Genomic DNA, 71,636 nt, shown 5'->3' on the forward strand with positions numbered 1-71,636 from the left:
AAATCTCTGTAAAGCGCTACGTAAAACTAGCAGCACTATACAAGAACATGCTATTATTATTATTATAATAATATAGGATCCCACAGCTAACAATGAAAAGTGCAGCCTGCGCCGTATAGGAACGGATCAAGATAAACCAGGATCAGCCCATCTAGGGACTTTTGTCCTGATGTGTTAATTATGGAGATGATGTAATCAGACAATTGATAACATCAGCTCCAGAACCAACGCATCTTATGTCAGAAGTTTAACTGAACTGACTTTGGAGTGGGCAAATTTAGATCGAATGTCCGCATTTAGCAAAGCCATATTGCTTGTCCCTACTGGGACAAAAGTGAACCAAGGACAGTGACATGTTTAATAGCGCTGATAGAGCCGGTTGACAAGTACTGTATATGCATTTTAAAATGTATATTTGTAAGACTTCTGCTTTAAATAGTTGCTTCCGATGGTTTTTACAATCATTATGTAATGTCTTTTGGTGATATGACTGTTTGTCAGTGCTCAGAACCTCAAGTAAGTTGTTATTCTTCAATGTGCTTTTGCTACCCAAAGCTTTATACCATGCGATCCTCACCATTTTCTTATAGCCCAACCACACTGTGGCTAATAGAACAGAACATATACCAGTTACATTCTGTGATTCACACACTGGATTTCCAAAGAGCCTTATCAGACCAGCTCAGGATAAGACCGGGTCTCTTTGAAGTGTGCGTGGAAACCAGCTGTGTGCTTCCTGCTGAAATGGAACAAGTGGAAATAAACAGCCTCGTGCACTCTCTCCTGCAGGCTTTATTTAAATAAAATTAGCTGGGGAAAATAAGTCCTTTTTATTCTCTGATTTGAAGGTCCCGGTGACGCCGGCCATGTTTGTGCTGGTCGAGATGGTGGACACTGTCCGGACTCCTCCCTGGCAGTTTGAACGCAAGTTAAATGATTCCATAGCCGAAGAGCTAAACAAGAAATTGGCCAACAAGGTGAGAACAGGTGGGAAGCGGTTGAAGAGTTAACTGTGCGGCGGCCATTTTTTTTTAAACCCCTTCGCTGCCAGAGGGGCCCGCAACGGAAAGGCTTTATGTGGCTTTACACGTTCTCCCGTGACGCTTTGGATGTGCAAGTTCTAGAGCTGATGGTTTCAGCTGTCTGATGTTCTCAGCTCTCTGATGTTCTCAGCTGTCTGATGTTCTCAGCTCTCTGATGGTTTCAGCTGTCTGATGTTCTCAGCTCTCTGATGTTCTCAGCTGTCTGATGTTCTCAGCTGTCTGATGTTCTCAGCTCTCTGATGTTCTCAGCTCTCTGATGTTCTCAGCTGACTGGTGTTCTCAGCTCTCTGATGTTCTCAGCTCTCTGATGTTCTCAGCTGACTGATATTCTCAGCTGACTGATGTTCTCAGCTGACTGGTGTTCTCAGCTGACTGATGTTCTCAGCTGACTGATGTTCTCAGCTGACTGATGTTCTCAGCTGTCTGATGTTCTCAGCTGTCTGATGTTCTCAGCTGTCTGATGACCTCCCGCTCCAAAACGAACACATTACCAAAGGCTCGTAGAGTGACCAAAGGCTCATAAAGTGGTTTCCGTTTTGCCTGTAACGTTGTCGTCTCCCACCCGCTCTAGGTTGTGTACAACGTCGGTCTCTGTATCTGCCTCTATGACATAACCAAGCTGGAGGACTCCTATATCTTCCCCGGGGACGGAGCATCTCACACCAAAGGTTCCACTTTAAACACCTTTCCTAAAAATTTCTAATTGGCTTCCTTACAAAGGTTCAATCCCTCTTGAAGGTGCAAGTACATGTAGCTGGCCAAAAAAAACCCCAGCAACCGTACATAAGGAATATAATCTAATCAGCTTTCGTATAAATACAACTGTGCTAAAAGCAAAGATTATAATGGGGCAGAATTTCTCTGGAAATGAATTGCAATTTGCATTTCTTTGGGGGGACGTGTTTGTCAAACAAGTTTTAATTTTTTTAAAACATTTTTTATCTGTAGCCCTCCCCCCCCCCCCCACCTGTCCTTATCAGAGAACCAATAAAGATAAGCGGAGGAGAAAGACAGGGACTCTGCCTGTGCAAACTCTTGTTAAACACACAGTGACGTCAGACAGAAGGTTGTCGGATAAAGATTGTAAAACCCGCCCAAGCCTTTTTTTACTATGGAAATGTTAGAAGTTTATAAAGTTATTTACAAATACTTGCCTGACGTCTTAGAAAAAAACCCTTTTACCCTACTCATCGTCACTGTCCCTGGTTCACTTTGATGGTAGGGGGGACGGTCCCCTTTATTCCTCTCATGGCAGTGTGTCTCTGATTCCTTTCAGTGCATTTCCGATACGTGGTTTTCCACCCGTTTCTCGATGAGATCCTGATGGGGAAGATTAAAGGATGTAGCCAAGAAGGTGTCCACGGTGAGTGAAAACAGTGCAGAGTGTCGTCCGCTCACCTGTAAGGCTATACCCCCCTCTGCCCCTCCTTACATCTCACCCTAATATCTCACTATACCCCCCTCTGCCCCTCCTTACATCTCACCCTAATATCTCACTATAACCCCCTCTGCCCCTCCTTACATCTCACCCTAATATCTCACTATACCCCCCTCTGCCCCTCCTTACATCTCACCCTAATATCTCACTATAACCCCCTCTGCCCCTCCTTACATCTCACCCTAATATCTCACTATACCCCCCTCTGCCCCTCCTTACATCTCACCCTAATATCTCACTATACCCCCCTCTGCCCCTCCTTACATCTCACCCTAATATCTCACTATAACCCCCTCTGCTCCTCCTTACATCTCACCCTAATATCTCACTATAACCCCCTCTGCCCCTCCTTACATCTCACCCTAATATCTCACTATAACCCCCTCTGCTCCTCCTTACATCTCACCCTAATATCTCACTATAACCCCCTCTGCTCCTCCTTACATCTCACCCTAATATCTCACTATACCCCCCTCTGCCCCTCCTTACATCTCACCCTAATATCTCACTATAACCCCCTCTGCTCCTCCTACATCTCACCCTAATATCTCACTATAACCCCCTCTGCCCCTCCTAACATCTCACCCTAATATCTCACTATACCCTCCTCTGCCCCTCCTTACATCTCACCCTAATATCTCACTATACCCCCCTCTGCTCCTCCTTACATCTCACCCTAATATCTCACTATACCCTCCTCTGCCCCTCCTTACATCTCACCCTAATATCTCACTATACCCCCCTCTGCCCCTCCTTACATCTCACCCTAATATCTCACTATACCCCCCTCTGCCCCTCCTTACATCTCACCCTAATATCTCACTATACCCCCCTCTGCCCCTCCTTACATCTCACCCTAATATCTCACTATACCCCCCTCTGCCCCTCCTTACATCTCACCCTAATATCTCACTATAACCCCCTCTGCCCCTCCTTACATCTCACCCTAATATCTCACTATAACCCCCTCTGCCCCTCCTTACATCTCACCCTAATATCTCACTATAACCCCTCTGCCCCTCCTTACATCTCACCCTAATATCTCACTATAACCCCCTCTGCCCCTCCTTACATCTCACCCTAATATCTCACTATAACCCCCTCTGCCCCTCCTTACATCTCACCCTAATATCTCACTATAACCCCCTCTGCCCCTCCTTACATCTCACCCTAATATCTCACTATAACCCCCTCCGCCCCTCCTTACATCTCACCCTAATATCTCACTATAACCCCCTCTGCTCCTCCTTACATCTCACCCTAATATCTCACTATACCCCCCTCTGCCCCTCCTTACATCTCACCCTAATCTCTCACTATACCCCCCTCTGCCCCTCCTTACATCTCACCCTAATATCTCACTTTAACCCCCTCTGCCCCTCCTTACATCTCACCCTAATATCTCACTATACCCCCCTCTGCCCCTCCTTACATCTCACCCTAATATCTCACTATAACCCCCTCTGCCCCTCCTTACTTCTCACCCTAATATCTCACTATACCCCCCTCTGCCCCTCCTTACATCTCACCCTAATATCTCACTATACCCCCCTCTGCCCCTCCTTACATCTCACCCTAATATCTCACTATAACCCCCTCTGCTCCTCCTTACATCTCACCCTAATATCTCACTATAACCCCCTCTGCCCCTCCTTACATCTCACCCTAATATCTCACTATAACCCCCTCTGCTCCTCCTTACATCTCACCCTAATATCTCACTATAACCCCCTCTGCTCCTCCTTACATCTCACCCTAATATCTCACTATACCCCCCTCTGCCCCTCCTTACATCTCACCCTAATATCTCACTATAACCCCCTCTGCTCCTCCTACATCTCACCCTAATATCTCACTATAACCCCCTCTGCCCCTCCTAACATCTCACCCTAATATCTCACTATACCCTCCTCTGCCCCTCCTTACATCTCACCCTAATATCTCACTATACCCCCCTCTGCTCCTCCTTACATCTCACCCTAATATCTCACTATACCCTCCTCTGCCCCTCCTTACATCTCACCCTAATATCTCACTATACCCCCCTCTGCCCCTCCTTACATCTCACCCTAATATCTCACTATACCCCCCTCTGCCCCTCCTTACATCTCACCCTAATATCTCACTATACCCCCCTCTGCCCCTCCTTACATCTCACCCTAATATCTCACTATACCCCCCTCTGCCCCTCCTTACATCTCACCCTAATATCTCACTATAACCCCCTCTGCCCCTCCTTACATCTCACCCTAATATCTCACTATAACCCCCTCTGCCCCTCCTTACATCTCACCCTAATATCTCACTATAACCCCTCTGCCCCTCCTTACATCTCACCCTAATATCTCACTATAACCCCCTCTGCCCCTCCTTACATCTCACCCTAATATCTCACTATAACCCCCTCTGCCCCTCCTTACATCTCACCCTAATATCTCACTATAACCCCCTCTGCCCCTCCTTACATCTCACCCTAATATCTCACTATAACCCCCTCTGCCCTCCTTACATCTCACCCTAATATCTCACTATAACCCCCTCTGCCCCTCCTTACATCTCACCCTAATATCTCACTATAACCCCCTCTGCTCCTCCTTACATCTCACCCTAATATCTCACTATAACCCCCTCCGCCCCTCCTTACATCTCACCCTAATATCTCACTATAACCCCCTCTGCCCCTCCTTACATCTCACCCTAATATCTCACTATAACCCCCTCCGCCCCTCCTTACATCTCACCCTAATATCTCACTATAACCCCCTCTGCTCCTCCTTACATCTCACCCTAATATCTCACTATAACCCCCTCTGCCCCTCCTTACATCTCACCCTAATCTCTCACTATAACCCCCTCTGCTCCTCCTTACATCTCACCCTAATATCTCACTATAACCCCCTCTGCTCCTCCTTACATCTCACCCTAATATCTCACTATAACCCCCTCTGCTCCTCCTTACATCTCACCCTAATATCTCACTATAACCCCCTCTGCCCCTCCTTACATCTCACCCTAATATCTCACTATACACTCCTCTGCTCCTCCTTACATCTCACCCTAATATCTCACTATATACTCCTCTGCTCCTCTTACATCTCACCCTAATATCTCACTATAACCCCCTCTGCTCCTCCTTACATCTCACCCTAATATCTCACTATAACCCCCTCTGCTCCTCCTTACATCTCACCCTAATATCTCACTATACACTCCTCTGCCCCTCCTTACATCTCACCCTAATATCTCACTATACCCTCCTCTGCCCCTCCTTACATCTCACCCTAATATCTCACTATACCCTCCTCTGCCCCTCCTTACATCTCACCCTAATTTCTCACTATAACCCCCTCTGCTCCTCCTTACATCTCACCCTAATCTCTCAATATACCCACCTCTGCCCCTCCTTACATCTCACCCTAATATCTCACTATAACCCCCTCTGCTCCTCCTTACATCTCACCCTAATATCTCGCTATGCACCATCCCGACTCTTGCGTTCTTCTCAAGGATGTCTTCTTTCTACCCCCTTTGTATCTAAAGCCCTCTCCCGCCTTAAACCTTTTTCACTGACTGCCACGCACCTCTGGAATGCCCTTCCCCTCAGTACCCGACTAGCACCCCCTCTATCCACCTTTAAGACCCAACTTAAAACACACTTGCTTAACGAAGCATATGAGTAGCTCTGCTGGCTGATACTTTACATTTCACGCACTGACCGTGGCCCCTTGCAGACACACTAACCCACCCTACTACTGTCTCTGTACGTTCTCCCCCCTTACCACTTGGAGTGTAAGCTCTTCAGGGCAGGGACCCTTTTCCTAATGTTATTGTTATGTCTGAAGCGCTTATTCCCACTGTGTTCTATTATTCTGTCCCGTGTGTTGCTGCTGTGACGCGCTATATCTCTATCTCTTGGTTGTGGTCTCTTCCCAGTGACTCTTGGCTTCTTCGACGACATTGTGATACCCCCGGAGTCCCTGCAGCAGCCGGCCAAATTGTATCCTTTCTAGAAACCCGGGGGGGGGGGGGTTCCCCTTGGCAGGAAGGTGGACATAGTTATGATGAATTCATTGTGAGGGACATTCTTTCCTTGGATTGGCTCGCTGGAAATGATGCGTGTGGCGGCCATATCTCTCCCCCCCCCCCTTCCTTAGGGAAATTGTGGGCGAATAGCCAATGTCCTTCCTAGAACCACAAGAAACCAGTGGTAGTGACATGGTTAAATCTTGCTTGTGTTTTTTTTTTTTTTTTTTTTTTTTTATTATTTATGTTTTTTGTTTATAACACAAATTGGACCCCTACAATTATTTACATTTCCAGTGACAATTATTTTTAAATACTTTTGTAAAGTTATTTGTGAAATTGTGAGCGAAGACGGGGGGAGATGTTTGATTTCCTCCAGCTGCTCCCCCGTGTATCACTGTGAGCTGAACAGGAGTTTGCGCCGGCAGAAGCTCCGTCTCTCCTCCCTCTTCTTTGTTGTCACTAACGGGGTGGGATAGAGGTTGAGTAAACACTTATTGGACAACCCCCACCCCTCCGTCTCCCTGTTCAAAAACACCAAAGCGGCCAATTCTTTGCTCTTTAAAAATATCGTATTTATTCAAGGAAGCCAATCGCAAGGTCGTTTCCAGAAGGTGAGTTTGTGAGTTTCGAGGAGATGCCTCATTTGAAAGCGGCGCTATGGGCCATGTTGACTAAACAGGGCTACTCCATCGGACACCTTGTAGCACGTCTTGGTAAATGTGGTCCTTTCTGGCCCTTACTAGTGAATTGGCTGTAAGGTTTCTTCCCACGTGAAAGGTGTCTGACGGTGTGACACTGCTTGGTACATATGGCCTATTCACGTCCACTGGGGCCGTGACGTGTCTTCCTGCAGAGAAGGCCTCCTTAGTAGACATGGCCCTACATGATTTGCACGCTTCCTTCACACCGGCACCCCGTTAGTGACGAGGCGGAGCAGGTGTGGATGTGGGAGTACGAGACGGAGGAGGGGGCGCACGACCTGTACATGGATGTGGGGGAGGACGTCCGATTCCGGGTGGTGGATGAGACCTTCATAGACACCTCTCCAACTGGACCCAGCTCGGCGGAGGCCTCTTCTTCTTCATCAGCCGCAGCGGAGGAAGCACAGCGCAAGGTGGCGCCATACAGTTTAGTGGTGAGGGCCACGTAGCTTCTAAGAGGCTTTAACCCCCTTTTGTTACCTGGAGCGGATTGCCCTATCAGGGTTGCCCCGGTGGGTCAGCGCTGCGGCTGCCCATGCAGCAGCCCGGCGGTCACTGTCTGCAATACTCTCCCTCCTCCTGTCGGTGCCGGAAGTTGGGTCCAACTGGAGGAGGGAGCTGCAGAGTCCCTGGAACGGCGCAAGACAGCGCTTCACCCCAAGGTAAGATTGTGGGGGGCGATGGAGGGGATGAGTGAGAGGGAGGTGTTTCAACTTCAGAGCGGAATTTCCCCCTGTTGCGTTGTAATGGCGACATGACATCACATGGCGCCGCATTGTCATGACGCTGCAGGAGGAGGGACGCTATTGGAGTCACCCGGGCCACTATGTGGCTGCAATCCGCCCCTGGGTGTTATTATGCACGTGACGGACGTGCTGTACCTGTGAGCTGTCCATGTCTCTGTGATTTCATCTCTGAAGGGTTCTTATATCAGTCCTTAAAAGCAGCAGCCCCACCTTGTAGCATGGCATATTTACTAAAGAACGTGAAGGATAACGGGGGGACGTAACGTTATGTCATACCTATACTTGGCGTCACACATCTAGACACTGATATCGGGATTTACAGGGTCCGGACGGGTGTAACCCCCCCAGTTAGGTATCATTTCATGAACATAGCGTATTTTCCAGGCTTTTCCTCTCCTCTCCCAACTTGAGTTGAACCCCTATATCAGGGTCTGGATACGAGTATCGCCAAGATAAACTTAATGTCACATTATTGGAAGATTACTCATCGTGCTACAGTAATGTGACGTTAGGCCTAGGCTAATGAGATGTAGAACTGCGGTTGTTTTTGCATATAATTAGCCTTGAAGATACTCGTTAACCTCAGGGATCATCACGTCCATTCCTGTATTAGGTAATGTCACGTTATGAGCCGTCAGTTACCGGAGCTTGGTGGCTCTGGCCTATACCTGTGTAGTGTGGCCTTATCCAAAGGAAATACTTGTAATACTGATTGTCTTATCATTGAGTCCCTAATGCTTTGTTCCTTCTCCCCCTAGGGATCCATAAGTGAGCCAGGACTGGGTCTGCTATCCTGGTGGACCAGCTGAGAGACAACATTTTCTCCCATTTCAAATACTATGAACTGCTCGGCCAAAGGATGCTGACATTTTTCAGGGCGGCTTTGGAATGGCCAGAGAGGTCCTTGGGAGCCAACACTGCACAAAGGAATATGAACACGCACAAAAGCCTTAGGAAATCAGATGTTGCTGGAACCTGATTCTAGTATCACAAGAGGAAGAATGTTGGGTTTTATCAAAGCGTTTAGGGATGCATCCACCTTTCATTTACAGATCTCAAAAGCAGAGGAGTTGTAATTAACACTCAGACTTTTGTTGAACCATCCCATTTATTTGATGGCGTTCATAGCTGTGAAGATCCTTCATTTTCCACTTCCCGTTTTGTCGACGAGCAACCTTGATGGAGTTCACCAAAGCAGAGCTTCTGTAACAACAGTTCGTTGACCACAGTTGTCAACTGTTAGAAGAATAAGCTCGAGTTTTGGGGGGAAATGGGTTACTCTCTTCTCCCCCCCAAAAATACCATCAACTCTGCCCAGGCATGCCTTTGCTGGCACCTCTTGCTCTGTGTTGTATTCGCCTTTACGCGTTGGAACTTTATTCGGGGTAATTAGAAATAGGGAGTCGTCAGCCTGGTTCCTGGTCAAATAGACTTCCAAAAAAGGGAGCATGTTCCTTGAACTAAGTAACGATGATCATGACTCTTCAACCACCCTGTTTCTGGCACTATTTATTAGGTCAACAAGGTCTGCAGTACAATCTGGGACGCCGGTACCAATTAACAACTGGGTTAAAGTCAAGACCTCAGTCAACTGGGGAACCAAGAACGGACAACAGCCTTGTGTGTCCTATACCTTAACCACTACACCATGCCTTCACCAGTCACTTGGATTGTCGGGCTCCAAGGCCTATTTTACCTATGACGAAGATAACATTTTATTTTAAATTTCTTATGCATTTTAACTTTTATTTGGGGGGATTTCTGTGTAACGGAGGGGTCCGGCAGTAACATGATAACCATCGCTTGATGTGCATGACTTTATCTCCTCCTTTCCTCTGGATATTTACACACCCTGGTCTATGTTATTGCCAATACCAGATATTTTCTTAGTAGCGTTGAGATCAGGAAACTATAAAAATGAGCAGTGACAATATGTTTTATTTATAGTCCTTTGAGATCAAAAAAATATATATATATTTTATAATGTCCCATGGCTCAGAGCGCTGATAGGACTGTTTTTGTTAATTAACATAGAATAAGCCGCATAAAGTATGATGACGTAATCATGATGGGAGAGACGTTGATACTTTCAATCAATTGGATATTTAAATGTTAATGTCACGACATTGAGGGTGCTCCCCGCCTAGATCTATTCTATGGGTCTTGCTGAAGGTGTGGTCCAACCTGATGGCCGCTTGGATGCTGTTTTGATGTGTGATGATGATGCACTTTGAGGGCTGTGGAAAGAGTGGACACAAAGGACCCTGTAGCTGTTTTTCCGAGTGCTGGAGAACCCACTAGCCCCATTCACCTGAAAGGAGCGTCTCTTCTCCTGCAGAAGCGGCTCTACGTTATATGCAATCATTTACAAAGAATGGTAGAACTAGTGTAGTCACTAGACAACCGCCACATGGCACGGTATGTGTCTGGTAATATCATTTGTTGCGTGACTGTACCTCAAACATTTAAATAAAAAATAACACAAGACATCGTTAGTCCTCCTATATCATGCCCAGTCACCTATTTTTAAAAACATGGATACGTGTACAAGGGAAGATCCATTGAGATATGTCATGTTTAAGTATCTCCTAGGAACACATAAAGATAGTGACCTGCTAAATATATAAAGTGGTCCCGGAATTGAACGTACAAGCTTGTGTATTCATAATCATCACGTAACCACCAAGTCCCTAACCCATTTGCTGCCGTTTTGCCTTTCTACAGCGTTTCATTTGTTTTGACATCCTTGCGTTCTTGGTAAATGTTTGTGACGGGCTTAACTGCTGTCCCTTACACCAACGTTTGATGACCAGTCTTCTTAACATGAGTCACATTCCAGATCAACTCATAATGTTTAATCTTATAGAGCCGAACAGTTAGCGCTGTACAAAATCCAACACCCGTTGGGTAAACAAGACCATACAAGATCGGGGTCTATAGAAAAGTCCCAGAACTCAAAGTATATGAAAACACATGTAATAAAGAAAAGAAAAAAAAAACATTTATTAGTCAAAAAAGCAATAGCGCAAGGGCAGTGTCAAAGGGGAAAAAAAGTCCACGGAAAAAGTTCATACCCATAAAAACAAAACGGAGAAACAGGAGTAAGACAGGCAGCAGCCTAGAGACCTAAATCGCGAGTGAGGACTGGTGCAACGGGTCACCATCACCGACCCTTTGCTTGGTCCACGGGGACGCAGGACGCGATCTAAGCTGGAAGAAAAGCCCTCTTTGGGCATGATGTAGTGACTACGTCTTAGGGCACGCAAAGGGTTAAACCAATAGGCTTTATTGATCGATACATCTTGTACAGTGGGTTTGCCCATGTTTTGCAGCAGGGAAACTTTAATATTTGACCCCTTATATCCCAGGGTGACAGTCATGCACTGAAGTAGACATGTGACAGCTTCTGGCGTTATTGGCATCAGAAACCCGCTGTGTGCCAACTCACTGTGAATCCTGGCAAAGCTGCTGGTGATGAGGGCTCTGCCTCCTAAGTGAAAACAAAGATTGAACTCATTTCCATCTGTGCTAATTAAGCACACCCGATTGACGCCATGCGCCTGAGTCCAGAATAAAGTGGGTACGACATTAGCCAGGAGGCCACACAACATCAAGAAGATTGACCTCATTCTAAGGCCCTTATTTCATATCTGTCACAAGGGACTGCATGAGTGTGAGAAACGTATTATATAAGCACTATATTTACAAGGCAGTGCTAAGCAATAAGGAACCTTCATATACATTTTTATTCATTTATAAAAATGTGTTACCAGGAAGTAATACATTGAGAGTTACCTCTCGTTTCCAAGAATGTCCTGGGCACAGAGTTATAACAATACATGGTTACATTAAACGAACAGAGGTTATACAGTCAATTCACAGACATTTCATGGTCAGATAGAGTTGGACAATTGGGTGCAGGGGATAAAGGGCTGGTGAGTTTCAGATTTGAAATAGAGCAGCTTTAACATCAGCGAACGGCAGCAGTGGCTCACACCCTTTAGCTGCCCTTCGACTGCGCCAAAGGCTGTCCGCCTTTGGGGAGACACAGATGTACACTGAAGGGGTTCAGATTGAATGCAGCTGGGAATACAAAGTTCTTTGTCCTCTTAGCTCATTAACATTCCAGTGGGTTGGGTTGATGTTCCACAAAGTACAAGCAAATGTTAACCCTTAGCATGCTGGTCCTGTGCAGAGGGGAGCAGCTCTTCGGGAGCCCCATCAGGCATCTACCTTTGGGGCAACGCAGATGTAAATGGGCTGTAAGCTGTCTAGTGGCAGCACCATTTGGTAAATCTGGTGTCTTTCCATTTGACGTAGATTATCAAGATAAAAATCAAACTTGTCTTAGATTTTGACGATGTTATGAAAGGAGCGAAAACACCGAGCCCAAATTTATAACATGTCACATCCCGGTATAATATCTATGCCGTGCAATTCCTCCCTAAATCCTTCTATAACCACATCCCAAATTGCAAGAAGACGCCCACTGGAAGAAAAAAAAAAGAGGTGAAAATAACATTGATACATCAATAGCTACACCTAACTAAAATAACTCCAGAAGTATCCGATTTATAACAAAACGGGCATTTGAAGCACACAGCTTTTTCTGCATTTTCAGCGCAATGTGGACATTTTGACAGACAGTTCACATGTACGGATGTCAGCAGATGCCTTAAACGGAATACTGACATTGAGCATGATGACCACTAACCTGCTCTTTCGGGCTTGTCCAGATATGTCTTCATGGGAAGACTGAGGTGGTGGCTTCGATCTTTCCTCCCACGTTACAGATGGTAGTTATTCCTGTGGACCTATAGCAGCAGTTCCCCCTATTTTTTTACATGGCTGGGAAGTGTGGGGTCCTGGAGTTGAAACGAGCTATTTTCAGCTCCAGGTACTGCCTGGGTTCCGAGATACAACTGAAAGTAACATGTTCCTGTCCACTCCAGGGGAAAGAAAATGGCGGTTGTGTGGACCAATAGGAAGCCACAGCATCATTGATTGTGGCTTCCCATTTTGGCTCGTTTGACGCAGAGGATTTACATATCAGGAAGTATCTTGAGAACCCGGAGCTGAAATTAACACGTTTCAGCCTAGTGGACCCAATAGCTCCCACCCTGATAGAAGAAAAGTGGGAGAGAAAGGGAGGATAACAGACCTGGTGAGGTCTTTACCATACGGCCTCTCCCTGTACATTTAAACCCTGTGTGTGAGACGGGATTATAGAACAAGAAGCAGCAAAGACCAGAACGTCTCGGGCACGAAGGATACTACCCGAATGTCCTCAGGACCTCATTATATACAGCTTGGGGGGATACGACTGAAAATGTCAAATATATAAAGGGTTGCAATGAGAGAGAGAAGTGCTAGGACACGAGATATTGATTTGAAACTGAAGTGTGGGAGGCCACCAATAGGTCAGGTATTAAGGATATCCCTGCTTCAGCACAGGGATTTCTGTTTAATGACTGAGACACTGATTGAGCCGCCTCTGCTGAAGCAGGGATATCCTTAATATCTGGCCTGTTAGGGGTTCATGAGGACTGGAGTTTAGCACTATTGCTTAAGCCCAATGATTCTATATGCGGGGAGATTGAGGCGCAATTAAAATAGTGATGTATTAATGTAGCCCCCCCTTTGAGAATGATTAGTTAGTATAAGGGGTGAACAGCCTTAATGGGTTAACTGTGTGGGCTCACTCAGGTTAATCCCCTCCCCATCATGTGATGAAGGATAACTATGCAGAAAGGATAGACACACACACACATAGATATAGGTATATATCTCAAATGTCTTAGATAGGTCTGCAACCCCGCCTTTCACCATTATCACCCAGCACACAGTGCTTCCACTGCAGCAAGGGATTCTGGGAAATGACATGCAAATGAGCATACAGATCTACCGGTATATATCTGCCCCGACTGTTCTAACACCAGGTTCCTCGGAGGTGTCAGGTGGAGAGTGCCTCACAGTGAGTCATGTAAATATGTTTAAGTGTATACTAAGTTTAGTTGTATGCACTAAGGATGTTTCCTTTATTGTTTTCAATTAAGGAACGTGCCCCATTTACTTAGCGCCTTTAGCAATGGCCCAAGATTGTTCCCATTCGGGAAGAGGCGTGAATAAGTGCTCAGCAAGAGTTCTCAGAGGAGAAGCTCCGGAGTACAAGCGGGTCGGCCCCACGGGCCGGTACTTAGTAAACTCCCAATCCAATATGCATGGACCAGGTATGCAGTACACATAGAGACGGATACTGATCCCTGAGTAGTGCACTCTCACCACTGTGGCCCCCGTGAGATGGGGCACTATTGATGCTATATAGGAGATTGCCAATCTAACCAACACTAAGGGTCACAAGTATAAGTACCTCCCTAGTGTGGGAGTGAGAGCTGCCAGGGGAAGAAGCACAGGGTAACCATATTATTTGTCACCGGTCAATGTCTGAAGTGAATGTACAGCGAGCATCATCAACAGCTGCGAATAAAGCTCTAGTTTGTACTGTAAAAGTTCCTGCCGCCCATCCTTATTCTATCTGCAAATCCATGTGCAGCCTGCACGGACCCAGCACCCTGACCAGGTCTGAGACACTGAGCACAGCACCCTGACCAGGTCTGAGACACTGAGCCCAGCCTGCACTGACCCAGCACCCTGACCTGGTCTGAGACGCTGAGCACAGCACCCTGACCTGGTCTGAGAGGCTGAGCCCAGCCTGCACCCACCCAGCACCCTGACCAGGTCTGAGAGGCTCAGCCCAGCCTGCACCCTGCACCCTGCGCCCAGCACCCTGACCAGGTCTGAGACACTGAGCACAGCACCCTGACCAGGTCTGAGACACTGAGCCCAGCCTGCACGGACCCAGCACCCTGACCTGGTCTGAGACACTGAGCACAGCACCCTCACCTGGTCTGAGACACTGAGCACAGCACCCTGACCAGGTCTCAGACACTGAACCCAGCCTGCACTGACCCAGCACCCTGACCTGGTCTGAGACACGGAGCACAGCACCCTGACCTGGTCTGTGAGGCTGAGCCCAGCCCGCACCCACCCAGCACCCTGACCAGGTCTGAGACACTGAGCACAGCACCCTGACCTGGTCTGAGGCTGAGCCCAGCCTGCACCCTGCGCCCAGCACCCTGACCTGGTCTGAGACACTGAGCACAGCACCCTGACCAGGTGTGAGAGACTGAGACTAGCCTGCACTGACCCAGCACCCTGACCAGGTCTGAGACACTGACCCAGCACCCTGACCAGGTCTGAGAGACTGAGCCCAGCCTGCACCCACCCAGCACCCTGACCAGGTCTGAGACACTGAGCCCAGCACCCTGACCAGGTCTGAGAGACTGAGACTAGCCTGCACTGACCCAGCACCCTGACCAGGTTTGAGACACTGAGCCCAGCCTGCCCCCACACAGCACCCTGACCAGGTCTGAGACACTGAGCCCAGCCTGCACCCACCCAGCACCCTGACCAGGTCTGAGACACTGAGCCCAGCCTGCACCCACCCAGCACCCTGACCAGGTCTGAGAGGCTCAGCCCAGCCTGCACTGACCCAGCACCCTGACCAGGTCTGAGACACTGAGCCCAGCCTGCACCGACCCAGCACCCTGACCAGGTCTGAGAGGCTCAGCCCAGCCTGCACCCACCCAGCACCCTGACCAGTTCTGAGACACTGAGCCCAGCCTGCACCGACCCAGCACCCTGACCAGGTCTGAGAGGCTCAGCCCAGCCTGCACCCACCCAGCACCCTGACCAGGTCTGAGACACTGAGCCCAGCCTGCACCCACCCAGCACCCTGACCAGGTCTGAGAGGCTCAGCCCAGCCTGCACCCACCCAGCACCCTGACCAGGTCTGAGAGGCTCAGCCCAGCCTGCACCCACCCTGACCAGGTCTGAGACACTGAGCCCAGCCTGCACCCACCCAGCACCCTGACCAGGTCTGAGAGGCTCAGCCCAGCCTGCACCCACCCAGCACCCTGACCAGGTCTGAGAGGCTCAGCCCAGCCTGCACTGACCCAGCACCCTGACCAGGTCTGAGAGGCTCAGCCCAGCCTGCACAGACCCAGCACCCTGACCAGGTGTCCGTGTCGATGTAATCTTCATTAGACTCGGGAAATGTGGGTTACACAAAGATAGAATGAACATTGTAAAAAAGTCACTCGAGAGCCCCAGGCTGTTGGCAGCTCCATAAGAAAGGGCAGTGCCCTGTAGACTGTTGCAATAACACCTAAAAACAAGGGCAGAGTCCCTACATGCACACACAGGGCCAGCTGCCAACGCCAGTCCGATACCACACAAAGGGCGTAGCTTTCCTCAACCATGATCAACAGTGTGCCCAGCAGCATCACCCCACCTCTGAGTGCATGCAGCATTGTATGCAAGTACTGAGTACACCCCCATATTCCCAGACCCTACAAGTCACAATTTCCTCGTTGTGTTGCGGTTTCTCCTGGCTGTGAAGGGGTTAACGTGCGTGAGATCACATCCCAGACTCCCACTAAAGTAGCATTAACGAGACAGGCCAGTCCCACACCTGCTTATGATCTAGGGCAAGGGGTGCACAAACCTTTTAAGTCGCATCCCCCCCCCATGCCTTTTACCTGGTCTCCGGTATCTCCTCTTCTGATGTCACAGCGTCATGTGACGCCGCATTGTCATGGCGATGCGCCATCGCTATCAGGAGAAGCCGGAGAGAAGGTAAGAGGCAGTTACAGAGGCCCCGCGCTCTCCGTGGCAATCAATTAGAATGTTGTGGGGAAGAGTGCGTGGCCTCTCTAAGCTCGGGGCTCAGTTCGACGCGCCCCCCTCCCCCCCAGTTTGTGCTAACCTGTTTTATAGCATATCATGCACATTGTCCTTGGGGCAGGGGGGCAGGAGGGCAGTGATAAAATCTCTACTTCTCAAATGGTTTCAAATGGCAGCGTCCACTCTGCTGATGACCTTGGGCAAGTCGCACGCTTTCCCTGTGCCTCAAGCACCGAAAATAAGATTGTAAGCTCTGTGGGGCAGAGACTCATGGATATATATCATACACACGCTAAGTATTTTATATAGGCGATATGTAGATGATGGGCGATATGTAGATGATGGGCGCCTTTAAATGTCCAGCGCGGATCTGTGTTTATATTTGGCGTTTGTGTGGTGACCGAAGGTTTGGACGTTTCTTACCATTTTATCTCCTCTCTTTCCCTATAAGACTGTTTGAATGGAACAACGCCATTAGATTTTCAATGCGCTCTTTGTCAGCAAAGTACGGAAGTCTTCATTACTAAAATTGGATTTCTAATTCTGAGGACTTAGTAAAAAGTATAACAGGAATTAAATGCCCTGTATAAATCCCACCCATGTTAGTCATTTCTTAGTAAGGTTTCTCAGCGAGGGGTCAGCTTCCTGTAACTTTCCATCAGGAGCAGGAAAATTACACTAAGATGAGGTACAGCTACATGATGGGGCATTGTGTTTGGTACAGATCAAAAAACTGAACATCTAAACTTCTCCAGTGAAGGCCAACACATTAACCGTTACACCAGACCCGTCACCGTGCCACTGCTTGCCACATGGCAGCACCACCACGTTATTTTTCCTAACTCCAACAGGATCTATTCTATAGACTACAAATAATTTCATTTGTATAGCAGCCCACAATTAACCCCTGAAGCTCATGAGTGAAACGCGTAGGGTGAGTGTGCAGACCATTGGAGCCCCCTGAGCTGTGTGGAAGACCCTTCTGAGGATCCAGGACAGAGTTCTGCCTGTACCTGGGCAGCAGTCTCTGTAGATGGCCCCCACATATGCTATTTCAAGGAAAAAGTGACAAGATCCCGATCCCCTTTCTGACCCAGGGCACCTCTAGCATTTATGCAAGTGTATTATTTTTAATTTCTTGTTTATAAAACAATCTACACTATCTGTGTCCTCTGTTCTGTTCACATTTGGGAATTACCTAATCTCTCGATCCAGAGGAATATCCACCAGTACGCATTGGAAGAAATATTCTCTGAGTTGGTAACTCTGAATAACCACAACACTAATTTTCTACTTCTCATTTGAGTAAGATACCTTCTATTACCATCACAGTGTTGATGTTATTGCGCTATTTTGGGTCTCTCTTATTTTTCCACATATTTGGGTAGTATTTGCGCTCCGGCTCCCTTGCTTCAGTGTACCGGTTTTGGCCGCCAGTTTGAGTCCTTTTCTGGAGCTGCACTACCTCCATATGTAATATATTTATTTCTGGTATCCCAAGTGTGTTCACTTTAAATATTGTCAAACGGTATTGGCGCTTGAACTCCTTTTCTTCCTACATAGCAGCATGAAAGAAAATGTATCAAGAACATCAGAGCTGGTAATTCACTCAACCAGCCTGCACAGAGATTGGGCCCTGCTAGCCAGGGTTGTGTAGCGCTCCAGCCCGTGTTAGGCGTGGGGAAGGGTGCTGACTCAAATCTGGGTAACAATTCCTCTGCGCGCGGAGCATTTGTTCAGCCCAGACTCCGGGAGTGCCACCTTCTACTGAAGTCCAACTCTGAGACATTTTAAAATATCACGCTTACCTTCGGCGGCATCATTCCAACATCCACCGCTGCATCCCGTCAATACGGCCGCTCTGGCGCCTCATTGCCATGGCAGCAGGACGCTAAGTGACGTCAAGTGCCATGACAACAGGATGTGCCGCATGACATCACGTAGCATCCTCTTGGCATGTCAACGGGCATCACGTGATGCTGTGGCATCATGTAGCAAACCCGTTGCCATGGCAGCGCAGCGCCATTCGCCGCTGAGTTGCCATATTGAAAGGAATTACTAGCAGGGGAAGATGCTGAGAGGAGTCCGAGGCCGCCAAACGCCACCACCCGCCCAAGGTTGCAACCACCCAGAGGTTTACTAGGTAAAACTGGAGCCCGGGGATACGTGGTCAAAACCAGAGTGGTGGCAACCCTGCCAGACTCTGAGGCACCTATCTCTACTGGAAATATCAAGCAGCCTCTGGGAATCGTTGCTGGGTTACAGTTACCTCCCACGTCCTGGATTGGCCCATCCCAGACAAGCCGCTACTTGGTGATTGGTCAGCACCCTGTCTTCCATGCCTTTCTATGGAGACGGCGAGTCTATGTAAAGTGCTGCTGACTTCAGTTCCAGAGACTATTCTGGTCGCAGCGTAGTAGGTGTCATGCCAGGGTTTTGCCAGACACTAAAGTGAGGCTCGTATTGGAAGCGAGCACTTTGACCTTGCTATCGTACAAGCAGCATCCCTGGACTACTGCAGTACCCACTGCGGACTGAGAATGGTAGCAACGTCTAGCACCTCGTATAGCGTATTCCCCTTTGTGGGTGTTTAATGTTGTGGCTGTCAACCTCATGCCAAATAAACTCGTTTTATTTAACCTCTTGCTCGGTCTACGATTCCGGTGTTAAGTGTCCTGTGACACGACTCTTAATTGGAGCATCCCAGTAGCCTAGTAATCACAGCCACGTCTACCAACCCTAATGGCAAAGCACTGCCATCTACTGGCCTTATTCCCTCACCCCTCACCCCTCACCCCTCACCCCTCACCCCTGCAGGTCTCCCATCATACCCCTTAGAAATCCCGACCCTGGAGAGTTAAGTAGCCCTAGTCTGATTGTGTTGCACTTATTGGATTATTATTCTCTATAGTCACTTTTGTAAAGGACCAAGTACACTCTGGGTGCTGTACATAGAAGAGGGACATAAAAAACCATGTCAGTCACATACATTTTAATGAGTCAGCGCTGAGTTAAAATATATATTTTAAAACGTAGCATTTCTATTTTTTATTTATTCATTATTTTATTTTTTTAGACTTTCCAACAGACTGGATGACATCGCAGTCTGACCCGGCCATCTCCTCAAGACAAAACTGGCAATAAATACAAAAAAAAAATATGGGTGGAAGAAATGTGTGATCGGAGGAGTTACTGAGGAGGTAAAATGTGCAGTGGCAGGATTAGCAACTTAAAAAAAAAAAAGTCTGTTATTGAATGGTAAGGGACAGACACAGGGAGAGGGGAGAATGATGTGCTCATGAAATAAGTGATTGGTTATTCTGAGCCGGTACTACTGGCGATGTTAACGGCAGAGAGAAGCCAGACAGGCTTATTTCTGTATCTCTTTCATGCGGTTGAGGGCACTGCCGGCCTGAAACCATTCAATCTGGGTCTCATTGAAGGTGTGCTGCAGAAGGACGGTCTCCTGGCTGCCGTTCTGATGCGTAATGATGCACTTTAAGGGCTGCAGACAGAGAAGGAGTAAACTTTAGGTGCGGCGTCAGAGTGAAATGGAGAATGACAAACAAAAAATAAAGCCTTAATATTGCTTTCTATAGCACTGACAATATACTCCCCACCATACATTGTATTTCCCAGGCACAGGTCACTGCCCTGTAGTTCTTATTTTCATGTCTGAGGCACAGGTAGGTAACAATGTGCCTCAGATTAGGAGACACGGATTAGAGCCACGTTCAAAATGCAGTATTCCTACTACAAAGATACTCCTACACTGGGTATTTAAACTATGGGCTCCTGATCATGCAAAGACTAATGCTGACCACTGCTGAACGCCGCTGTGTAAATCCAAGACCAGTTCCACACGCAGAGCCCTATATACTCCTCACTCCACATACACCGTGTGACAATGATACAATCTGGTCTGTCTTCATCTCTTGCCACAATAAACTTTGTAAACAAACCACTTGAGAACAGAAAACCTGGACCGGATCACCACCACCCTCACACTAACATGAGCAATATGGTCCTGCAGTTTTAAACACTGAAATAGTCTGAACACCCCTAAGCTGACAGGATGCTTTCTAGCACCTGAAGGCAGACAGAAGCCCTGTCGCAGAGGTCCCCAACTCCAGTCCTCAAGGACCGCTAACAGTGCAGGACTGATGGAGCAGTGATCGATCAACTCTTCCCGCCCCTAAACTCAGCCACCCCCCCTGCCAGTTACCTTCCCAGGTGCCAGGGTCTTGAGTCCAGCGATTGTGATCTTGTCCTCGGGGTGAATTTTATCGTAGTCAGCCGGGTCGGAGAAGGTGAGAGGCAGAAGGCCTTGCTTCTTCAGATTGGTTTCTGAAATGAGTCAGGTACGCAGAGCCCGTTACAGCCAACACCGCAGCAACCCCAGGACTAGCAGCCAAACGGCTTGGCTTCAGAGACTGATCCTCAACTCAGCTATTTGCTTGTGACATTGAACGTTTTAAAAAAGGAGTTCAATTGGACTTCTAGTAGTTGTAACAGGAGCTGAAGCCACAAACCCTTATAAAAAGGAATAAAACTGCTATTTTTCTGGGGGGGAAACACACAAATTGAGTACTAGATCATAGACAAAAAAAATGGGGCTTAGGATCGTTGCTTAAATGCAGATCCATGTTCCCTTGGGGTTCTGGCACCCCTATAATGGTAATTTGGGAAAAAACCATCAGAACTGTGGGCTTCAATGAGATTTTGAAACCAACTCATTGTTTTTGAATCTAACCATTAAGGTTAGAAATACCACTCAGAGCCAGGACAGACCCAGGTATTTGCCATTGCCAACTCACCGTGAATCCTAGCAAAGCTCTTGGTGATGATGGCTCTGCCACCCAAGTGCCGCGGTTCCAGGGCAGCGTGCTCTCTGCTGGATCCCTCACCGTAATTCTCATCACCAATCACCACCCAGTTCACGCCATGTGCCTGTGGGCAGACATTAGCTGTGACTTCCCAATCCTGATTTCCATGCGTGCTAATTAAGCTTTTAGATTGTAAGCTCCTTGGGACAGGGACCTCCTTCCTATGATCTCACTGTGTCTTAACATATGTACTCGTTATACAATGTTATTATCCATCCCGCCCATGTTGTACAGAGATGTAGAATGTTGGCATTGTACCAATAGAAGTTTTTCCTACAGGTGTGATGTGGTGTGGGTGCCCAGAGTTGAGGGGATGACAGAGTTGGGGGGGGGGGGGGTAGGAAATCAGAGTTTGGGGGTGATGGGGAGGGGGAGAATCACAGAGTTGGGGGGAGGGAAATCAGAGTTGGGAAATTAAGGCGTTTCCATCCCATCACCTTGTAGTAGCGAGCAGTGTCCGGGATGGCTCCGTACTCCTGGTTCAGACAGTTCTTCACGCAGTTTGCCTTGTCATTCTCTATGTTAATGGCACCGATCAGCAGGTTGTTGGAGATGTTGTCCAGGTGTCCACGGAACTTCAGCCAGGGGCCGGCTGCGGAGATGTGGTCAGTTGTACACTTTCCCTTCACCTAGAAGGGAAGGTCACCAATTTGAGTCCAGTCTCCATAAATTCAGCTATGAGAAGGCATCATGTGCACAACACAATCACGTATTACTTGGTGCTTAAGTGACCAATTGCACGAGAAAACATAGAAATAAAACACTTCAAAGAACGTCCATCTTTTATCCAGACTCCAAGTTTGCTTTAAAGCAGGCCTGCTCAACTCGTAAAATGAGAAGGGCCGAACTGCTCCAAGGAAAAAAAAATTGGGCCGCACGGGTAAAATCATCACCACCACCATCTCTCCTCCAGCACCTCATCATCATCATATCTCCCCAAGAACCCCTCACTATCAACCTTTGCGATACTCCCCATCTATCTCTCATACCCCCATCTCTCCCCCTCACCCACACACATAATACTCCCCCTCCACATCAAACACAGAATACCCCCCTGCACAGCACACACATCACACCCCCTTCACCTCACATCCCTCTCCCCCCTTGCACCTCACATCTCTCCCCCCTGCACCTCACATTACTCTCCCCCCTGCACCTCACATCATTCTCCCCCCTTGCACCTCACATCACTTTCCCCCCTTGCACCTCACATCACTTTCCCCCCTTGCACCTCAAATCACCACCCATGCACCCCAAATCACCCGCCTTGCACCTCAAATCACCTGCCCTGGCACCTCCAAGGACCCCCCCTGCACCTCCCATCACCCTCCCCCCCCTGCACCTCCCATCACCCACTCCCCCCCTGCACCTCCCATCACCCTCCCCCCTGCACCTCACATCATCCACTCCCCCCCTGCACCTCCCATCACCCTCCCCCCCTGCACATCACATCACCCACAGGGCCGCCAACAGAAATCATGGGGCCCGGGACAAATGAAAGGAGCAGGCCCCCGCCGCCCGAAAAAATATCTTTTAGCGCGCAACTTTTACTTAACTGTTTTCTTATTGTGATACAGAAAAAACATTACAATGCAACCTGTTTATTTTTTATATTTTCAACAAAAGACATGTGACTGCCTGCCTGGGTGAGTGGGTGGGTGAATGACAGTGACTGGGTGGGTGAATGACAGTTGGGTGAATGATGGTGGGTGGGTGAATGGCGGTGGGTGGGTGAATGACAGTGACTCATCTCTTCCACTCCCCGCATCTCCCCCTCCTCATCCCTTCCACACCCTGCATCTCGCCCTCCTCATCCACTCCCTGCATCTCCCCCTCATCTCTTCCACTCCCTGCATATCCCCCTCCTCATCTCTCCCACTCCCCGCATCTCCCCCCCTCTCTCTCCCTTCCCCCCCTCTCCCCCTTCTCCGTTTGCCCCACCCCACTGCAGCCCGATTTACACCCCCACCCCCTGCAGCAGCCCGTTTTTCACTCCCACCCCCCCCTCAGCCCGTTTTTCACTCCCCCCCCAGCCCGTTTTTCACTCCCCCCCCCCAGCCCGTTTTTCACTCCCAACCCCCCCAGCCCGTTTTTCACTCCCAACCCCCCCCCCAGCCCGTTTTTCACTCCCAACCCCCCCCCCAGCCCGTTTTTCACTCCCCCCCCCAGCCCGTTTTTCACTCCCAAACCCCCCAGCCCGTTTTTCACTCACACCCCCCCCCCCCACAGCCCGTTTATGCACATACACACCTTAGCTCAGCATATCCTCCCCGGTACTAAGCCCCGCCCCCAGCATGCTCTGACCTCCAATCCCCTGCTTCTACTCTAAAGCCCGGCATCCTGCTATTGAAAAATAAAAAAATATGGCTGCCGCATGTTCCTCATGCTGCTGTTCTTGCGCACCACCGCGGACTCGCGCGGGGGGGGGGGGGGGGAAGAGAAGAGAGGGGGGGGGAAGAGAAGAGAGGGGGGGGGGGGGAAGAGAAGAGAGGGGGGGGGGGAAGAGAAGAGAGGGGGGGGGGGAGAGAAGAGAGGGGGGGGGGGAAGAGAAGAGAAGAGGGGGGGGGGGGAGAGAGAGGGGGGGGGGGGGGGAGGGAGGGGGGAGAGAGGGGAGCGGAGGGGGTTGAGAGAGCGGAATCGCCATTTTTTAAAAACCTTTTTTTTTTTATATTATTAATTAACAGGCGCCGGCCGGAGTCATCGCGGGCCGCACAGAGAGGCCAGGGGGGCCGCACAGAGAGGCCAGGGGGGCCGCATGTTGTGCAGGCCTGCTTTAAAGACTGAAACCAGGGGTCTATTTACACTGAAATTCCATGTAAGACAAGGTAATGCAAGTATTAAACGTTATTATATAATAAATGCATCCATAATTACATTACTTGTGGCCCTTCCACTCCTATTTTTATGGGGGCGAGGGGGAGGAGATCTGGACCGTCTAGAAAACTAGTTGAATAACTCAAACTGTAGATTCTGAATACGGAAATGCTAATTAGCATGTGTATTTCCCTCTGTTCCTAAAACTTCTGTACAGCATTATACAGCCCAGGCGGGCTTAGAGAAGGACAGAGCAAAAAGAAATGTATTTCAACAACTATTGAATGTGTGGCTTATGCAGAAGGCTGTGACATCCATTAGATTTGCAAGTTCTTTTGAACAGCGACCTTTCCAAGTCTACCAGTATTTCTTTACCAAGTGCGCAATAGCTGGAGGAAAGGATGTATAGGACATATAGGATGTACTGTATAGGACATATAGGATGTATAGAGAAATAAAAAAAAGTTTCAGTGAAAAGGGGAACACTATACTAGGAATTAGGAAATTCTAGTCTACATAGCATGTGCTGTGTGACCGATGTGTGAGTGGAGAGAGCTTCCTGTGGTGGAAGGGGACGTTTCTCACTGATTATGGGAGAGATTTGGCTCATTTCCATTCACCGCGGTTTAGAGTCAGGTCAAAAGCAGCCAGACCGCGATTGAAGGTTCAGATTGCATAAAGAGGACGACAGACCCATTTTGCCAAACCAGCAAAGCGCTTCACTAGACCATGAAACGTGCATTTCAATGCCTCAGGAACCGGGACATTTGGACTTCATGGTAAGAGGCTACTGCAGGAATTGAACCTATATTGTGTTCAAGACCACAAACTCCTAAATGAATCGCCAATAACCCAAAAGGCACCCGGTGTGCAAGTTACCTTGATGAGAATCTGCATGTTCTCCAGGTCCTTCCCATGCCACCGATCGAAGGGCTCCAGCAGCTCCAGGCGTTGGCTGGAGGGACTGACATCAACACGCATGCCGCTACCATCCTTGGGCGGGTACTGGTAGGTGTCCTGACCAGGGTCAAAGTCCTGCAGAGGAGGCAGAAAGATCCATGTAACATGCTGATCTGGGAGTGATCTTTACACTATCAATATCTGGGATAGCATTACAAGGTCTGCTACCCCCTTAATTTGCGTGTGGAAACAGCGTCTTGTTCAAAGTTCTAGTAGCTGTATGGGTCCTAGAAAGGTGTACATCAGATTTGCAACTTGCAACAAACAATGCAAGTAGCACTGCTTTTTGACACCAATATACATGCTGTATATATGATGTGAGGGTGGGTTTTGGGGTTCTGGAGCTGGATGGGTTATGCAGCTGTTGCTTGGAGGTGTGGCCCCTCCTCCCCATGGTTTAAAGCTTGCCCCGCCCCACTTTCCAATTAGCAGTTGTTATCATGATCCTGTGTATCACAGACCCAGTATGGTCTTTCTCCCTCCAGCAGAAAAGAGAGGTACATGAGAATTGTGCCAGGCAGTGTAAGGGGCTGCAGATTGGGCATGCTGTGAAGTGGCTGCAGGCTTATAACCTTTTGGCCAAAGTCTTTAACTAAATGACCCTTACTCATGAGCAGATAAGCACTGAAGCATTGTTGTGTCATTTTGTATGTTGCGCTGGCCTCTCTGTTTTTGTTTAGACTCAATGCAAGTGTTCTTCACAGATGAAATAATGTACAGAGATCTCCAAGCCTCAAGTCTCTTGTTGGATGCAGCTTTACAAGATTTTTCCAGGTGATTTGATTTTGCCTCATTTACTGGGGGTATATAGGACGCCCTGATTGCCATATGTTCCACACTCCTTGATAAAAGGACCTACCCGTCCGAAACGCATAGGAGGTGGTTTGTTACACCCCCCCCCCCCCTGGGGTGATGTTTTTTTTATCAGATATGTTCTGAAATAAATGGATTTTATTTATTTTTGCACCACCTGACTCCCTGGCAGTGCGCCTTTTGCTTCTTTGTTCTACAGCTTTCCAAGTACACCTGTAGTTTAAAGACCTCTGCAAACTGATGTAATCTATGAAGGACTCATGTCAGGCAGTTACAGTAGGACGAGAAAAAACCCACTTACAACTAAAAAAGTACAAGAGTTTCCATACAGTAAGAGCACCAAGTCACAACTTCTTCCATATGTGGCATACAAACAAACCTGAAAGCTAGTCCTTCTGCCCCCGTTAGGACTTGTTCCACAAGAATGAATATTTATCTTCTCAAACCATTGTCGTTATTTGTGTGGCTTCTATGGCAATCTCTGGTGGTCATTTGATCCCATATCTGGAACCCCGATTTTCAGGCCCAAGTAAATTACAAGAAAAGCACAGGATACCCGCAGTTTCAATGGGTACCAAACATATTTATTGTGCTGTGGTTTGATTTTCCTCCAGCTCCCTGGCTACAAAACCACTGACCAAGGGCAATGTACTGCAGGAATAATTACCGCTCTGGGAAGTTCGTCAGCATCTGGGGCCTCCAGCTTAAATTTCTTCCCATCGGCACCAGTGAGGAAGTCTCTCTCCGGGTCAAACTTCAAGGTGCCAGCAATTGACAAGGCGGTGACTATCTGGAAACGAAACAAAAACATTCCAGCAAAAAAGGATGTAATGAATGGAGAGTATGACAATGCACTGGCAACTTGGCTTCTTTTTAAGGATTCTGCTCTGGCCAATTGCAGTTGCTGCCTGGCCACGTTATAATACCCCCAAGTGTTATCATTTTGTCAGGAAAAGGAATACAAAATAAGGACGGGCTCGATTGCCACAGAAAGGTTATACCAACATGTGCAGGTTATACCAACATGTGCAAGCATCTCACAACCAAACTCACACCGATGAGACCCAAAAAGGCGAAAATTGCTGTCCGAATAGGGTTTACTGGCTCTGCACTTTAACCCAGGCTTTGTTGTAAACGCGGTATAATACGGCAGTCATAAGCTTATACGGGTCCATGTTCAAATGGATAAGTGACACTGCTCATTTGCATGAGCATTACCCAGAAACCCTGGCTGCAGCGCAAGCATTGTATGCCAACAGATAATGGCGATGGGGCAGGGTTGCAGGCTTGGAGACGTGACTGTGCTCACAACTGCGATTTTTATTTACTGCCAACATGTGAAAGTTTCAGTCTGCAGCTAGACATTGTATGGGACCAGTTCTATATCTCCCGCTCAGCTGTATGAATGGGTATTGTAACCCGTGGGTGCATGATGTGGATTAAAATAGTGACCACAACGCACAGCTTCTGAAACCCGCTACGGTTAGAACAAATCCAGGGCAGTACCATAAAGTAAAGTCACTGCATGTCGCCACGCACCTCTGGGGATGTGACAAAGGCGTGAGTCGCGACGTTAGCATCATTGCGTCCTGTGAAGTTCCGGTTATACGATGTCACAATGGTATTCTTCTCTCCTTTCTTAACATCTTTCCTACATGGGATGAGACGTACATGATCAGAGAGCAGGGACATCCTCACAACCTTACTTCAGGGCAGGTACTGCAACAGACCCCGGGGCTATACCCGAAATCACCATCCTAAAGCGGTGTTTAACATAGTCAGTTGTAAAATGTACCTGTCCCACTGTCCGATGCAAGGGCCGCAGGCGTTCGCAAGCACAACCCCTCCAACGTCACGGAGAATCGCAGCCTGGCAGACAAGAACAGAGTCAAACTGCAGCCATTAACCCAGGGGTGGGCAACCAACAGGTCATGTTCAGGATATCCCTGCTTCAGCACACGTGGCTGTGAAGACAGCCACTTGTGCTGAAGCAGGGATATTCTGCCGATCCCTCTATTAACCCCTTCAGTGTCTGAGCGCACACAGCAGATTTATTGCAGGTTGTGATGCTATGGTATTTATTGTGCAATAATAAAGCATGCGTGGAACACCTTCTGCAGCCTACAGAGCTCAGGCACAGGCTTTCCCATGTTCATGCTTTGTAGATTACTAGAAGTGTTTAGATGGCCGCCCAGCTTCAGCACTTACATATCCGTCTCGCTCTATAGTGGCTCGGATCTGTTCAGAGCCGGGGGTGATGGTAAACTGAGACTTGCACTTCAGCCCATGGGCGAGGGCTTGCTTGGCTACAGAAGCTGCCCGCCCCATATCCTCGTAGCTGGAATTGGTGCAGCTGCCAATCAGACCTGGGGAGTGAAAGCAGAAGCGTGAGGGTACGGAGGGGGGAGAGGAGGGGGGAGAGAAGAGGACAGACACGAGGGTGACGGTACGGAGGGGGGGAGGTGAGGGGGAGAAGAGGACAGACACACGAGGGTGAATGTAAGGAGGGGAGAAAGGGAGTGATAGATGAGGATGAAGGTAAGGAGGGGAGCCCAAGGTACAGCACTCTGCAGCTACACAGAATATAACCTTCAGCACAGGTGGGTCAGTCAACGACTGACCTGTGCTGAAGCAGGGATATCCTCAACCTGACCTGTTGGTGGCACCGCCCTGCACTAGATGCTGGTGCGTTGCGGGCGCTTTTTAGATTGATTCCTTGTACGACATACCAACTCTGATATCCAGTGGCCAGCCCCTCTCCTCTGCGACCTTTCCCACGTCAGACACTGTGTTAGCCAGATCCGGGGTGAACGGCCCGTTAATCAGCGGTTTCAGCTGCTCAAAAACAAACAAAAAAAAAACAAAATAACGGGTCAACGCTATCAAGGAGGCATCTTCACCGTCTCAAATCAACAACGGCTTTCACCGCCAGGCCTAAACTCTACACCGAAAAGCCTTCACAGCCAGGAGAATATACTGGGAGCCCCTCATAACCCTATAAAAAAAAGGCCCGAATGCCCCGGTTAAATAAATACAGCTCACAGCACGGCTTCATTCTTAAAACTGGTGTAGGGCTCAACTAGATACTTTCGGTTTGCCCCATACTTTGTACTGGTTTCCAGCTGTAACACCTACTCACCTCGTCGAGGTTGATTTCAATCAGCTCATCGTATTCACACCCCTCATCAGGGACTAAATGACTCTTGAACTCGTCTGCCAGGGAAGCAGCGGCTGAAACAATATGGAGGAGGTCAGTTACCGGAAACAAGGAGAGCTGTGGCAATCACGTAAATTAAAGTGCTGGATGTTCGGAGAGAGATCATTAGCACTTGGTGCAGAACACAAGCACCGATTCGGGTGTATTTTCTGTTCCACTGGAGGGGGAGGTGGGAGGGGGTTTGTTCGAATTAATTTGCGAGGTGGATAGCAGAAGCAGACGGCGCCCACGTGACCGTCGGTCACTACCGATCTGTACGAAAAAGTCTCACACAAATCTGGGGAATAATTTACATTACATTACAATTTAATTATTTAAATTGAATGGATTTATTTTATGTTTTTAATTGTTAAAGAACCGATTAAAATGGTGTGCATTTGAAAAATGTATGTCAATATTCTTAAGTTTCCGGTTATATTTAATTAAGGATTTTTAATGGATAAATCTCTTTTTTTGCTCATTTATTAGGTGGGCAACGTTTTGTCCATCCCCGATTTAGACCATCACGGACCTCACCATTGAGCTACCCCTAATTTTACCCGAACCACCCAAGACCCCCCCCCCCCCAATGTCTCCAGGACATTACAAAGATCGGGAAATTAACCTTGTAACACCCAAAATATTAACTGATGGGCAGTACAAGTTCTTAATGTTTTAAACGTTCCACCCAGGGTCACTAAAATGATAAACTTTCAACTGCTGTGTCAGTGTGTGCAGGTGTGTGCAGGTGTGTGCGCACGTGTGTGTCGGCACATCGTTGAATTGTGCCACGTAGTCCGCTTTAAATATTATTTTAAGAGGAAAACGCAGGGTTTAAATGCAGGTTTAAGCTTTCTTCATTCGGAGGGGTACATGGATAACACTCGCCCTGTAGAGACGCATAGCAATAAGAGGTGTAACCTTTGCATGTGTGCAGCACATCGCAGGCTCTCTGCCAGTACTGGTACTATCCTCTTATCCCTCCAAGTGAAGGCCTTAGGTTTAAGTCACCTGTGCATACATTGGAGCTGCAACATGCCAAGTTGCTCAGATTTGCTACCATTTTCCATTATATGAAAGTGTGGGGGTGACACGCGCACGTGCTCCTCTGAATAAGTATGATGAGCAGGAACATTTAATAGCCGGTTGTCAGGGCAACAGCTGAAGAGATCCCAAGTCAGCGAGATCTGAGCTGTCCCCACATGCAACTTGATTCACGAATTTAATCCACGGACAGGTGGGAAGCAGATTATCGTCATATCGAAAACAGATTGGGATTCTCATCCCTGCGCTGCGGGGGGAGGGACACATTCTGCAAGGGAGTTCTTAAATTAATAAAGTGGCAGACTACTTCGAAGCGAACTAATAGCGGTGATCTTTTCAAAAGGGTTTCATGGGTTACTGGGACAGGTGGCTCAATCAAAGACCGCACCAACTGTGCTGAAGCAGGATATCCTGACGTGCCTGTGGCCCTTGAGGACTGCAGTTAGCCACCCTGCCCTGTGCAGAACTAGTTACAGACTGAGCTCTAACCAAGGCATTGATCAATGGATCCAAGTCCATTTAAATTTCATTCTTTAAACCTGGCTGAGCGCTGACGTTTTATTCCCTTATAGGTGACTGCATGGTAAAGCCTGCCCTGTTTCCTCACCTTCTGGTTCTGGCAGAGGGGTGTGCACACATCTCCATCTTAGCATGGAGGCCACACCATAACCTTCAGTTTTCTGCTCATTAAATCTTTTACATAAATGGCTGCACATAAACCCATTAACATCACCGCGATTACTTCACTTGCATGCGAGACCTATTACATTTAACTCTCCCATGCCCCTGAACTCTGGTCTGTGACATGTGGTTGCAGCCATTTCGCCGTGACCAAACGAGTGCCGGAGATTTGCCGTGACTCAGCCCACTGCCGGGATTTGTCACCGCTGGCATCTTTGCTGCCAAGTGCCTAAACTCAATCGTCACCTCCAATAACAACACTACCCTCTACCCCAAGAGCCCTTACCCCAACCTCTGAGACCAACTCCCTGCCTTAACCGCCGAAACGTCACCTTCTCGGAGAAGCGGCGGATCGGCTGCGGCAGAGGGTCTCTGTGGTGAAACGCTAGTCATTTGGTCGTGACTGCGATCAAATGTCCCAGTCTACTGAATGCTAGTCACGTGAATGAAGCCCAGAGCTTGCCTGACAGAAGCCACGACACAGCCCCTTCTCAATATACTGGGAGGCCGCCTTCCCTGTGCCGCAGAAGTGACCAGTTCTTCAAATGAGCAGGACTAAGACTATCCAGCAGAGGGAAAGCGGCGTCAACATATCAAGTAATTTATCTCTATGCAGAATCCCGTTAGCCCGAGTAAAAGCAAAGCACTATATAAATCCCCATTACAGAGGGCGACCTCACCTGCTCTTCCAGTCTTATTCATGTACGTCTTCATGCGCTGGTTGTATGGGAAGACCGAGGTGGTGGCTCCGATCTCAGCACCCATGTTGCAGATGGTGGCCATTCCTGGGCAGAGGGAGAGACGCGGCGACCAACAGATCAAGTCAAAAATAACGCAACAGAATACAAAGTTCTCCTCGCTCACTTGTAGGATATCGTGGTCCTCTGCCAAGTTGTAGCTGAAGGTAGCCGCCTTTCACTCCCTTTTCTTGCCGTCCCGATTCATCTCGAAATAGAGATATTGCAGGTAAAATTAGCACGATCGCCGCACTACGGATACGCAACAATTTGGTCATCAAACTCAGAACTACATTTATGTTACCTCTTGGGAACGCAGAATGAATACACGATGGTGTATTTCTGCAAGAGGTAACAAACGTAGCTCCACGTTTATGACGCTGCCAAATTGTTGTGTGTCCCTAGTGGGCCAACGTGCATTTTATTTACTCGAAGAGACGGACAAATCAAGTTATCGGGAAACCCTAAAACGAGCTCAACTTGGAGAGAAGGGATCGGATAGACACTTTGAAACATGGTCAAGGGTTTCAACAAAAGAGCAGGCGGGAAGCATGTGTCAGAAAGTACTAGAAGCGGCCATGCTCTGAACCGAAACGATCAGCAGAAATGTAAGGAAGTACATTACAGAAAGGGTGGTTGATTCATGGAATAGTCTCCCAGAGGTGGAGGCCAATACACCAAAGGAATTTAAAACGGTTTGAGATGGACAAAGCTTCTCTGCATATGAAAAACCAAAGGAGCCAATAGGGTGAGGTTTCACAGCATTTGGGGAAATGGGTTGACTAGGCGAGTCAAGTGTCTTATCTGCAAATTCTACATTCTGCTTAAATGAAGTAAAACCTCTAAATATTGACACTTATACCAGAGAAAACAACCCCCAGAAGTCTGAACGGGACCATTCTGTGCTGTAAACTACATATAAAACAAATGAGGTAATCCCAGCATGTTAAGGTCCTGAGAGGTCACATCTGGTTACCATGGCCCTGTAGTTATCAGATGACATACAAAAGAAGGTGATTAGGCATCACAGGGTTTCCAACTAGATTTTTTCACTCCAAAGACTAGTCATGACTATGCCACCCAATCATGTATGTGGGTCACAGTAATGAAGGAGAAAGATAATGGCCAAAGGAAAGGCTGCAGCTAGAAGACCCCAAAGACATCAAGACAATGATGTGGCTCCTTCCTCAGTGCTTCTCACCGGTGCAGGAGATGGAGTCTATACCAGGTCCGTGGTACTCTACAATGGCCCCTGTCCCCCCTTTTACAGTCAGGATCCCGGCCACCTTCAGAATAACGTCTTTCGGGGAGGACCAGCCCGACAGCTTTCCTGTCAACTTGACACCAATGACCTGAAGAGAACAAAGATGGAGCCATTACCACAGCCCAACCTTCCCAGCAGAGATGGTGCAACCGAGCTCACCACAAGATCAGCATGTGCTATCCAACCACTTTCCTTAAAGCAAAGGAGATGTATAAATTTAGAAGTGATGCCGGTTGTGCTAATACAATATATGATCAAACCTTTTAAATAAATGTAGAGCCCAAATCACTTACAAAGCGTGAAGGATATTTAGGAGAAACTGGTTTACAATATAAATGCAAGCGCGAACGGTCCATTTGGAAAGGAGTCACTGGTCGCCAGTGAGTAACAGACATTCAAACAAAGATACATTTCGGGTCAATTTCCTTACAAGAGTCCCAAATAAAGTAGATTCTTCTATTCCTATGCCGCCACCGCCGCCCCACATGGCTCCTACGCTGGAAGCAACGTACACCGGTGTCCTTTTGAGGACGTGAGCGGTAGCGAGACGGAGCGGCCGGGACAGAGGACGCGGCTCGGAACGCTTATGGGGAGATTTGCTGATGTGAGCAAGCCGAGACGGATACGGCGTTTCCATTTGGAACAGATAGTTTCCATCTCTTCCTATGCGAGCCAGTTAGAGACTATATTGAAGAGAAAAGTGCTAGAACAAGCCATGCTCTGAAGCTGGGAATCTTGGCGGAAATGAGGAAGTTCTTCACTGAAAAGGTGCTGGATTCAAAGACCAGCCTCCCAGCAGGGGTGGTGGGGGCAAACAGTAAAGATATATATACACATATATACATATGTGATAGAACCTAGAAGATCATTGGCTCTTTCACATGTAGCATAGTCTTGTTTCAAAGGCAGGGGTGGCCATCTCCAGTCCTTAAGGGCCACCAACAGGTCAGGTTAGGGATATCCCTGCATGAGCACAGGCGTTTCAATTAATTGCTATTGGCGACGGAGCCATCTGTCCTGAAGCAGAGAGATCCTGAAAACCTGGCCTGTTGTGACCCTTAAGGACTGGAGTTGGTCTAAGACATCACAATGGTGAGGAGAATGGGCAGGCTGAGGGCAAAGTGTTCACGTACTCTGATTTTCTATCATTTACATTAATAAACTGGCGGTCTGCAAGTTGACCATGCGACACGGGGTGGAGGAGGGGGTGTCACTCACTTTTGGGCATTTGAGCTCCCATGGAATATCAGCCATAACATCCACAGCATCAGCGCCCCCCACACCGATACAGATCCCCCCAAGGCCTCCACCATTGGGGGTGTGAGAGTCGGTACCGATCAGCAGCACTCCGGGGTAGGCATAGTTCTCCAGGACGATCTAACAGGGAGGAACGGCAGATTATTTTCTGAAACACCTGCTGCAGCAGAGTGAAATACTGCGCATCGTTACACGTTTAGAACAGCCAAGGAGGCTTCTACAGCGACTTAAAGTAAGAAACTCAAATTATAGACACCAAGCATCACGGCTTCTACTCCACCCTCTCCAACCACCAACAGAAACGCCACGATGGGGAGTTACAAAACCCCAGTGCTGGCTTCATCCTCCAGCGGCTGAACTACTAAACTCTTACATTGTTATCTGTTTGGGGCAGAAATTAATTCATCCATCCTAAATAAAACGTAGGATATTTTACCAGGGGGGCGGAACATTGATTTCTCGTTTTCAAGTATATCCTGGGCACACCGATGGCAGGTACAGGCTACCGTTCAAACAAATGCAGAGCAGGTGGTGTTCAAGACCCCAACAGGTCACATTCCAAGGATATCCCTGCTTCAGCACAGAGGGTGCAGTCTTAGACAGCCACTGATTGAGCCACCTGTGCTAATCAGGTATGTCCTTAAAACTAGTGTTCAATATCCCCAACAGGCCAGGAGTTGAGAACCCAGCATTACAGAGAATTTAGGGGGGCAGAGCAGCAAACAAAACATTTAAAATCAGAGTAGCTAAAAAAAAACAAAAAAAAAAAACAAAAACAAAGTTTAACCCCAGGCTGGCATAACTTATAGCTGCTCCCAGAACACAGACCTGTAACCCCAGGCTGGCATCACTTATAGCTGCTCCCAGAACACAGACCTGTAACCCCAGGCTGGCATAACTTATAGCTGCTCCCAGAACACAGACCTGTAACCCCAGGCTGGCATAACTTATAGCTGCTCCCAGAACACAGACCTTTAACCCCAGGCTGGCATAACTTATAGCTGCTCCCAGAACACAGACCTTTAACCCCAGGCTGGCATAATTTATAGCTCCTCCCAGAAAACAGACCTTTAACCCCAGGCTGGCATCACTTATAGCTGCTCCCAGAACACAGACCTTTAACCCCAGGCTGGCATCACTTATAGCTGCTCCCAGAACACAGACCTTTAACCCCAGGCTGGCATAACTTATAGCTGCTCCCAGAACACAGACCTGTAACCCCAGGCTGGCATAACTTATAGCTGCTCCCAGAACACAGACCTTTAACCCCAGGCTGGCATCACTTATAGCTGCTCCCAGAACACAGACCTTTAACCCCAGGCTGGCATAACTTATAGCTGCTCCCAGAACACAGACCTTTAACCCCAGGCTGGCATAACTTATAGCTGCTCCCAGAACACAGACCTTTAACCCCAGGCTGGCATAACTTATAGCTGCTCCCAGAACACAGACCTTTAACCCCAGGCTGGCATAACTTATAGCTGCTCCCAGAACACAGACCGTTAGCAACTAAGACACATCCAACAACAGCTCACGCACAAAAGCTCTGGAACTTTAAGTACAAGCTAACCACACTAAAACATGAATATGACCCCGGTCCCGATTAATCCCACATTTGAACCAGGGATGGAGAGAATGGCAATGGTGGGCAAATAAACAGGTTACCACACAATAGGAGACATGCTGTTCTTTTATAGGCTACGCACCTTTGAGGAAATGAGACACAAAGCTCCTTTTTAGGAGATGTTCAGATACCTCCAGATGAGAAATGTTATCTTTGCATACCCCCCCGCCGGGCTACACACCTCCAATACCCGTTTTGAATTAATTTGTAAGACGAATGCTTGCACAAAGGAATTAATATCAACTCTACACCAGTCTCAACAACTATTAGATAAATATAGACAAGATCATAAACGTTTATATGAATTAAAAAAAAAAAGAAAAAAAAGGAGGAAATAGAAGACACTGGGCTGAACTCGTGAATCAATAAGAAAAGTATCAATAAACACATCTATTAAGGAAAACCGTTACCAACTCCTATTCCAGTGGCATCTCACGCTGCAAAAACTGAACAAGCTGTTCCCAACATCTTCCCCCCTGTGCTATAGAAACTGGTCAAATAGGAAGTATGCTGCACGTATGGTGGGAATGTAGAGATAAAGGACATATGGATGCAAATATACACAAATCAATAAAAAGCTAGAAAATCAGACCAACACCAGATCCATGGGAAGCCCTATTCCAGGAGTCTCTGGGAGGGGAAATTAGCCACCTGTATTTTTTGCCACTAAAACAGTGATGGCGACTAATTGGAAACATGCTCCAGAGGCCGCAATAAAATAAAGCAAAAATGTGGAAAAACCGTGTATATGGAGAAATCAGCACGATCCCTACATGATACGCTAGGCAAAGTAACCAAAATATGGGAGCCGTGGTGCAAAACTCCCCGACCCGAATGCCCTGGGAAGCCTGTTGGCAATAGAAGACAATGGAGAGGTGGCCTGTCATGGTGCAAAGCGGTGGGGTAATGTGTAAGAACAGGAGCTTGGTATGAAGTAATAACCTGTCCAATCATATCTAATTGCCTCCTCACCCTTCCCATCAAATAACCTGGTTATACACAGCTTTCTGCACCAACCACTACCCCCCCCCCCCACCTAAATGCACATATTGGGACATGAACAAAATAAATGATTTGAAAGGTTTTGGAATTTTTCCATGAGAACACTGCGGGTTATAGAATGAGAACGGATTAGACATTACTTAAAGAGAAGCCTGGATAGTTTCCAATGAGAGACACTGCATGAGAACTCTGGCAGGGCTACACAGAGTACGGAAAACCTGGAAACACGAATTCTCAGGGCACCTATGGGTTAAAGTGAGGCAATGGGTGAAGCGCCTCTGCTACTGCAAACGCGTGTGCTGATCAAATTACTGGCTGCAGGGGGTGACCTTGAAAGCCAGGCCTGCTGTTACAAGCCTACTGGGAGGAGAAAGAAATTAACTGGATCCAGTAATATAGGAAAATTAAGTGTTTACTAAAAAAACAACAAAAAAAAAAACCAAGACATGGCGTAATCCATGCAATAATCTACGTTAAAAAAAATAATATATATATATCAATTCTGTAATGTGTGAATACGTACTGCATTATTTATTTATTTTTTTCATTCAACTTTAAGATGTTTTTCACATCTTTTTGTTACCAACTTGTCCCGCTAACAGGAATTAAAAGGACTGAGGCCTGTGGTTAAATGCATAGTTTATAATTACATAAAGCAATATGGAAACAGAATAAAAAATGAATGAACAAATATTTAATATGAAAGCTGTTTCCTCCCATATTTTAATGTTTCACAACAATGAAAACACTAGCATCACCAGTTCTAGTTCAGAGCAATCTGCTGCCCAGCTGGTCATTGGCTCACAGCATTGAAGGGGTTAAGACGTTGCCCACTAGCAGAGACTGCAAACTGCACCCCCACCCGCACTTTGGAGAATAGAGAAGTGACCCCTTCTCTGCCGCTACTGCTGGGGAAACAAGGCCGGATCTTACCTGATGGATGATACCGGATCCGGGTTTCCAGAAGCCAACGCCATATTTGGCCGCGGCGGTTGCCAAAAAGTTATACACCTCCTCGTTAATGTCCTGAAAGGGGAAGCATTGAGGTAAGTAAAAAAAAAAACATTCATTGTGGTGATCAGCCACCAAACGGGGGGCACAGACCAGCAGTGACAGTACGGGCACATACGGAACATCGCATAGAGCCAGCACGAAGAAAGTTTAAATGATCTCCCTAAAGTGGAGAAAGCCAGAAATGACATGCAGGTAGTGTACGTCCAATCCTTGTGCGTTTGTGAAGCCCCAAAAGAGCATGTGCTCTGCAGGAACCAACGTGAGAAAACTAGGGCAGGCACAACCATACCTTGGCTCTCTGGAGGTCCTTCACTCCACCCAGCTGGGCCTCAATCAGGTGGTCACAGTGGATGGTGGAGGGTACTGCCACTCTGGATAGCCCACTGCTGATGAACTGCAACATGGCCATCTGAGCAGTAGCATCCTGCATTGCCACTCTGTCCGGGCGGAGACGCAGGTAAGTTTTACCACGCTCAATGTCCTGCTTGATTGGGTCATCAAGGTGACCATACACGATCTTCTCAGACAGGGTGAGGGGGCGATCCAAGCTGTGAGGGAGAAGAGGGCGAGTTAGAGGGCCGAGGGGTCTGCAGGAAGCATGAATAAGAGAACTTGCATGAGAGGAAGGAGTCGTCAGCCTTCAGATACAGGAAATAAAGCAGAGATCATATAGAGGAGATCCAGCACAGAACCGGTGTCCCGACAGGAGAGATTTATGCACCTTTACTCAGGACTGGGGGGGGGGGGTGCAAAACCTATATTATGGCAGCATCACTTCCATGTGTTTACATTTTTCCTATGTGGGGGAGAGGGGAAGAAAGCTAATCTGGTAAAAGAAATGCAACTCATTTGGATTGTGCTTGGATCTGTGATCACCTCATACAACGGGTTCTTACCGCTTGCGTACAATGTTGATGTTTTTGTCGATCTTCTCATAGCTGATATACTCATTGGGCTCAAACTGGCTCATGGCCACCTTGGCCTTCTGGCAAAATACTGCCGAAACATGGTATCTACGGGCTCCATGGCCCAACGCTTGCTGTAGGGGAAAAAAAAAAAGTCTATTAGGTTCAAATAGGGACACTTTATAGACGTCACTCATGGGGCCATAACAAGGTCAGTCTGTATTAGGGTCATTGTGTGGACTTTATATTCTTTCTGACCCACAAGAGGAAGGTTCAACTCAAACATATCTAACAACTAACGCAGTTAACTGCATCAATAACCCAGTCATTGCATCATATTCCCAATTACTGACTTGTTAGCAACTTTAAAAACATTACAGCAGTGTAAGTCAGGATTATTACACCAAGATGTAGATCATGCATCAGTTATGAAGGATGAAAAACAAGCAGGCGTACAAAAATAAGCCTTGGAAATGTGCTAGAAAAAGCGACGCACAGCCAGGGGAGTAGGGTCCAAAACAAGAAAATGTTATTGAATCATGAATAAAAGGAGGAGGTACACAGCTCTCCTACACAGCTCTCCTACACAGCTCTCCTACACAGCTCTCCTACATCAAGATAATGTACGAAAGGCGTAGGCGTGTTCTGTACCTCTTTTTTTATTCATGATTCAATAAGATTTTCTTGTTTTGGACCCTACTCACCTGACTGTGCGCTGGTCTTTCTCCCCCCTTTTCCCCCCCACTGAATTCGCCACAGCGGCTGGCACGCCACAGAAAAACCTCCTGAAGTGGGTCATCTATCTCATGGCAACTGTGAGTACCTTCCTGAGGATTATGTCGACACCCCCAATGAGGTTTTAGATGTGTGGAGCACCTCACTCTTAGGCCAAGTCCAGGATGGCGGCGGCGGCGTGCGCGCCACACACCAGTCACTAACTTCAATTAGGCAGGCCCCAGTGTCGTGTGTGTTGGCTCAGGCAGTGCGGTGGCGCATCAGCCAGCAGTGCAGATAACACGATTGTGTTCCCATGCAGCGACGCGGTCACGTGGTGCGCTGGGAGCCAATACAAGAGCAGATAGCTTTGACCAATGGGAGCGCAGTGCTTTGAGCTGCGCCCCCCCCTGTTTTGGACACACCCCCCATGCCTCCCTTCAGTCTGTGTTTTTAAGCTGTGCACGCGCCACCAGGACGCCAGGCGCACGTGCAGCAGCCACCACCAGGGACTTGGCCGTAACATTCAGGGGATATTTGTCACACTGCAATCAAGTTCTCAGGATTGAGAATATATATGTATCTATTTTCCCCACTATGGAGTTCTCTGTTCATATGCAAAAGAAACATTGAATATGATCCAATTTCTTGAGCACCCTAATCCCTGTTTTACTATTGGACATGTGCCAGAGTCTTTTGTGGGAGGTTTAACTTTCCAAACAAATCATTAGCCCCATCTATAATTTTACAGCTCAATATACGTTTGTCCGAGCTTGGGAATTATTTGGTGTTTAAAGAACAAATACACGACAATGGTAAATGTTTGCTGTTTTGTTCCAATTCCTTTTTTGTACCCACCCACCCCCCCCCCCCCCAATACCCACCCTGCAACGTTTTATCTGTATATCTCTGCCTGATAAATGAATAAAAAATTAAGATAAAAAAAATAAATTTAAAAAAGCTACAAGTATTCTCATAGAACAGATTTTAAAAAAAAAAACATATGTAGGATATTGCTTGGACTGCAGATTTAAGCAAATTTTTCTATTTCAGAGAACTATGTATCTACTTTTTTTCAGAACTCAAAAGAACAACCTTTGCAATTCCTCAAAGATGATGTCTGCAGTTTCCGGTTTACATGGGAAACTTGGGCATATATCTGCAAGGATTAGGTGTTATTATTGTATGCATGAACCTTCAAAGCAAACTACCCCATTAAAGAAAATTACTTCCGTCATAACCCAGCTCTGATTCATTGCGCCACACTGTATAGGTCTGGCTATGTATGGTGCAACTACAGACACCATGAATAACCATGTGTAGATTTAAACTAAAAAGTCTTCATGCCCACTGACTATTGAAACTACTTTTTATTCTTATAGGAGTATGAGCCACAGGAAACATCACAGATATTGGAATATGATCAAGAGCAAATGACTGCCTACAAGGAGTGCAATGCTGCCATGTATAGGCCTCCATACGCCTTAGGCCTTGGCCATGTTTAGCGCTTGCTGGCGGAAGCGTGCTGACGCGCGCTCCCGCTCAGCACTGAGCCCCTACAGCCGCAATTAGAGCGGCTTTAGTAGGGGCTCACCTGCGCTTCCGCGCGCTTGCGGAAGCGCAGGTCTTAGGGGAATTTAAAATTACCCCGCTTGCCGGCGAGACAGGCCGGTCACGTGAGCGGTTCGCCCAATGAGGGCGAACCAGCTCCGTGACGTCACTGGCCCGCCCCCTGACAGCCCGCGCGGTAAGCAACCGCAAGACCAGGGAAAGCACCCGCTTTCCCTGCGCCTCAGCACGCCAGCAGGTAGCATGGCCGAGGCCTTAAAAGTACCTGTGCAGCTCAAAGCTAAACTTATAACAACCTACGAAGCTGCCATTGCAGTGGATTAACCACATTGCAGCCAGCAATGGTTTCAAAGGCCTTCTTTTCGTTGGAGGTGTGTGTTAGTAGGATGTGATTTCAGAAAGCCTATCCCGTTGCCAGTAGTTTTGGGATTGCAGCCTGCTGGATCAGCCGAGAGCAAAGGTTTGTTCACATTCCATTTTCTTTCATGCATGAGGTGGACTGGCAAATGTGCAAGATTGTGTGGCTCAATGTCCTTGAAGGCTCGGGGGAATCAGGAGAACAGGTCAAATCAGATACAATTAACCATTACAGCTTCCATGGAAGACATGCATGCTAGATTTATGCTCCTGCATGCACAATGTTATGAATGGCTAATGACTTGAGGAAACTGAAAAGGTTCATTATGCATTAGGGTTCCAAAATAACATCACTGTGGAGCAGGAGTTCTCATCTCCAGTCCATCAAGACCCCAACAGGTCAGGTTAAGGATATCCCAGTTTCAACACGGGTGGCTCAGTCAAAAGACAGCCACCTGTGGGGAAGGGATATCCTGAAAACCTGACCTGTTGTGGGAGGGGGAGCTTGACTTGAGAACCGCTGCCGTAGAGTACATTAAAGCAGCAATGTCGCTTTTTGAACCGCGGCACTCCAAGCAGCACCCATTTACTGAGACATATATTGTCAAAACTACCTACAAACATGGTCTGAGAGAAACAAGATGGCCAGTGGGGTCAGCCTCTGTCTGGCAGGCAATAGAAAGCTGCGACATTGGGAGATGACATTGCACCCTCTGCTTAGGTAGTCCCCACAGTTTGTGACTGGGTTGGCTGGCAGACTGCCCACCCAAAACCCACTCACAGCTTGCCTCCCAAAACCCAGTCACAGCCTGCCTCCCAAAACCCAGTCACAGCCTGCCTCCCAAAACCCAGTCACAGCCTGCCTCCCACCCACCCACAGCCTGCCTCCCAAAACCCAGTCACCCCCGCCCACACAGTCACAGCCTGCCGACCACCCAACCAGTCACAGCCTGCCACCCAAACGCCCACCCACCCAGGCACAGCCTGCCTCACACCCAGCCACAGCCTGCCACCCAACCGCCCACCCAGTAACAGCCTGCCTCCCGCCCGCCCACCCAGTCACAACCTGCCTCCCACCCAACCAGTCACAGCCTGCCTCCCACCCAACCAGTCACAGCCTGCCTCCCACCCAACCAGTCACAGCCTGCCTCCCACCCAACCAGTCACAGCCTGCCACCCAACCGCCCACCCAGTCACAGCCTGCCTCCCGCCCGCCCGCCCACAGCCTGCCTCCCGCCCGCCCACCCACCCACCCAGTCACAGCCTGTCTGCTGCCCGCCCACCCAGTCACAGCCTGGGAGGGAGGGGGGAGGGAGTGAGGGGGGGAGGGAGTGGGGGGGGGGAAATCTGACATGTGAACACGGGGGGGGGGGGGGAAAGAAGAGGCGCAGTTGTGAAGGGGGGGGAGAAGAGGCGCAGTTGTGAAGGGGGGGGAGAAGAGGCGCAGTTGTGAAGGGGGGGGGGGGGGGGGGAAAGAAGCGGGAAAATTAAATCCCGGGCAACACTGGTATATCAGCTAGTATAATATATACACACACATATTAATTTAGCATAGATTGAACGCATGTCTTTTTTCAACCTTATCTACTATGTAACTACAAATATACAGAAGGGCAAACTTCCAAAGGCATCGGATTATTTTTACTGAACAGTCAACTTTTTAATTACTTTTGTAACATCAGAAAGTTCTACTTCATATTACTTCAGTATTATACTCAGCACTTAATATTACCCTCACACTGCAGATTACCATTACACATTCACTGTTACATTGCATTTTGTGTAAGGGCTTAACAAGCTAGGAGCCAGTCTGCCGAGTTCAAGGTCATGCTACACCCACTTCAGAGGGCAGTAACCCCCGCCTCCACCGTGCAGGCTGCGGTCACCTTGAGGTCACCTTGACCCGCTGGGACACAGTGACACGCACTGGGCCCAGGTCAGAGAGAGGCTCCTGTTACCATGGTGACCTGAGCCCAGCAGATGCCTCTTTCGCTGCTAGGGGACACCCCGTGACCTCAGCGGAGAACACCCAAACCGGGTCACCGCCCGTCAACCAGGAGACAGCACCTCCACCCTCCTCCCCAGCGCCGGCCCCACCTCTCCTTCTCCCCTCCCGGGTTCCCCCCACCCCAGTCACAGCCTGCCTCCCACCCAACCAGTCACAGCCTGACACCCAACCGCCCACCCACCCAGTCACAGCCTGCCTCCCAACCGCCCACCCACCCAGTCACAGCCTGCCTCCCGAAGTCACAGCCTGCCTCCCGCCCGCCCATCCACCCAGTCACAGCCTGCCTCCAGCCCGCCCACCCACCCAGTCACAGCCTGCCTCCCAACCGCCCACCCACCCAGTCACAGCCTGCCTCCCGAAGTCACAGCCTGCCTCCCGCCCGCCCATCCACCCAGTCACAGCCTGCAAACCCAGACACAGCCTGCCTCCAGCCCGCCCACCCACCCAGTCACAGCCTGCCTCCAGCCCGCCCACCCACCCAGTCACAGCCTGCCTCCAGCCCGCCCACCCACCCAGTCACAGCCAGCCTCCCGCCCGCCCACCCACCCAGTCACAGCCTGCCTCCCAACCGCCCACCCACCCAGTCACAGCCTGCCTCCCGAAGTCACAGCCTGCCTCCCGCCCGCCCATCCACCCAGTCACATCCTGCAAACCCAGTCACAGCCTGCCTCCAGCCCGCCCACCCAGTCACAGCCTGCCTCCCGCCCGCCCACCCACCCACCCAGTCACAGCCTGCCGCCCAAAACAGCCGGCCGCCCGCCCATCCACAGCCTGCCGCCCGCCCAGTCACAGCCAGCCTGCCGCCCGCCCAGTCACAGCCTGCCGCCCGCCCGCCCACCCACCCACCCAGTCACAGCCTGCCGCCCAAAACAGCCGGCCGCCCGCCCATCCACAGCCTGCCGCCCGCCCAGTCACAGCCAGCCTGCCGCCCGCCCAGTCACAGCCAGCCTGCCGCCCGCCCAGTCACAGCCTGCCGCCCGCCCAGTCACAGCCTGCCTGCCGCCCGCCCAGTCACAGCCTGCCTGCCGCCCGCCCAGTCACAGCCTGCCTGCCGCCCGCCCAGTCACAGCCAGCCTGCCGCCCGCCCAGTCACAGCCAGCCTGCCGCCCGCCCAGTCACAGCCAGCCTGCCGCCCGCCCAGTCACAGCCAGCCTGCCGCCCGCCCAGTCACAGCCAGCCTGCCGCCCGCCCAGTCACAGCCAGCCTGCCGCCAGCCCAGTCACAGCCAGCCTGCCGCCCGCCCAGTCACAGCCAGCCTGCCGCCCGCCCACAGCCAGCCTGCCGCCCGCCCAGTCACAGCCAGTCACAGCCTGCCTGCCGCCCGCCCAGTCACAGCCTGCCTGCCGCCCGCCCAGTCACAGCCTGCCTGCCGCCCGCCCAGTCACCGCCTGCCGCCCGCCCAGTCACAGCCCGCCTGCCGCCCGCCCAGTCACAGCCAGCCTGCCGCCCGCCCAGTCACAGCCAGCCTGCCGCCCGCCCAGTCACAGCCAGCCTGCCGCCCGCCCAGTCACAGCCAGCCTGCCGCCCGCCCAGTCACAGCCAGCCTGCCGCCCGCCCAGTCACAGCCAGCCTGCCGCCCGCCCAGTCACAGCCAGCCTGCCGCCCGCCCAGTCACAGCCAGTCACAGCCTGCCTGCCGCCCGCCCAGTCACAGCCTGCCTGCCGCCCGCCCAGTCACAGCCCGCCTGCCGCCTGCCCAGTCACAGTCTGCCTGCCGCCCGCCCAGTCACAGCCAGCCTGCCGCCAGCCCAGTCACAGCCAGCCTGCCGCCCGCCCAGTCACAGCCAGCCTGCCGCCCGCCCAGTCACAGCCAGCCTGCCGCCCGCCCAGTCACAGCCAGCCTGCCGCCCGCCCAGTCACAGCCAGTCACAGCCTGCCTGCCGCCCGCCCAGTCACAGCCTGCCTGCCGCCCGCCCAGTCACAGCCCGCCTGCCGCAGTCTGCCTGCCGCCCGCCCAGTCACAGCCTGCCTGCCGCCCAGTCACAGCCTGCCTGCCGCCCGCCCAGTCACAGCCAGCCTGCCGCCCGCCCAGTCACAGCCTGCCTGCCGCCCGCCCAGTCACAGCCTGCCTGCCGCCCGCCCAGTCACAGCCTGCCTGCCGCCCGCCCAGTCACAGCCTGCCTGCCGCCCGCCCAGTCACAGCCTGCCTGCCGCCCGCCCAGTCACAGCCTGCCTGCCGCCCGCCCAGTCACAGCCTGCCTGCCGCCCGCCCAGTCACAGCCTGCCTGCCGCCCGCCCAGTCACAGCCTGCCTGCCGCCCGCCCAGTCACAGCCTGCCTGCCGCCCGCCCAGTCACAGCCTGCCTGCCGCCCGCCCAGTCACAGCCTGCCTGCCGCCCGCCCAGTCACAGCCTGCCTGCCGCCCGCCCAGTCACAGCCTGCCTGCCGCCCAGTCACAGCCTGCCTGCCGCCCAGTCACAGCCTGCCTGCCGCCCAGTCACAGCCTGCCTGCCGCCCAGTCACAGCCTGCCTGCCGCCCAGTCACAGCCTGCCTGCCGCCCAGTCACAGCCTGCCTGCCGCCCAGTCACAGCCTGCCTGCCGCCCAGTCACAGCCTGCCTGCCGCCCAGTCACAGCCTGCCTGCCGCCCAGTCACAGCCTGCCTGCCGGCCGCCCAGTCACAGCCTGCCTGCCGGCCGCCCAGTCACAGCCTGCCTGCCGCCCGCCCAGTCACAGCCTGCCTGCCGCCCGCCCAGTCACAGCCTGCCTGCCGCCCGCCCAGTCACAGCCTGCCTGCCGCCCGCCCAGTCACAGCCTGCCTGCCGCCCAGTCACAGCCTGCCTGCCGCCCAGTCACAGCCTGCCTGCCGCCCAGTCACAGCCTGCCTGCCGCCCAGTCACAGCCTGCCTGCCGCCCAGTCACAGCCTGCCTGCCGCCCAGTCACAGCCTGCCTGCCGCCCAGTCACAGCCTGCCTGCCGCCCAGTCACAGCCTGCCTGCCGCCCAGTCACAGCCTGCCTGCCGCCCAGTCACAGCCTGCCTGCCGCCCAGTCACAGCCTGCCTGCCGCCCAGTCACAGCCTGCCTGCCGCCCGCCCAGTCACAGCCTGCCTGCCGCCCGCCCAGTCACAGCCTGCCTGCCGCCCGCCCAGTCACAGCCTGCCTGCCGCCCGCCCAGTCACAGCCTGCCTGCCGCCCGCCCAGTCACAGCCTGCCTGCCGCCCGCCCAGTCACAGCCTGCCTGCCGCCCAGTCACAGCCTGCCTGCCGCCCAGTCACAGCCTGCCTGCCGCCCAGTCACAGCCTGCCTGCCGCCCAGTCACAGCCTGCCTGCCGCCCAGTCACAGCCTGCCTGCCGCCCAGTCACAGCCTGCCGCCCGCCCAGTCACAGCCTGCCGCCCGCCCAGTCACAGCCTGCCTGCCGCCCAGTCACAGCCTGCCTGCCGCCCAGTCACAGCCTGCCGCCCGCCCAGTCACAGCCTGCCGCCCGCCCAGTCACAGCCTGCCGCCCGCCCAGTCACAGCCTGCCGCCCGCCCAGTCACAGCCTGCCGCCCGCCCAGTCACAGCCTGCCGCCCGCCCAGTCACAGCCTGCCGCCCGCCCAGTCACAGCCTGCCGCCCGCCCAGTCACAGCCTGCCGCCCGCCCAGCCACAGCCTGCCGCCCGCCCAGCCACAGCCTGCCTGCCGCCCGCCCAACCTGCCGCCCGCCCAGCCACAGCCTGCCTGCCGCCCGCCCAGCCACAGCCTGCCTGCCGCCCGCCCACAGCCTGCCTGCCGCCCAGCCACAGCCTGCCGCCCGCCCAGCCACAGCCTGCCTGCCGCCCGCCCAGCCACAGACTGCCTCCCGCCCGCCCAGTCACAGCCTCCCGTCCACCCATCCAGTCACAGCCTGCCTCCCATAGTCACAAGCCCACCCAGTAACAGCCACCCACCCAGTCACAGCCTGCCACCCACCCAGTCACAGCCTGGGAGGGAGGGGGGAGGGAGTGGGAGTGGGGGGGGGGGAAATCGGACATGTGAACACAGGGGGGGGAGGGAGAAGTGGCGCGCAGTTGTGAAGGGGGGGGGGGAGAAGAGCGGGAAAATTAAATCCCGGGCAACACTGGTATATCAGCTAGTATAATATATACACACACATTAATTTAGCATAGATTGAACGCATGTCTTTTTTCAACCTTATCTACTATGTAACTACAAATATACAGAAGGGCAAACTTCCAAAGGCATCGGATTATTTTTACTGAACAGTCAACTTTTTAATTACTTTTGTAACATCAGAAAGTTCTACTTCATATTACTTCAGTATTATACTCAGCACTTAATATTACCCTCACACTGCAGATTACCATTACACATTCACTGTTACATTGCATTTTGTGTAAGGGCTTAACAAGTTGGAGCCAGTCTGCCGAGTTCAAGGTCATGCTACACCCACTTCAGAGGGCAGTAACCCCCGCCTCCACCGTGCAGGCTGCGGTCACCTTGAGGTCACCTTGACCCGCTGGGACACAGTGACACGCACTGGGCCCAGGTCAGAGAGAGGCTCCTGTTACCATGGTGACCTGAGCCCAGCAGATGCCTCGTTCGCTGCTAGGGGACACCCCGTGACCTCAGCGGAAAACACCCGAACCGGGTCACCGCCCTTCAACCGGGAGACAGCACCTCCACCCTCCTCCCCAGCGCCGGCCCCGCCTCTCCTTCTCCCCTCCCGGGTTCCCGCCCCCGGTCCCCGCTCACCCGCAGCCTGGCCGCCACCACACAGTACGACGCCATTTTGTTCACTGACAAAGATGATGTCACGTGACCAAGACGTCACCGCCGCGCTTTCTTATAGAGTAGGGTGAGGGGGCGGGGCCAGTGAAGGTGCTGGCAGGGAGGTACATGAAGGGAAACCCCCGACCTGCCCCACAAACTGAAATACAGAGCAGGGTGTCAGCACACAGCGTCGCCGGGGCAAGGGAGACTGTAGCCAAGGGGAATTTTATTTAATGTAGGATTTAAAAGGGAACATGAGGATATGAAGTGTTTACCATCCTGACAGGACCTGAAGGGCAAGGCTAGAGTGACATGACAGGTGAAGGTGCCCACGTGGGTACTGTCATAAAGGAAAGAATCTGTGTGCTATTATTGTAACAATATTTTAGTGTATTATTATTATTAATGGTATTATTATTAATGGTATTATTATTATCATTATTATTATTATCATTATTATTATTATCATTATTAATTGTATTGTTATTGATGGTATTATTATTATTAATAATTATTTATTTATTTATTTATAAAATATTTTACCAGGAAGTAATACATTGAGAGTTACCTCCATACATTATATACAGAGACATTGCATGCACAGTTAAAGAAAATATATATTATGAGCGTATGAAACAGTTACAGACCAGATTAACATGTGAGACAGCCTTAGTTTTGAAAGAACTTAAACTGGTGGTGGATGTGAGAGTCTCTGGTAGGTTGTTCCAGTTTTGGGGTGCATGGTAAGAGAAGGAGGAGCGGCCGGATACTTTGTTGAGCCTTGGGACCATGAACAGTCTTTTGGAGTCTGATCTCAGGTGATAAGTGCTGCATGTGGTAGGGGTGAGGAGCTTGTTCAGATAGCTGGGTAGCTTGCCCGTGAAGAATTTAAAGGCAAGACAGGAAAGGTGAACTTTGCGCCTAGACTCTAGTGTTGACCAATCTAGTTCTTTGAGCATTTCGCAGTGATGTGTGTTGTAGTTGCATTGGAGAAGAAAACGACAAATTGAATTGTAGAGGGTGTCAAGTTTGCTAAGGTGGGTTTCAGGTGCCGAGCCATATACAGTACAATGTCTCCATAATCAATAATTGGCATTAGCATCTGCTGTGCGATACGCTTTCTGACCAGGAGACTTAGGGAGGATTTGTTCCTGTAAAGTACCCCTAGTTTGGCGTAGGTCTTGGTTGTCAGGGTATCAATGTGCATCCCGAATGTTAAGTGGGAGTCAAACCATAAGCCCAGGTATTTAAAACTAGTGACAGGTGTTAGGGTGGTGTTAGCGTTGGTTCTAATCAGGAGCTCAGTCACTGGAAGCTTTACAAATTTAGTCTTAGTCCCAAATACCATTGTTACAGTCTTGTCAGTGTTTAAAAACAGTTTGTTTTGGGAAATCCAGTTTTCGAGTCTCAAAAAGTCATACTGAAGTATGTGTTGAAGGTCAGAGAGGCTATGGCTGTGTGCATATAGGATTGTGTCATCTGCATACATGTGTATTGAGGCTTGCTTACAAGCTGTGGGAAGATCATTAATGAACACTGAGAAGAGTAGGGGCCCCAGAACAGAGCCTTGCGGGACACGACAGGTGATATCCAGGGGGTTGGAGTTAGAGCCTGAGATGGACACATGTTGGGATCTTCCTGATAGGTAGGACTGAAACCAGTTTAAAGCATGCTTCCCTATTCCAGAGCTCTGGAGTTTGTTAAGCAGGATAGCATGATCAACTGTGTCAAAAGCCTTTGCAAAATCTAGGAATACTGCACCAGTGAGTTGTCCCCGTTCCATTCCACACTGGATTTCATTGCAAACTTTTAGCAGGGTAGTTACGGTGGAGTGTTTGGGACGAAAGCCAGATTGGAATTGGCTAGGGAAATTTGTTTTGGTATAGAAATCGCTTAGTTGGGAGTGGACACATTTTCCATGACTTTGGATAGAATTGGGAGAAGTGAGATTGGCCTGTAGTTTGAGACAGTGTTTTTGTCCCCACTTTTGAAGATTGGGACAACTCTGGCAGTTTTCCAGGTCTTAGGGATATGGCCTGCAGACAGGATAGAGTTGACTATGGACGCAATTGGTTTGGCAATGGCTCGCGCACCAAGTCGTAGGAACCTAGATTGTAGTAAGTCAGGTCCGCATTGGCTGCTTAGTTTTAGATTGAGGAGCGCTTGTGTAATCTCCTCCTAATAATAATAATGGTATTATTGCATTGTTTTATTTTTAATATTTATTGTATTTTATTATTAATTGTATCTTATTTACTGTATGTTATTAGTTGAACGGAAGGGGAGCACCCACCTGTGTAGCAGAAACCACAGGAGATGCATCCAACATCCAGGATCGGTGGGCCGAGTCCCCCTCTGTCACTGTGCTCGGGACACTTGTCGCCGCCCTCCCTCCTGTCGGTGACCCTAGTCTTCTCTTTACTCCCCACGTCACTACATCTCTCTCTCTCACACCTAAACCCTTCTCACATGCTGCGCCCTACGCCTGGAACTCCCTCCCTTTCAATGTCCACCAAGCACCTTCTCACTCTAACTTCAGAACCCATATGAAAACTCACATGGTCAACAAAGCATTTAATGAGTCCTGGATGACCACTACTCACTAAACTACAGTATGCTCCTATAGAGGCTCTAACTAATTGCTCACATGCCAATTAGATTGTAAACTCTTAGGGGTACACTCCTTTCTCTCAATGTTACATTCATATCTTGATGCACTTATCCCATCTGTATTATAGTATTCCCTTTGCAATTATTGTATTGTTCTAAAAATGGTACAGTTCTGCGCCGGGCGTGTAACGATGGCACTATAAAAATATACATACATCTTTTTCCTATCTTGTGGGAAAATGATAAATGTTTATCTGTTTGACTAATGACGGCAACATAATTACTTTGACAATAAAGGAACAGCGCTAACCCAACAATTGATGACTGACAGTCTTACCTCCAATACATTACATACATATGGTGAAACCCGTCCAAAGCATCTGTGGAAATGTTAAACTTTTAAACAATCATTTCAAAATGTGTCCAATTTGTTTAATATAAATGTGTCAACGAGCTTCACATAACCTAATAAAACATGCTACGATCTTTAGTTCACTTTCGTTCCAGGTGGGACTTCCGCTTTCAATAATAAATGTATTTCACTGTCTGAAATAAATGTACAGGCATACCCTGGTTTAAGGACACTCACTTTAAGTACACTCGTGAGTAAGGACATATTTACAATAGCCCCATACCCGTGTCCGTACGCTCGCTTCGTGAGTACGGACACTTATTCTGCCCAACAGACCGCCGTAGTAGTGACGTGCTGATTCCCCTCACCCAATAGGCAAACGGCAGCTCACGCATACACCTGTCAGCACGTCCTGAACAGCAATACCGACTCCCTATCTGTACCGAAGCACTGATAAGTGGAAAAAAGGTAGTGCTTCACTTTAAGTACATTTTCGCTGTACATACATGCTCTGGACCCATTGCGTGCGTTAATGCAGGGTATGCTTGTACTTGTATGTCTTTATTTATATAGCGACAAAAACAGAGTAGGGGGAGCGAGGGATGAGTAAAAGCACAGATGGAGAATAAAATGACGAGCGGTAATTACAATTGGTACACCACAATACGGTGGGGGGAGGGGGGGTGGGGATTAAGATGGTAAAAAATTAATCATATAATTGCTTACACGGCCTTGTGCAAACACCCTCTCAAGTTGGTATCTTTGTAGTGGATGGTGCCCCTACTGCAATGATGTGCAGGGGGGGGGGGGATTTAGGAGATATATCAATAAGTACTCACACGGCCCAGTGTGAGTAGAGGTGTAGGGCAGTTGTCTACACCTCTACTCACACTGGGCCGTGTGAGTACTTATTGATATATCTCCTAAATCCCCCCCCCCCCCTGCACATCATTGCAGTAGGGGCACCATCCACTACAAAGATACCAACTTGAGAGGGTGTTTGCACAAGGCCGTGTAAGCAATTATATGATTAATTTTTTACCATCTTAATCCCCACCCCCCCTCCCCCCACCGTATTGTGGTGTACCAATTGTAATTACCGCTCGTCATTTTATTCTCCATCTGTGCTTTTACTCATCCCTCGCTCCCCCTACTCTGTTTTTGTCTCTACGTTTCCGAAGGGCTTTGGATCATCCCTTTACTAGGGGTAGTAGCAGAAGGGATAACAAGAAATAACGCACATCGATAGAAATTAACCACAATCACTGGTTACATCACCACTCTGTAACTCTGATACTGAAGGTAAGCGCCTGGTTCTTCCACACTATCCATTTATTTATATAGCGCCATAAATGTACATAGCGCTTCTCAGCAGTAATATACGTGACAATCATATAAATAATATAAATAACACATAAAGGGGAGAAGTGCTTCAGACATAAAAGTAACATTTTTGAAAAGGAGTCCCTGCTCCGAAGAGCTTACAATCTAATTGGTAGGAAGGACATAGACAGTAGGAAGGTGTTCTGGTAAGTGTATCTGCAAGGGCCAAGGTTTATGTATGAGGTGTTAATTATTAGCAATAGAGATACTCATATGCTTCCTTAAGCAGGTGAGTCTTAAAGGTGGATAGAGAGGGTGCTAGTGGGGTATTGAGGGGAAGATGATTCCAGAGGTTGTGGGGCAGTCAGTGATAGACGTTTAAGGCGAGAGAGGGCTTTAGATACAGAAGGGGTAGAGAGAAGACATCAAGAAAAGTGAGGAGGAGAATACTTATCATTATTGTTTATTTTATTATTTCCCTAGTATTATTATTATTAGTAGTAATAGTTCTGAGCATAATAATATATACCTAATAAATATATATTCCAATGAAATAATTGTTGTCATCATCTATTAGTGAATGTCATTCTTGTATTTCCCATGTGTATTAGTTTATATGAATGAGGTTAATGTTGCTGTGAAACATTCTGTAATGTATACTCTTTAGTGCCCTGCAGGGCCTGGCACATGTAGAATTAAATAGCACAACTGATCACGTGATCTCACCTTCAGAAAGAGGCTTGGAGCTTGACAACCAATCAGAATGGAGGTAGCTGCAAAAGAAAAGCCGGGTCTATCACAAATGATCCAATCTGATGGCGAGGTCAGGCAGCGTCCAATCAGGCTTTGTTGGGGCGCGAGCCAATGAAAATGGGAATAGCTAGAAGGGAAGGGCGGGACAGCCAATCAGCAGAGAGCAGGTCGGCGTGGTAGCCAATCAGAGGAGAGACGGGGGGCTTGACCGGTGCGCCAGAGCGAGGCTTGGAACACACTAACATCGTGACCGCGCCGTTGGATTGAGCGCAGAGGGAGCGGGACATGGCCAAACATCACCCTGATCTGATCTTCTGCAGGAAGCAGGCCGGAGTCGGTGAGGAGGATCAGGCCTGGAAACTGATGACTTACTGAGCAGGCTCACTCAGGGGGATTACACTGATACTGAGCAGGCTCCCTCAGGGGATCTCACTCATACTAAGCAGACTCACTCAGGGGGATCACATTCATACTGAGCAGAATCACTCAGGGGGATCACATTCATACTGAGCAGACTCACTCAGGGGGATCTCACTCATACTGAGCAGACTCACTCAGGGGGATCACATTCATACTGAGCAGACTCACTCAGGGGGATCACACTCATACTGAGCAGACTCACTCAGGGGGATCATACTCATACTGAGCAGACTCACTCGGGGGGATCTCACTCATACTGAGCAGACTCATTCGGGGGGATCACACTCATACTGAGCAGACTCAATCAGGGGGATCACACTCATACTGAGCAGGCTTACTTGGGATCTCACTCATACTGAGCAGGCTCACTCGGGGGATCTCACTCATACCAAGCAGGCTCATCCTGGTGGGATCTCGCTCGTACCAAGCAGGCTCATCCTGGTGGGATCTCTCTCGTATTGAGCAGGCTCATCCTGGGGGGGGGGGGGGTCTCGCTCGTACTGAGCAGGCTCACTCGGGGGGAGGGGGATCTTGCTCGTACTGAGCAGGCTCACTCGGGGGAGGGGGATCTTGCTCGTACTGAGCAGGCTCACCCTGGGGGAGGGGGATCTTGCTCGTACTGAGCAGGCTCACCCTGGGGGGGATCTCGCTCGTACTGAGCAGGCTCACTCGGGGGGATTTCGCACGTACCAAGCAGGCTCATCCTGGTGGGATCTCGCTCGTATTGAGCAGGCTCATCCTGGTGGGATCTCGCTCGTACCAAGCAGGCTCATCCTGGTGGGATCTCTCTCGTATTGAGCAGGCTCATCCTGGGGGGGGGGGGGGGGGATCTTGCTCGTACTGAGCAGGCTCACCCTGGGGGGGATCTCGCTCGTACTGAGCAGGCTCACTCGGGGGGATTTCGCACGTACCGAGCAGGCTCATCCTGGGGGGGGGATCTCTCTCGTATCGATCAACCTCACTCGGGGGGGATCTCACTCATACCAAGCAGGCTCATCCAGGGGGGTTGGGGAGGGATCTCGCTCGTACTGAGCAGGCTCACCCTGGGGAGGGGGGGTCTTGTACTGATACTAATTTAGTGGTGACAAAAAATGTCACGGACATCTTTCAGGGGAGGAGACGCTGCATATGTACAATATATATACGTGCAGGGCATATTTAACCGTTTTAAATGTAAAGGTTGTTTTATATAAATCTGATTGTTCAGAAGATATGAGTTTGAAATATTACATGTACAGGAGGTAAAAATGGCACCCAGTGCAGTCTACAGGTAACCTCAGAAGCAACAGATTAGGAACGAACAATTTATTTTATTTTTTTATTATAAGAGCAGGGCATGTTTAGGGGGCAAGATAGCAACATAGAGGTAAACACATATAGGCTTCTGGGGGGTTGCTTTAAGGTGATTTGTGTAACAGGACCCCCACAGTGATTGTAATGTGTCTATATAGTCAGTTGCCTAATAAGAAGGGCGACCCTACATATGTAACTGACACCTGTGTGCCCTAACCGTTCCTTTTATTTGTTTTCATTGCAGCTATTGGGAGACTGTGTGAAAAATGTGAGTATCATTTTGTGAACCTGCTGCCTTGTTTTCCTTCTTGAACTCCTCAACCATGTTTTGTATAGCCTCGCAATTAGTGGTAATCTCGAGCTGTGTGACTTGTTTGAAGAGAATTATTATTTATAGTTCACGGGGTACAAAGTCCATAAATCAATGTGCGCACTGAACTGTCCCAGCGCTCAAGGATAATACCAGATCTTCGTTACGTTTGATTAAAGCCCCTCCAAGGCGAAACGCGTCGGAGGTGCTGGTCCTTGTTTTGTGCTTGCGAAATGCATCGGAGGTGCTTGTCCTTGGCTCACTAAAAAATATATTGGGTCATTTAACCCTTTCGGTGTCGCATGGCTACTACGTTATGGGGTCTGGCTCCATGACCGTGTTAGCTACATCCGAGAAAAAGCTTGTTCTCTTAGGGGTGATGGCGTCCTGTGCTCCGACGCGATGTGCGCTGATGGCGAACGGAAGAGGGATGACTCGTTCTGTCGTCGGTACTCAAACGGTTAACATGCCGGCGTTCCCGGGCTTTCTACCATCTTTATTTGTCACCTGTGGTGCAGGGCACAGCTATTTTTGTCTCTTGGTTGATGCTTGGGCTTTGTAGACGCGGTTTCAGGTTTGCTTGGGTACTGCTTGAACTTTAACAGTTGCTAGCAACGGATAAATGTGAAGGGAGCGATATCTAATAAATACTCAGATTTATAGCAGGTGTGATCCAGTCATTGTTACAAGGGCCATTTGACCTAGCATTGGCCATCGTTCAGCACTTTATTCTAGTACAGTTTAGGCTTCGTCTATTTAATACAAGGTTTTCTGGGTATATGACTGCTACTGATGTCATGTTTATGACATCATTGTAGCGTTATGATGTCACTTGCTGCACCGAGCATCCTTTCCATCCAGATTAACCTTGTTAATGTCCAAATACAGAGGCTCCCAACCTTTGTTACACTGGGCTCCCCCTGCTAGCAAATATTTGTTCTGCGAACCCCTAATTAATCTTATTGCCTATCGCTAAATAACGATGTGACCGATCCCAGGCAGTATAGTGTCCTGAGCTCGTGGGGGGAACACACGATTAATAACACCCCAAACTGCCCCTCAGTGTGTGCAGGCTGCATGGGGGGTATAGCTGTCGCTCACTGTGGGAGCCTCCAAAGTCACACCCCACAATGCCTTGCTGCTGTGGATGCAAAGCATTGTGGGGAAGGTCCTGCTGTAAGTGACAGCGATACCCCCCAGGCTAAGGTGCAGTTTGGGGCCTTACTAAGTGCGCAGCCCCCACACGGGTTCAGGACCCCACTATACTGTCTGGGATCCGCATTACAGGCTGTAGGGGTTGGAAATCACTGTCCTAGTAAATGCCGCTGCGAATGGGTGTATGTTGTCACATCTTCCCCAGGGGACTGTTGTGTACGTGAGAGCCATGGAATGTTACTATAGTTATCTGACAACTATAGGAAGTTGTTGTTGTTGTTAATCGTTTGTTAAATTCTTTACAAAAGGTTGTTTTTTTTTTTAATTGCACCAACAAGACGTCGTTGTTGTGGCAGATTGTATAAAGCAGGGGAGGCCAACCCCGGTCCTCAAAGGCCACCAACGTGTCAGGTTGTCAGGATATCCCTGCTTCAGCACAGGTTGCTGTCATTCTGACTTGGCCACTGATTTAGCCACCTGTGCTGGAGCAGGGATATCCTGAAACCCTGACCTGTTGGTGGCCCATGTGGACTGGAGTTGGCCACCGCTGGTATGGAGTATTTCCCACCTCCGCTCTGAGGCGGGCGTGTCGGCATCCAGAAACGGGCGCTTGGACGTACTGCTGCGTTTTTTTGGGAGCAGCGGCTTTGCCATACATGGGAACGGATTCTTACATTGGAAGTTAGACTTGTCGTTCTTTCAAATGTGGAGGTTTTGGGGGGGCAACAAGAGTTATGCATAGACGCAGAATCACAACGCCTCCTACTGACGCTCCCCAGGGTGCAAGCTGGGGGGAGGGGGTGTACTCTGGTACATAGTGGCAGGGTGAAAATGCCATGGTTTTGCACCAACATTTCCATGATAGGCCTATGTAGACCCCTTAAAGCAGCAGTCCAAGCTGCGTTTAATAAGTAAATAATGTCCCCTTTTTAATATTTGCATCAATACAATCCCCACAAGTAATTAGCTAAGTTGATGATCGATCCGGTCTCCTGTGATCGTTCGGCGAAGATTCAGCTCGGGAGTTGACTAAATGGCCGTCAGTGCAGCAGAAGAGGACCCAAGATGCAACGTTCTGTGGGGAATATCATGTGACCAGGCAGTCACTAGATACAATTGGTGCACTGCTAGAGAGAGGGCAGGGCTCAGATGGGTGCGCCAGGGCCTGTTGAGGAAGGGGATGTGACTTTGTAAATGGTTGCTATAGAAACAAAAATGCTTGTTACGTTATAATATATTAAAATGTAATTCGCGGTTGTTTAAAAAATAATAAGCTACGAGTATTTTCTCATAGTACAGAACCGATGTATTTAAAAAAAAAAACACGTAGGATATTGCTGTGTCTGCAGCTTTAAAGGAGCGTGTAATTAAACCGAGCTGTAAATCCGGAGGTCTGTATCTGGAAACGGGGGGTTTCCAGAGCTGAAATTAAGTGTGTTCAGCTCCGGAGACCCTCTGCTTCAATCCTGTGCTAATAACGACCGCTCGGATTGTCTGTTTAATGTGTTCAGAAGTTTATGGTCTCGTCCTTAACTGATAATTGCAACCCTCATCTTCAACCAGATTTACAGCTCCGTTTAATTACAGTCTCCCATTTTTTTTTGGCACCCTTCCATTATGTTGCTTCTGTCGCGGGTTGCGTGGCGGCACCGCGCCTTATCACCGTAGTGACCTCCTTCCCCCCCCCCCCCCCCCTGCAGGTGACGGGAAATGCGTGATCTGCGACTCCTACGTGCGTCCGTGCACGCTGGTGCGGATCTGCGACGAGTGCAACTACGGCTCGTACCAGGGGCGCTGCGTGATCTGCGGGGGGCCGGGGGTGTCTGACGCTTACTACTGCAAGGAGTGCACCATCCAGGAGAAAGATGTAAGTGACGGAGACGGGGTGCGCAGGGAGATGTGGGGAGCGGGGGATCCGTCCGGAGCGACTGCTCCCAGTTTGTGCGCAGAGCACACCGCGCTTTTTGCACCGCCGACAGGCTGCCGCTGGTGTAGCAGATCTTTGCACTAACTCCGGTCCTCGAGAGCCGCCAAGGGGTCAGGTTTTCAGGATATCCTTGCTTCAGCACAGGATGCCGTCTTTGATTGAGCCACCTGTGCTGAAGCAGGGATATCCTGGCAATCTGAGCTGTTGGTAGCCCTTGAGGACTGGAGTTGGCCACGCCTGTGTTGGGCTGCGGCCCCGGTGTCAGCGTTGCCCGCCTGCCAGGCTGGTGGCGCGTACAGCGGAGATCCCCGGGCTGCACGGAGCTGCAGAGGGAAAGACGGGTTGGCCGTGGGCGTGGCCATGATGTCACCCAGCAGGTTCACCCTGATTGGCTGAACCGCCGGGGAGCATGGCCACCGCTCCGTCACCAGTTCTGAAGACAGTTTTTCTGTAGTGGGCCGGCCCCATTAAGGGACAGTTCTTGTCCCTGCAGCGGGGAACTAGCCGTGTACTGTTCTGTGTTTACAAATGGTGGGAGTCTTGCCTAAAATTATATTGGGGTCTGCGCTGACGCATTTGCATAATCAAAATGTAGGGGGGGGGGGAGTTTCTACAAGCAACAGAGAAGCCCAATGCTACATCCAACATGACACAAATACACAGTAAAATACTTATATATATTCTCTTGAAATAGGGTCATTTAGTTTAACCCTTTGGCCAAAGCGTTGTAAGCTTGCGAGCCATGACAAGGCAGACACCTGTTCGCAAGTCCTAACACTACCAGAGAAAATACTATTATACCTCTATTAGGATTAAATTCTCATTTACCTCTATTAGGAGGGAGAAAGACCACAGTGGGTCTATATCCAGCAGAATGAAAAAAGACCTGCTGACGTGGGGAGGGGCGGGCTTAACGTGGGAAGGAGGCGCCACTAACCTCCGACAGCTGAGAATAAGTTAACAAAACACAGAACCCCAACAAGCTCTTTTTAGGAACCCCTGAGTTGTTTGTTTTTTTTTCTGCCTGAAACACGATATATTGATGATGGCGCTAAGATTCTGTTTAAAAAAAAACCCACACAATTTTTAAGCTGACAGCCAACGCGGGAACCGGTCAAAAATAGCGTTTTTTTTTTCTTAATACATCGACCTGTGCAAATGTGACCCCGTTCCCCTCCCATCCTTCATCTCGCTTCAAACATACCTGAAATTGGCGTGACTGTCTCTATTTATATATTTTAAAAAAAAAAAAAGGCTGCGCTTGTGATACCTTGTGGCTGTTGACTCTGGAATCTGTGATAAATGCTCTAGCACATGGGGGGCTGAGCTCCAGCCCTGAAGCCCCCCCCAACTGGTCAGGTTTTTTGAGGCTATCCTTGCTTCAGCACTGGTGGCTCAGAGACTCGGCAGGAGGGGGTGCTCGAAGAATCGGGTCAAACTGAGTCTTCGGCGCGACGGGCCGGTCACGTGAGCGGTTGCCCCAATGAGGACGACCCAGCTCTGTGACGTCACACACGTCCCTGGACACGCCCGCCACGGCGCGTCTACCTTGGCCACAGAGCAATGTAAACCATGACCTGCCCCAAATAATTTGACCTTTTTGGTAAGACCGACAAATATCCGTTTGTAAAACATGTCGTTGACGTGACACTGCCACGTACCAGTTAATAGAACATTTATAGTGGTGTTCGGCATTATTAAAACCGATCTAATACAGCTGTGTCTCTTGGCAATATCAGTTGTATGGTAAAGTGCAATGTGGTCTCTAGTTACCGAGAGGTGTAAGGGGGGAGATTACCGTATTCCCTCTGCTAAGGCGCACCGTTTTTCCGATTTTTCATGTCTGAAATCGGGGTACGTCTTGGAACCTGTGTTTTTTTTTTTATGTGTCTTCTAGGGGGCACAAACCCCCTCACTTACCATGATTCGGGATAGGTCCCATGTCAGCGGAGGATGAAGCGGGCGGCGGCAGGACAGGGCCTATGTCTGCAGGGGGATTGAATTTAAGACAACGGGCGGGCGGTGGCAAGGTAAGACATCATAGCGTGAGACCTGAGCAGGAGGAGAGCAGCCTCGGAGAACGGCTGGGGAGGAGCGCGGTGTAACACCGGAAGTTGACCGGTGTCCGAGTTCAGTGTTACAGCGCGCTCCTCCCCAGCCCTTCCCCGAGGCTGCTCTCCTCCTGCTCAGGTCTCACGCTATGATGGTCTTCTCCTGCCGCCGCCCACCCGTCCGTTGTCTTCAATTCGATCCCCTGCAGACGTGGGACCTCTCCCGCCGCCCGCTTCATCCTCCGCTGACGTAGAACCTCTTCTTCTAAAACAGGGTGAGAAGTCATTTTCCTCAATTTTTTTGTAAGTGCCAAATCGATGGTGCTTCTTACAATCGAGGAAATACGGTAGTTAGAGAGTGGCGTTGGCAAACGGCATTAACCTTTGGGTGCCGCGGCACATGCCCACTCCTCGGAGTAATCACGTGATTGCAACATCACAGGAGGCGGACGAACGAAAAGTCGTTGTCGTCCGGCCAGATCACGTTGTGCTTAATGCACCCCCCCTAGAAAACAGGCAGACCGCCCATGATGCAGGTGCTGTCTTTTACGTGAGACCCAGGTTGCCAGAACCTGTAATTTGGTGGCTATGTTACGGGACACCCTATGGTTAAGGTGTTTCGCAGGGCCCTGTGTCCTCCGTTCTGTTCCAACTCTCCTTTTTTGTTTTCTCCCCCAGAGAGACGGCTGCCCCAAAATTGTCAATCTGGGCAGCTCGAAAACAGATCTCTTCTACGAGCGGAAGAAATACGGTTTCAAGAAGAGGTGATCCAGACACTGGCTCACTGCAGGGGACGAGGATCGCAATGCTAAATATGTTTGTGGGGACGGCACGCGTTTTGTAAAGTTGCTGAAATCATTAAAGCGTCTTTTTACAAAAAAGTAATAATTTTTTTAGATGCAATAATTGTGGGTGTTTTATATACATAGAAATATGGAGAGATGCATGCTGGGTATTAGAGGCAGGGAGTGCGATGAATGTGTCCGAAACCAAGCGCAAGTCTGTGACATCACAAGGGTGAAGAAATTAAAATGGCGGTGGGCCGGACACATCACAAGAAGAGATGAGGGGAAATCCACAAAGATGGAACTCGACTGGATTCCTAGAGAGATAAAAAGACGAGGACGAGTAAAAGTGTGAGTGTGAGTGTGTGTGTTTCCTTATTTAACACTTTTTTTTTTTTTTTTCCCATCTTGCTTTTGGTAGCACTTGGAATCCAGTAAAGTACCAAAGAGTCATTTGTGCGTTTTGGGGAGGAAAGCAGGCGTAAGGTGCCAGAGCCATAATTAAATGAACTTTAATTACAATAGATCTGCTTTAAATAAAGACACCTGGTAGAAAATAAAATGAAACACCCTCCCCCTCACCCATTTACTATCCCAGATGAATTCCCAATATTAATTTCAGAATCGATGGTTCCTTAGGCCGCGCTTCTAGTAATGGCTACGTGGACGTCAGCCACGTCCATAGCTATTGTGATTCCTGCACTCCGGTGCAGGAGACCAAGGGAGGGTGACGAGGCGTGGTGGGGGCGTGGCCTTGAGCAGCCCGCCCTCATTGGCTGAATCGCTGACGTCACGCGGCGATCACCGAAAGTCAAAATCCTTTGACTACCGGCGATCCGACCGCTCCGTTGCACTGCAGCGCCGTCACGCCCACTATGGGCACCCGCGACGGACTGCGTGTACATGCTACGACGCTGCGGTCCATCGCCAGTACTATAAGCGCAGCCTTATTCCCTCTTTCAACAACTTGTCTATACACAAATATACATTTATTTTTCTCGTTTCAAAATCAATCCTGCAGTCAGTGTAGCTCAGCAGCTACCATGTATCCTTAAGAAGGTAACAATCTATTGTTACAATTTGCAGCTCAAACTGCTGGGAACATTGGCAACAAATGATCACAAACAGGAAAGTGTTGCAAAGATCTTGCACTGCTGGGGAGGTGGCTAAAAGCCTTCTGTAGAAATCACAGGATGCGCATTATTTTGAAAATAATAAAAAGTATAGTATCTAATACTAGAGAACTGATTTTTATTTAAACTAATAAAACACGCAGGACATTGCATGGATTGCTCCCACGCCTCCCTGATCACCCAGCACGCAACGGAGGGTTCCGCAGAACGCAGCGGTGTGAAGTGTTAATCGGTGAGTTCCTCGTGCCTGTAACACTTGTTGATGGTGAAACCCGAGAGCACCGATCGGGTTTGCCCTTGACACGGTTGCTGTTGGCAGCTGGGAACTCACCTAGAGAAATATACACCTGCTGCCAGTCGCGTTGGGATCATTTTTAAACTTTGAAAATATCTTCTCCTGTGTGTTAAAGTGGGCGTCCCAGGCGGCAGCCAAAACTGCTTATCTGCTTCCTATGTTGCTTTTTATTGTGTGGAAGAGATCTCTTCTCGCCCTTTCCTAAGGAGTTTTTGTTCTCTAAATGTAATGCTCTGTTCAGGAGATGGACGCGTTTGAAATAAGTGCCCGCAAGGTTAAAATGCAGCTTTCCCCAGAGTCCGGTGCGGTGTGAAGGTTACCATGGTAACCGCGGAAGCTAGCGTTTCAGAAAAATAACGCTGGGTTTTTTTTAACCTGCAAAAATCCGGACATGCTCTGGGCAAAATACTAATGAGTTAAACGCACATGCTCCTGGGGGGGAATTGCTGCTTGAAAAGTTGCAATAAACCGTGTCAAATACTTGTCTGGTGTTTAAAAATGGCATCAATTACCTTCGTTTTAACCTATTAAAGGCAGGATACTCCCTCACCAAAATATCCGTTTCTAGCCTTGTGTTTTAATGTGTAGAGCGAGGGCTAGGATATCAATAAAATAAGCAAGCGTAATCCTCCCGAGTGAGGGAAGTCACGCCGTGTGTCGCCGTGTTCTGCGTGTCCACTAACTCCTGTACTGCCATAGATGGGGACTGTTTGGGGACAACAGCAGCTTCTTTGGCAGTGATATCTCCCCTGTGTCAGACATATCTCTGCAGTGAAGTCATTTTGTGACATTGCATCTGCCTGTCATCTGGTTGGTTCTTTACAGTAAAGCAGAAATGATTATTTTTATACCGTATTTGAGGGGAGGAAGGGTCCCCCCTCTGCTATTTTTTCTTTCTTGAGTTAGTTTTAGGTGCTGGTCTCTCTTTTTTGGGTGAATCAAAATGGCTGCCGAACCACAGGCCGAAAGGAAGCCCGGATGTATAAAGTTTTGCGGCTTCCTGTTTTATGACCACGGCAGCCATGTTTAAATGCGCAGGAAATGCGCCGGTACTTGAAACTGTAGATATTTCTGAAAACACGGGGGGGGGGGGGGGTTGGGGGGTATAGATCTGCCTGCAGAGCACCAACCTGATCCAAATGGAAATGGGCCCTCCCCTCTCTGCTTCAGTTACTGGCATCCGGGGGGGGGAGGGCCTGGGCATGTCATGTGACTTCCTGGAGTGTCACAAGGTGCAGAAGGGCCAGCTGTCCGGTGACGCCACCTACAAAGGTTAAGTTATATTTACATCTGATGCCTGGAACGTGCCATAAATGATATGGCCAACATGGCTGCAACGTTACAAGCATCTCTGCGGCAGCAAAGGGGTTAAGGGACGCCGGCCATGAAAAAGAGGGTTTTACTGCCCTGATTACGAGGGGTGTGCGCTTTGTAAGAGGTGCTGCTAGCTGAACGCCACCCTGTCCTGACTAGTAAGAAAAGCTCCCGGCTCACTGATACCAGCAGAAAATACTCCACTGGTTTCATTGGGTTCCTCCCCGCCCTGCTACGCCCTTTGGAAATATTGCTAGCTAATCAAGGAGTTATTTAACTCTTGATACCTACAGGGACTGCAATACTTAATACTTCAACCAGTGGCAGTCTCCCAGAGATAATCGGTGGTCGGCGACTTCCCAGGAACCCCCCCTTCACTTTTTGGTTCACAGTCAACGAGAAGTCTGGTTCACTTGCCCGGCTGAGACAAAATGGCCGCGGGGATCGGAGCAAACATCCGGTGACCGATGGGAAAAGTAGCAACATCAACGGTAGAAAACGTTGCGACTTTCTAGTTGTGACTCCGCGGCCATATTTGTATTTGTGTCAACTGCCACCAGAAAACACAAAATGACACGTATCTTGGGAATTATGGGGTGGGGGCGACCCTGGAGGTCGTGGGGCCACGGCATGTCCGAGGGACCCCTCCAGGTAAGCTGTACTGCGGAATATGTTGGCGCTTGACAAATAAACGATAGGTTAAAAATACAAATCATTTGGGGGAGGGGAATGGTGCTTCAGAGGACTATTTATGGTTGTATAATGTTGGCACTGTCCTTGTATACTGCTGCCTGCCCTTTGGACACTTAACTCTTCACTTCCTGCATAGCAGCTTACGCTAAACACATACACTAACGTCCTACACAAAATCATACGAGCTTTGGAAATGGCACGTGGACTCCTGACCCCCCCTGTCCAGCTGGGTAGCCTGGCACTGTCCCAGGGCCCAGAGGTGGTAGTCGCTCAAAGAACGCGCACAAGTGAATCAAACACAAAGAAAACTGTGCGTTCTGTCACGGACGGGTTATCTGAGAACAAATATGGCGGCAGATATACACTCCCCGGACCCTCCAAGGTCGTTTGAAGGTTATCTTATTTGGTAAATAACAGATGTTGAACTTACAATTAGGTTAAAACGTTTGGGGCGTGTAACATATTCAGGCGTATTTACCAAGACGGGCGGGCTCCATAAAATACCTGGGCTACAAGACGGCTTAATGCCCTATTTCAGTCAATGGGCCATATTTCATAAGCGTTGTTACCCCACAAGGTGAGATCCCGGCTGGCAGGCATCGTTCACTTAAATGGGCCATATTGAGTAAACTGTGCTCAGAGGTGCCATGATTTATTCAGCCAGCAGGTGTCGCTGAACATTTTCCTAGGGCATACACCTGCTCACACGTCCCATTAATATTCCCGACAGGTGGTAGGCAGTGAGAAAACACAGGGGGGGGGGGGGGTTCTTTATTATGGGAACCGAGATGTAAATCTTAAACGTTTGCGATTGAAGCATTGTTGACCTCTCTGGCACCGGATGGGGTTAATAATCCCAGCTCCAAGCCTTCCGACTGGCCGGGCCTGTTCTGGTTTATATGGCGTCAGGTGGAAGACTGGAGACTACATGCCTTGGCGTGTAAATATGGACAGAGACACCTTAAAAGCACCCTTGTGGTGTGGGTGTCACCCTTCTTTCCATGACGCCCAACCCTCTTGCGTGCCTCAGTTTCTCCAAAAAAGACTTGAGTGGGATCATCTCCTTTGTACTCACCAATTTCAAACAGGCATTAATGGGATCACTCTTTGAAAAGTCAAGATAATTTGTTGACACGCATCTTTGCCTCATAGTCTTCAATAGGATCACTGTCCTACAATTGAGATCACCCTCTTACGGGGGGGGGGGGCATCCTCTTACTTTAGGATCACCCACTTATGTTAGGCACCCTTCTACGTTAGGGGGGGGGGGGGATCAGTTGTCCCTCAAGTTAAATGGGATCACCCTCTAAAAGGTTAGGACCACCTTCTCACACAGAGCTCCCCTCCCCCCTTTCCAAGATCCTAATGGGATCACCCTCTTACACATGTTCCAAAAGGATCACCCACTTGCATGTTTCCAACCCAATGGGTTATATTCTGTAACAACCCCGTTTGTATATCTACACAGCACATTTTTGTCAGAGTTACATAAATAGACCGTAGTATTAGTAGAAGCCAGTGAAAAAGAATTTTATTATCATTCCAACAATGCTAATAATGATCAAGCTTTATTATAACACGTTGAATAATGCCGTTAAATAGTGTTTTTCTTTTGATACAGCAGGACATTAGATATGGGAGAGGTCTCGGGCTATTCATAGCCTTATAATTACATGGGGAGACAGGTAGGCCGGGGTAAGGCCTTGAGTGGTGGTGTGGCCTGTTTTTGCACTCCCTTCCAGCACCTGAGGGGTTAAAATGCACCCAGGCCTACGCATAGGCCTTGATCTCCTGCTACACTCCCACTCCATCAACTACAACTCCCAGCAGCCCTTGCTTCCTGGTTCCCTTGGCCAATATACGTAGGTTGACGCACCAACACACCTCTCCCCCCGATTGGCCGAGCCTTGCCACCAATCGGCTGTCGACTCTTGCCCCGCTCAGCCAATCGGACTGCTGTTGCTAGCAAGGCGATTTTATTTTTAGCCCTCGCTCTTCTCACCAGAATGGCATATTTGCTGTGAACTGCTCACCCAGAGGTATCACTGCGCCCATTCGAAACAGGACAAAGTAGTCCCTGTGATGTCAACAGTAACCCTTTCATTTGCCAGATTTGAGAGGAAATAAAGCAGATGGCGCCTGTTGCTATGTCATATGCTAAACCCAGTCCAAAAACATGGCAAGGGGACCATATAAGTCTTATTTGCAAAGATATTTATTACCCCTTACCATATGTTAATAACATAGATATGATATATAATTTCCTCACTGCTGTATCTTATGCCAATTATCTAGGAATCACAATGCTAACTACCCTTTATACTTCATATATATATATATATATGAAACAGTACGCACTGATTGCCATTTTTTTTTACTGTAAGAGATCTCTTCTCGTCCTTGTTTCAACGTGGCTTTTATTTTTAAAATGCGCTGCTGGGTTCAGGAGATATCAGCGGTTTAAATATGACGTGTCGGGGAGGTTAAAATGGAGCTCGGCGCAGTGTAAAGGTTACCATGGTAACCCCAGGAGCTAGAGATTAAACAATCACTATTTTTAACACTGAACGTTTCGGTGGGGATTGCTGCTTTAAATACATTTCCACATAAAATTATGTATATTCTAATGTTGGATTATTCACAGAAGGTTTAAATAACATTTATGAGTCGTTGCTTTTTATTTGATTCTCTATGGCTCCTGTCCTCAAGGGCCATCAACAGGTCAGGTGTTCAGGATATCTCTGCTTCAGCACAGGTGGCTCAGTCGTTGACTGCACCACCTGTGCTGAAGCAGGGATATCCCTAAAACCCTGCGTGTCGGTGGCCCTTGAAGACTGGAGTTGGCCGCCCCTGCTCTATGGCAATGGAATGAAGGATATTCCTAATTTATAAGGGTTCCCACTAAATGTATTCCATGTAGAGTGGGGCGTATTGCGGGCGCCAACATCTGAAGAGACAAACGTGAATCGGAAACGTACATGTCACTGGGAGGATTCTGAGTGGGGCAATTCCATCTGAGTGTGAGTAATTCATTATTAGAGGTAACAATGCAAATGTAGAGGCCTTCTGTTGAGTGAGACTCACTTATAATGCATTTGACAGCATTCTCAGTGACCGACACTCACTCAATATGTCCATCTGTTCAGTAGGACTCACTCAAAATGTATTGACCTCCTTCTACTTCAAATGCTTTTGACGGCCTTGTCAGTGAGCAACACTCAAAACTTCCTTCTGCTGACTGAGACTTACTCAAAGTACACTGACCTCTCCATCTGTGTACTCAGTGAAACTCACTACACATGCTTTTGGCAGCCTCTCCGTTTAGATAGAGGCCGTCTTGGTGACTGACCCTCCCTCCAAATGCCCTCCTATTGCGTAAGACTCGCTTCTAGTCCAGCAGCCACGCAGTGAGTGCGATTCACTTCTAATGCACTGAGTTACACTCAATAGAAACACGCCAGCCTCTGCCTTCCACTGAATGAGACTGAATAAATGAGTTAGGACAGCTGTAAGAAAAAACACACTTAGGCCCAGTTTATCTATCAACCAACTATCTATCTCATTATCTCCAGCCCTCGTCGACCCACTTCTGGATGCAGATCTCCCAGGTGCTGCGGTTACAGCCTCTTTCCACGTTTCTTCAACACATTTTCTGATCCCATCTTACTTTTGGTCGTTGTCTTGGGTTTTTGATCTCCCTTGGAATCCAGTTGAGCACCATCTTTGTCCAACGATGGTCATTTCTTCTTGCCATATGTCCGTCCCAGCGCCATTTTGTTATTTCTTCGGCCATGTGATGATGTCACGGACTTGTGTTTACTTTCGAACCCACTCCTCCTTGTTCCTTTCTTTCCTGGTAATACCCAGCACGCACCTCACAGTACTTCCTCTGAATTATCTGCGCACTTAGGGCCTACATTTTGCATCCGTACAGAATTGGCAGAATACACTGGTCAAACGCTTTTCTCTTGAGGCTCTGTGGGAGGTTCGTACCTATTTGAATGTATTTATATATACAAAATTGTCGGCATATAAATCAGAACTTTTTCATTTAAATGTATTTTTGCATATTTCCATGTACCTATCAGTGTGTGTATATTTATGTATATATATATGTGGGTGACCAGATGTCCCGGGATTGCCTTGGTTTTGGCATTGTGCCCCAGTGACTTTTTAAAAAGTGCCAAAACGTTCATTTTAAAAAGTGCGAAAACGTTCATTTTAAAAAGTGCGAAAACGTGCATTTTGTTTGTTTGCCATTGCGCTGCCAGCAAGAGCCGATCCTGCACATTTATGATCAGTGGGAAAAAATGATCACCCTAATGTGTAGTGTGTGTGTGTGTGTGTATATATATATATATATATATATATATATATATATATATATTCCACAGAAGCAGCCGGCACTCCACTTGCAAGTAGAACAAATTGGGTGCTTGCAGGAGACAGCACTCTGGTAAGTTTGATCACAAGTTTTTTTATTGAAAAAGACACATAAACCACATTTTTGGCTTTCAATACAAAAACTTGTGATCAAACTTACCAGAGTGCTGTCTCCTGATTTCGTGCTTCAAACGGTATCGTATGGTTTATATATATATATATATATATATATATATACACACACACACACACACACACACACACACACACACACACACACACACACACACACACACACACACACACACACACACACACACACACACACACACACACACACACACACACACACACACCTTTCTTGATCCCCAAATCTTTGTATCCATTTTCATCTTCCATGTAACTATCTTCTTATTTACTCAATAGAATTAGACACCTACAGATCTAAAGCTACAATATATAGAATTATATAAATAATGTATCAATATATCTCCTTTAGAGCTATAAGTATCTGTCTACATTGTAAAATGCATACATGTATGTGTATATATAAAGTTTGATCGCCCCGGCAGTGAAACGGTTACATTTGCTGCAGGGTAGGCTCCTGAATGTAGTTCCGGCGCCCCCTCCCCTCTCCCCTGAGCCGCAGCACCCTGGGTGTGTGTGTGTGTGTGTGTGTGTGTGCGTGTGGAGCACCGGATCCCTCCGCAGGGTTGCTAAGGGTGAAACTTTTCCCCTGACTTCCCTCACTTTGGGCCAGGAGGAGGAGAGGCTGCGGGATCCCAGCGGGCTCAGAAACCCTCCTCCGAAACAGCACCCTAAAAAAAGAGAGGGAGGGGAACCCCCCAACACACACCCCACAAGCTCTTCCCTCCTCCTCCTGCTGCCCCCAAAGACACAACCAACCCAAGCATCAGGATTCTGACACCCAACTACCGACCAAGTAAGGACCCCTAACCGGTCTGGGGGTGAACCCCCCCCCATTATCTGTATCCCCCCCCCCCATTATTTGTACCCCCTCCCCCCCAGGAACCCAAAGCTTCTGTTCTGTGGGAGGGCAGGAAATGTGTGCGGGCGGGGACGTGACGGTAGAAGTTGTGCTTTTTATTTCCCCCATTTGTAAAGGGTATTTGGGGTATTTTGTGCCCCCCTGTTTGTGTTTATGTAATTGGGTGGGTGGTCGGAGACCGCCGGGTGTGGGAGTGCAAGTGTTAATTCTCGCTGTACTTTGCCTTTTCATGGCTGCTGTTGTTTTTTATGGTTGTGGGTCAGAGGCTGGGGGGGGGGGGGAGGGAGTGGAACCCATGTAATGGATCCCATGTAATGGATCTCAGTAACCCATGTAATGGATCTCAGTAACCCATTTAGGATCTCTAATCCCGTTTCATGCTTCCACGACTTGGTCTCATAGGTGTGAGAAGCCGGATCAAGGGCTTGTCACCTGCTTACCCCACCCTTGTGTTTGCCCGAAAAACCCCATATAGGGTCCAAAGTCCCCTCTTCCGCAATATCCCATATATGGGATCCCTTTTCCTCCAGTATGGGATCAGATGGATCAATGTAAACAGGATCTGCTTGGGTAGCTTGCCCTTCCCATAAAGCTCTCTACAATTTCCCCTAAGGGTGATCCTGTTGGCATATGGGACATGGGACCAGGATCTGGCTGAGCCAGTCCCCTAAATATTCCAATCTGTTTGCTAATGAAGCGCAGTGCTGCGGGAGTTAAAGATCCAGATACATGCCATGTTAATGAGGGAAAGCTGTCGCTGGCCCAAAGAGCTTACAATCTAAATAACCCTTGCCCTGCTGCCCGCTCACCTTTATCGGGCTCCGCTGGCCACCGCGCTACACTTTAATGTTAATCTTCACGCCCCGGATTAAAAACAGCCCACACTTGTTTTAAAAATCTAATTTTAACTTCAGGTTGTTAGTGGGGTTTTTTTTTTGTAATTTTATTTTATATGTTTTAAATAAATCAAACTGCTGATGTTTTTTCTCTCCGCATGGAGGCTAATTAGACAGGGTACGCTACTATTAAAGATGTGTGTGTGTGTATATATATATATATATATATATATATATATATATATATATATATATATATATATATATATATATATATATATATATATATATATATATATATATATATATTATTTATTTATATATTTATGGTGGGTAAAAAAAGTGACAAAAACCCTCCACAGTAAAGCATATAGCAACTGTAAATATTACTGTATGTTCATTTGCATGTCTAAGACATGCAAATGAACATACAGTAATATATTTTCAGTTGCTATGTATGTATGTATGTATGTGTGTGTGTGTATATATATTATACACACCATTTTTTCCCCATTTTTTTTCCCCTCATGTTTATCCATTATAACCTACTTATATTCTATAACATATGGTTACTGGGATAGGCCCTGCTATCTTTTACCCCTCTGATGATGCCAGCACACGCTTCTGTCAGGTTGGCCTTGCTATTGATTAAAATACAACCAAAATTTCAAGGACAATCCTCTTGTTCCTGAAACGTACAAGCATCCCTCAGAAGGTTGCCCAGGAAATAGTGGGGTGTGTTAAACCTTCTGTATGTTTT

The 71,636-nt window shown here is 49.0% G+C and overlaps 4 protein-coding genes across 5 annotated transcripts in view; 3 read left to right on the forward strand and 1 right to left on the reverse strand.

Annotated features, from left to right (window-relative positions):
* The window catches only part of POLR3H (RNA polymerase III subunit H), a 14,496-nt gene extending 4,053 nt beyond the window's left edge, over positions 1–10,443 (forward strand). For both annotated transcript variants that reach the window (XM_075574029.1, XM_075574028.1), the window contains exons 2-7: positions 849–977; positions 1,615–1,711; positions 2,320–2,406; positions 6,415–6,478; positions 7,429–7,642; positions 8,713–10,443. In XM_075574029.1, the coding sequence (XP_075430144.1) occupies positions 867–977; positions 1,615–1,711; positions 2,320–2,406; positions 6,415–6,478; positions 7,429–7,642; positions 8,713–8,763 (624 nt within the window). In that variant the 5' untranslated portion in view covers positions 849–866 and the 3' untranslated portion in view covers positions 8,764–10,443. The remainder of the gene's footprint in view (positions 1–848; positions 978–1,614; positions 1,712–2,319; positions 2,407–6,414; positions 6,479–7,428; positions 7,643–8,712) is intronic.
* Positions 10,444–19,676: 9,233 nt separating this feature from the next.
* On the reverse strand, positions 19,677–48,364 carry ACO2 (aconitase 2). Its single transcript, XM_075574030.1, has 18 exons — positions 48,217–48,364; positions 38,888–39,030; positions 38,281–38,539; positions 37,911–38,003; positions 34,313–34,471; positions 33,032–33,182; positions 31,774–31,878; positions 29,312–29,403; positions 28,902–29,007; positions 28,381–28,538; positions 27,968–28,041; positions 27,712–27,823; positions 26,840–26,962; positions 25,279–25,434; positions 22,023–22,214; positions 21,517–21,649; positions 20,925–21,046; positions 19,677–20,204 (listed from the first exon to the last, which is right to left on the reverse strand). Exons 1-18 carry the CDS (start codon positions 48,250–48,252, stop codon positions 20,070–20,072), a joined length of 2,349 nt encoding a protein of 782 aa, XP_075430145.1. The 5' UTR covers positions 48,253–48,364; the 3' UTR covers positions 19,677–20,069.
* Positions 48,365–53,457: 5,093 nt separating this feature from the next.
* On the forward strand, positions 53,458–61,316 carry PHF5A (PHD finger protein 5A). The gene is made up of 4 exons (XM_075574031.1): positions 53,458–53,609; positions 55,230–55,253; positions 58,151–58,317; positions 61,107–61,316. The coding sequence occupies exons 1-4, from the start codon at positions 53,558–53,560 to the stop codon at positions 61,194–61,196; spliced, it is 333 nt and encodes a 110-aa protein (XP_075430146.1). The 5' UTR covers positions 53,458–53,557; the 3' UTR covers positions 61,197–61,316.
* An 8,400-nt stretch (positions 61,317–69,716) lies between these two features.
* The window catches only part of TOB2 (transducer of ERBB2, 2), a 19,511-nt gene continuing 17,591 nt past the window's right edge, over positions 69,717–71,636 (forward strand). Inside the window, exon 1 of the mRNA XM_075574032.1 lies at positions 69,717–69,974. The gene's annotated coding sequence lies outside the window, so the exon portion shown is untranslated. The remainder of the gene's footprint in view (positions 69,975–71,636) is intronic.

The sequence above is a fragment of the Ascaphus truei genome, chromosome 17 (assembly GCF_040206685.1).
Source record: "Ascaphus truei isolate aAscTru1 chromosome 17, aAscTru1.hap1, whole genome shotgun sequence".
Classification (NCBI taxonomy): domain Eukaryota; kingdom Metazoa; phylum Chordata; class Amphibia; order Anura; family Ascaphidae; genus Ascaphus; species Ascaphus truei.

Excerpts from the sequence above, each read along its gene's own strand:
- ACO2 (XM_075574030.1), bottom strand. The coding sequence starts at position 48,252 with ATGGCGTCGTACTGTGTGGTGGCGGCCAGGCTGCGG. Across the intron at positions 39,031-48,216 it reads TGGTGGCGGCCAGGCTGCGG|CAAGCGTTGGGCCATGGAGC; the intron begins GTGAGCGGGGAC and ends TTTCCCCTACAG. Across the intron at positions 34,472-37,910 it reads GATCCGGTATCATCCATCAG|ATCGTCCTGGAGAACTATGC; the intron begins GTAAGATCCGGC and ends CCTCCCTGTTAG.
- PHF5A (XM_075574031.1), top strand. The coding sequence starts at position 53,558 with ATGGCCAAACATCACCCTGATCTGATCTTCTGCAGGAAGCAGGCCGGA. Across the intron at positions 53,610-55,229 it reads CAGGAAGCAGGCCGGAGTCG|CTATTGGGAGACTGTGTGAA; the intron begins GTGAGGAGGATC and ends TTTTCATTGCAG. Across the intron at positions 55,254-58,150 it reads TGGGAGACTGTGTGAAAAAT|GTGACGGGAAATGCGTGATC; the intron begins GTGAGTATCATT and ends CCCCCCCTGCAG.